The 72,089-nt window shown below is 32.7% G+C and overlaps 3 protein-coding genes and 1 long non-coding RNA gene across 4 annotated transcripts; 2 read left to right on the forward strand and 2 right to left on the reverse strand.

The window, feature by feature from the left end:
* The first annotated feature begins 38,650 nt into the window (after positions 1–38,650).
* On the forward strand, positions 38,651–40,038 carry LOC112288714 (large ribosomal subunit protein eL22y). The gene is made up of 2 exons (XM_024533206.3): positions 38,651–38,962; positions 39,422–40,038. The coding sequence occupies exons 1-2, from the start codon at positions 38,715–38,717 to the stop codon at positions 39,564–39,566; spliced, it is 393 nt and encodes a 130-aa protein (XP_024388974.1). The 5' UTR covers positions 38,651–38,714; the 3' UTR covers positions 39,567–40,038.
* Positions 40,039–40,533: 495 nt separating this feature from the next.
* LOC112288713 (UTP--glucose-1-phosphate uridylyltransferase) lies at positions 40,534–45,940 on the reverse strand. The gene is made up of 20 exons (XM_024533205.3): positions 45,749–45,940; positions 44,974–45,021; positions 44,473–44,564; positions 44,221–44,311; positions 43,983–44,043; positions 43,765–43,842; positions 43,530–43,580; positions 43,333–43,406; positions 43,151–43,223; positions 43,007–43,064; positions 42,770–42,882; positions 42,580–42,612; positions 42,424–42,476; positions 42,194–42,269; positions 42,032–42,088; positions 41,824–41,907; positions 41,438–41,536; positions 41,187–41,291; positions 40,959–41,056; positions 40,534–40,856 (listed from the first exon to the last, which is right to left on the reverse strand). The coding sequence occupies exons 1-19, from the start codon at positions 45,838–45,840 to the stop codon at positions 40,970–40,972; spliced, it is 1,425 nt and encodes a 474-aa protein (XP_024388973.1). The 5' UTR covers positions 45,841–45,940; the 3' UTR covers positions 40,534–40,856; positions 40,959–40,969.
* Positions 45,941–51,958: 6,018 nt separating this feature from the next.
* Positions 51,959–55,190, forward strand: LOC149988074 (uncharacterized). The gene is made up of 2 exons (XR_016505334.1): positions 51,959–53,442; positions 54,188–55,190. It is a non-coding gene; the product is annotated as an uncharacterized LOC149988074 (long non-coding RNA).
* Positions 55,191–55,212: 22 nt separating this feature from the next.
* Positions 55,213–56,673, reverse strand: LOC112288131 (uncharacterized). Its single transcript, XM_024531983.3, has 2 exons — positions 55,930–56,673; positions 55,213–55,763 (listed from the first exon to the last, which is right to left on the reverse strand). Exons 1-2 carry the CDS (start codon positions 56,491–56,493, stop codon positions 55,635–55,637), a joined length of 693 nt encoding a protein of 230 aa, XP_024387751.1. The 5' UTR covers positions 56,494–56,673; the 3' UTR covers positions 55,213–55,634.
* Between the last annotated feature and the right edge of the window lie 15,416 nt (positions 56,674–72,089).

A 72,089-nucleotide genomic window follows, 5' to 3' on the forward strand; every position in this document is an offset into this window, starting at 1 on the left:
TGTCATTCTTGAAGGTCTTTATCTCAATTACATTATCTTGAAGGTCTTTATCTCAATTACATTATCTTGAAGGCTATGATAATTACAATATCTTATTTAGTAAGTTAGCAAATGATGGCTCCTAAATTGGACCTACTAGCTATTGATTCTTCATCTCTTTAGCACCACAAATACACAAAAACTACAAACAAAGATAGAAGGTTGAATACAATCTTTCTTGATTTATAATTCTTTTATTACAAAGATTTTTTTATCTTTTATGTTAATTTTGATAGATTTTGTAACTAAAAAGTGTCAACCTTCTTTGCTATATTTATAAGATTCTTAACTAAATTCTATGTAAGTTCATTAATATCATATCTGCATCAATGAATAAGATATTTTAACCTATTTTGGTGTTGACTTTAGTCTAAGACTTCTTCAACCGTTGTCGTGTTGTAACACGACTATATGGTAAAAATACAAAGAAAGAAGATTTTTATTAATATTTAATCATCTTGAATGTTAATAGTAGCTGCCAATTCCAGTGCCAATATTCAGTGGCCAGTTACTGTCACCCCGTCGTAGTTAGTTGGGGCATACTTACCAGTAATGAAATGCTTCATTTAATTCCAATAATAGGAGTCAGCAGAAGGAGAAAGGACTAATTTAATGTTGAATGAACTTCATGTGAAGGGCTAATCTAATCCAATTATGGAGACGTCCAACTCAGGTCCTGTTACGGCCTCTTATCTAGTATGAGACCTGATTCGATTGGAAATCCAATGAGGTTCCAATACAGAGACTTTGGCTTTGTTGTAAGTTGTTCCGTCAGTTGGATTAATTCAGGAAGTCTGAGGTGGGAGGATATTGGACCGCATGGGGAGGTAAGCTGTTCCGTTGGCTGGACCAATTTGGGAGGTCCAAGGCGGGAGGATTGGACCGCATGGGGAGAAAAGCTCTGTCGACTGGATCAATTCAAAGAGACCGAGGCGGAAGAATAAGGGGCAAACGGGTGGAGGGATTTTGGGGGGAGGGAGATTAGAGAGCAAATTAGGGACAAACTTGTGGAGGGATTTTGGAGAGGTGATTTCATGTCGTTTGGATCAATATTGGATTTTGAAGGATTTTCTAAGTGAGTGATGTTCTTTGTGATTTTAGATCTTTGAGAAATAAGATCGATTTACAAATTTTTAGATTTCATAATTTTTGTAGCATTTTTATGGATAAAAATTTAGAGACTTATTGATATGTTGTCACGGACACAAAATACAGACTTGAAATCTAACAAGAAGTTCAAGAAGAAGTGGCAGAACTAGATTAAACAGATGAGTACAAGAACAACACCAGAAAGGTGAGCTAGAACTCCAAGAGATGTGTTGTCGAGACTGAAGAACCCTTCAGCCTCGACTCCTATATATATTACTGAATAGGAAGCTTCTCGAGCTACTTCCGCTAACTAGGACGCTTCTCCAACAACTTCTACTAATTAGGAAACTTCTCGAGCAACTTCCTAGAATCTATCAAAATATTCTAGAACCTTCTAAGAATATTTTAGAACCTTCTAAAAGAATCTTTAGGGAATATTCTAAGAATCTTCTAGAATCTTCTAAAGGAATCTTTAGAGAATATTCTAGAAGAATATTCGAAGAATCTTCCAATGTATGTCCATGACATCACCTCCTCTTCTAACTTCGAGGTCTCCGAGAAGCAATGTTGTTATCAGTCAATACCAACGCAAGAAAATGAAAATCTGTCGCATCACATCCGCTATGAATTCCAATTGTTGTTCGCGAGGCAAATGATTCATCGGCCCTTGGAGCCAACGGTAGTGACTAACACCTTCAACCTCTGACCAAGCGTGGACTTCTGTGTCTTCATTGTGAAACTGTCCTCCAAACACACCTTCTGGCTGACCGTCGTAGGCAGGCTCGACCTCAAATACAATTACTAGCGATCTGTTGCTCGGTATCCTCCGACGTCGTCGTGGTGCAGGCGGTTCTTCATCTCGCGGTCGTCTTCGTGAGCTAGTCACTTGAGATGACATAACAAGTGTAGTATCTTGACTATCCATGTCCAAAGGGTAAAATGATGAGAGCAAACTATAGTTGCTAACAAAGTTCTACACTATCGAACTATGGGTTTTGGAGGTGCCCTCCCCCCTTTTTATGCTACTTGATGAACAAGCTTCAGCAAGAAGCTATCGTTGAATCGGCTTAGGTTTATGAGGATATCGTTGATGAAATTCTTGTACCTTTTTTGGTGCATTAGCAAGATTTTCGGCACGCTCCCACGTTCGTTCATTGATGTCGTATCCACTCCCATGCACTAAATACTCCAATTTTTTCCTATTACGCCGTGAATCTAGTACCTTTTCCACCTCGTATTCCTCATGGTTTTCAATTTCGATACTTGGTGGCGGACTTTGTACTCTTTGGGGAAAAGCTGACTCTTGATAAGGTTCCAACAAAGACACGTGAAAGACTGGATGTACCTTCATAGTAGCTGGTAACTCCAGACGATATGCCACCGGATTGATCTGCTTCTCGATAAGAAATGGCCCTAATTTCCGATAGTCCAATTTGTCACATGGCCGCTTGGTCTTGATATTCCGTCGAAGAAGCCATACTTTACTTCCAACTTTAAAAGTAGGCGCCTCATTTCGATATTTATCTGCAGATGCCTTGTAACTCTCTTGGGCAGATTGCAATTGAAGCTTCAACGTCGCTTGAAGCTCCGATAGTTGCTTCACAAATCCTTCAACTGCTGGGTTGTTATTTGCTGAAGAACTCAATAAATCGAGCTTGGGGTGGTATCCGTAGTTGGAGAAGAATGGTGTTTGTTGAGTTGACGCATGAAGAGTGTTGTTGTATGCGAACTCAGCAAGCGGTAGATATGCAGTCCAATCATCTTGTTGATAGTTGATGCTGCATCGTAAATATTGCTCCAAAACTTGATTCACCCGCTCCGTTTGACCGTCAGTTTGAGGATGAAAAGCCGAAGAGAGCTTAATATCCACCTTCAATATCTCAAAGAGGGACCTCCAAAACTTGGATACAAACTGAGTACCTCGATCCGACACGATATCATCTGGTAGGCCATGATAACGATATATGTTATCAAGAAAGAGTCTTGCGGTGTCTTCACTTGACGATGTTTTCTTGCAAAGCACGAAATGTGCCATCTTTGTAAATCGATCCACCACAACAAAGATGCTGTCAAATGAATTCGATGGCGGTAGGTCCGTAATGAAGTCCATAGAAACTGAAGACCATGGTCGGTGCGGAATAGGCAATGGCTGGAGAAGTCCATACGGACGATGTCGAGGGATCTTGGATCTTGAACAAACATCACAAGAAAGGACAAATTCCTTCACATCCTTCCACATTTGGGGCCACCAAAAATCTCGTGAAATGAGCTCCAAAGTCTTGTTGAATCCAAAATGTCCCGCAGTTGGAAAGTCGTGGCGAGATTGAAGTACTCGGAGTCGAGTTGGTCCTTTCGGGATATACAACCGCTCCTCAAAATACAGAAGATCTCCCTCCACCTTAAACTTGTCATTATCGACATGTTGTTTGATGTCAAGAGCTATAGAATCCTCAATGGTCGCAGTACGTACCTCGCTGAGGAAGCCATCATCGATAGTTGCAACAGTAGCAAAAATCCTGAATTTTTCTGGTTTCAACAATGTTGTACATTGTTGATCAAACGCTGCTTCTCCAGCCTTTGGCGTAAGATACGATCTCCTCGATAATGCGTCAGATAATCCTTGCTATTTTCTAGGGCGGTAGGTGATAATAAAGTCAAATCGTGATAGAGACATATTCCATCGAGCTTGACGACGATTCAAAATTCGAGCTGTCATGAAGTACTCCAAATTCTTGTGGTCCGTATAAACAGTCACTGGATGTGCAGCTCCTTCGAGGAAGTGACGCCACTCTTGGAAGGCATCCACTATAGCAATCAGCTCTTTGTCGTGGATCTCGTAGTTGATCTCAGCAGCAGAGAACTTCCGTGAATAGAACGCAACTGGGTGAAGCTTCTTGTCTATGCCCATCTGTGAAAGCACAGCTCCCAAAGCAAAATCTGAAGCATCGGTCTCTAAATAGAAAGCCTTTGCAAAGTCAGGGTGTACCAAGATTGGAGCCGTAGTGAATGCCATCTTGAGATCTTGAAATGCTTTTGCTGCTTGTGATCCCCATTCGAGCTTGTCTTTGCTTGTTAGACGCGTGAGTGGTGCAGCAACTTGAGAATAATTCTTGATGAAGATCCGATAGAAGTTAGCAAATCCAAGAAAACACTGAACATCTCTAACCGTCTTCGGAACTTCCCAAGATATAATTGCTTCTACCTTTTTTGGATCCATCTTCAAGCCCTCTGTAGTCACAATGAAGCCCAAAAATTCCATCTCATTCTGGTGAAATTGACACTTCTCCAACTTGGCGTAGAGTCCTCGTTCGCGTAGTTTTTCAAGAACCAAACAAACGTGCTTCTCATGTTCTTCTTCATTCTTGGAAAATATCAAAATATCATCCAGATAGATGACAACAAAGTCATCGAGGTACTCCCGAAAGATGTCGTTCATCATATGCTGAAAGACCGCTGGAGCATTGGTAAGACCAAAAGGCATGACATTGTACTCAAAATGGCCATACCTTGTACGAAAGGCTGTCTTCCATTCATCTCCTTCTTTGATTCGCACAAGGTTGTAGGCTCCTCTTAAATCAATCTTTGTAAAAATCCTTGCACGTCCAAGTTGATCTAAGAGGCCGAAGATCAAAGGTAAGGGATAGCGATTTTTCTTGGTCACCTTGTTGAGTCCTCGGTAGTCCACGCACATCCGCAGTGAGCCATCCTTTTTCTTCACGAATAGGATTGGTGCTCCAGCTGGCGACTTTGAATGTCGAATAAAATTCTTGGCTAGATTCTCATCGATGTACTTCCGCAATTCTGCCAACTCCGTCTGCGATAGGTTGTATATTGGACCAAAAGGTGGTTGCGCTCCTTCCTCTAAGTCTATGGCGCAATCATATGGTCGATGTTCCGGCAGTATATCGGCATTCTTCTTCTGAAACACGTCTTCAAAATCCCTATATTGCTCTGGTATATTCGATGTTGAGATATTCTCGCCGCTAGTTGGAGCTGCATAAATGACAAATGGTGCGCCTTCCTTGGACGATCTTAGAAACGCTCTCGCTCCAATAAACATGGATTTCTTCATGTAGGTTCTACCAACAGGTTTATTATTATTTTTTTCAGGAAATGTTATCCTTCGTAGCCTCCAATCAATGGACGGATTATGATCTTCTAACCAAGAAAGACCAAGGATAACAGGGCTTGATGGGGTTCTAATAATATTAAAAATAACGTGACTACTATGGTCCTTAAACACCACTTCTATAGGTTCTGATTCGTGGGTAACGTTACCTAACAATAAGGGTCGTCCATCTATCACCTCTACGTGAACAGGTTTGGACTTCTGTACTAAACGGATCTTGTGGCGTTTAGCAAACTCTTCATCTAAAAAACAAGTAGATGCCCCCGAATCCAATAAAGCTAAAGTTTTTTGTTTTTGAGGGCTTAAAAACAAAGGAATTATAAAACAATGGGTAGGTTGGACAGAGAAGGAGGAACCTGATTGTTGTCGTGATATTAGATTGTCCAGCCGCACGGTTCCTACTGTGGCTGGGCGTCGTCGTTTTTCGGAATCATCGCACTTCTAGTCTTGACAGGGTGCCAATTTTGCTTCTTGGGGCAATTTCCAACCTTGTGACTTTCTTCTCCACAGTACAAACATAACCCTTCCTCCATACGCCGTTTCTTCTCTGTTGGAGTAAGAGATCGGACACGCGCCGTGTCGATTTGCATGTCTGTTGCCTCCGAATGTGAGTTTAAGCTATTTGCAGACATAGTCACGTCGTAACGAGTCATTTGGTGTCTTGGACGTTGGTCTTGGCAACGCTGGAATAGGCGGTTGTCACACTTTACAGCTTGGCTAATAGCTTCGTTGAGCGTTTGAGGATAAGGAAGAGATAACAGCAAGTCCTTCACATCATCCTTCAAGCCCCAATAAAACTGACTCACCAACGCCTCTTCACCCCAATTAATGTCACTTGCCAATTGTCTGAAATCCGAGGCATAGACTGATGCAGAGCGTGTTCCTTGTCATAGCGATCGGATCTTTGTTGTAGCCCATCGAACTTTATCATGCTCGCCAAATGCTTCTGCAAACGCCTCCAAGAACGTTTCAAAGTTGCTCAGGATTGACGATCGCTTCTCGAACAAGGGAGTAAACCAAGACAGAGCTTGTGCTGTAAGCAAGGTTCCAACAAGCCCAACATGCGCTTCCTCCGTCGGATAACGTTCGGGCTGTAAAATTGTTATCAACCTGATTTGGTTGACAAAACCTCGAAACTTGGAACGAGTTCCATCAAACTTATCTGGAAGACTAACTCGAGGTTCCTTTCGTTGTAGGACTACTCGATCTTGTTGAAATGGAGGTAGAACTGCTTCTTTTGGCGCAGAAGTTTGAGGCTGATATGCTTTAGATGGCGCTATCCCAGATGCTCCATTGTTATGGAGTCCTACCATGACTCCTTCGATCTCTGTTGTCCTATGTGATAACGAGACAAGAGCATTTATGATGGCGTCTAGTTTGGATTCCAAACTTTCAGCCATTTTAACGTCTTAACCTTCGGCTAACCTTCAGAAAGAAGAAAAAAGAGTTTTGACAAGAGGACAATACTGGTTCAGAGGAGAGTACTCCGCAACCTCTAAAACGCCTTAAGTCTCCAAGATGAGGGGTAATCCACTCTCTCCAAGAAGAATAAGGCTCCAATATTGAGAAAGAAGAGATATCAGTTTAGAGGAGGGTAATCCGCAACCTCTAAAACACTAGCACACCTTCAAGAAGAGGGGTAATCCACTCTCTAACAAGAAGGAACTAGCTCTGATACCAGTGAAAATGTAGTCTCGACAAACTGTCACGGACACAAAATACAGACTTGAAATCTAACAAGAAGTTCAAGAAGAAGTGGCAGAACTAGATTAAACAGATGAGTACAAGAACAACACCAGAAAGGTGAGCTAGAACTCCAAGAGATGTGTTGTCGAGACTGAAGAACCCTTCAGCCTCGACTCCTATATATACTACTGAATAGGAAGCTTCTCGAGCTACTTCCGCTAACTAGGACGCTTCTCCAACAACTTCTACTAATTAGGAAACTTCTCGAGCAACTTCCTAGAATCTATCAGAATATTCTAGAACCTTCTAAGAATATTTTAGAACCTTCTAAGAGAATCTTTAGGGAATATTCTAAGAATCTTCTAGAACCTTCTAAAGGAATCTTTAGAGAATCTTTAGAGAATATTCTAGAAGAATATTCGAAGAATCTTCTAATGTATGTCCATGACATATGCTTATTGTAAATGTGTACAAGAGGTTTGAGGTCAATCGAATGGCTAGATCGATACATATGAAGGTTTTGTGAGGTAAGGTCTCGAGATTTAGGGTTTTGAGGGCCAGTAAGGTTTTCTTATATGTCTAGCAATCTGCTAGTTGGATTGGAAAGATTTTTGGTTTTATCAGTAGAAGACTTGATTTTCTATATGTAAGTAAAATTTGGAAGCAATCAAATGGTGGAAAAAAGAGATATCAGTGCTGGAAGTTTGACATCAGATTGGAGAAGGAGAGGATGGCCGACATCCGAGCGGAATTTTGAGGTCATCAACTAATTGGACATTTTCTTGCAATTTTCTTTTACCTTCCACAGCTAGGTGTCCGGTGCATTCTCAAGCAAGATTTCATGTAATACGACATTAGTGGTGAATCCAATGTGAAAGCTTGAGATAGGAGATATTAGAATTTGTTTATATTCATTCTTATTTTTATAGAGAATGAGATTAAAAATTTTGAGGGAGTTTTTGATGGAGTTTCTTCTAAAGGACAAGGTGTATGCATGGATCTGTCCATTGTTAGTATGTTTCAAGCCTTATCATTATCTATGTAGCAACAACAAAGCAATAATCGCAAGGAAGCTTTAGCAACCAAAGCATTGCAAGCAGTGGTCAATAAAATTGATCAATTTGATGGAAGGAATATTTCAAGGTATTTAAGATGTTATATTTAAGAAATGGAATTAAATCAGGTTTCTGAGAAGAAGATGGTTGACTTGTTTGGACTTGCCATAATACCAGAGATGAGAGAACATATTACATCGATTATGGAACATCATAGAAATTCATGGGAGATTTTTCTGTGTGCATTAAAAGATGAATATTTCTTGGAGGACACTAATCATGTTACTAAGAAACTATTTCTAGAATAGATTGAGTGGCCTAATAAGAATTTGTAAGCAATTGAGCTATTAAGGGAGTTTGAGAGGCAGTACTCTCAATTATCAAAGGTAGAAAAATTGACATTAGAGCCAAATAAGGTTGAATTATTTCTCCAAGGTGCTGATAGTGAATTACAAGGGAAATTGGAGTTGCTTTTTGAAGACACAGAAGAAGATGAAGGATTGACAACAAAGTGGAAAAATGTTGAAAGTACAATGGGTTTGCTTGTAAAAAGAGAAAAGAAGAAGGATAGAAGTAATATTCCAAAAGTAGTACAAGCACCTAAAATTCCAGTACATACAACACGACCAACGATGCCTGCTGTTCAACCTTCAACATCTTTACCAAAGAAAGGAGATATGGAGATGGAAGAAATTATACGAGGAATACGAGATCTTCAAATCAAATTAACAAGACTTGAAGAAAATACTTCTATAAATAATGTGAAGAATGTTTCAAAAGAAGGGTATGTATAAAGATGTATTTGGTGTGATGATGCTTTGCATACTAGGAAGGATTGTAATGAATTTAATAATATGATACAGCAGGAAGTTATTTGTTGGAAAGATGGAAAGATAGCATTAAAAGATTTGGAGATTCTCCTTCAAACCAATTTTGGCAAGGCAGGTATGAGAGTATTGATTCAAGATTACTTAAAAGCACATGAAACAACAGCATGTAGGAGTGCAAGTTATGGTGCTAGAGTAGATGATGACTTTGGTAGAAATATTAAAACTAGTGGATTTTGGGCTTCTGCCATTTCTACTATGCAAGAAGGAAAAATGCCTCGGGATGCATTATTGAGGACTGCAGCTACAATACGAGATACAACAGGGTGAAAAGATCCTGTTGAGTCTATTTTAATTCATCCATATATTTCTAAGAGCCAACACGAAGCCTTGATGAAAGAAAAGAGACGAGGAAATTTTGATGATATGAGAGAAGAAAGTTCTTCTAAAAAGTGATATCGAGGAGACAAGGCTTGGGAGGTAGCTTCATAAGAATTTCTTATAAATGACACTTCAGCATCATTGGAAGGAAAAACAAAGGAGATAAAAGATAAGGATAAATTGATTGCTTATAAGCTACTTTTTGACATTGAAGCAGCAACAGATTTAAAAGGGGTGTTAAAAGAACGTATATTAAATGCTAAGGTGGAATTCACATTGAAAGAAATTCTAGGAATTGCAAAGAAGGAGTTTCATGATGTTATCATTGACAACATTAAGTGAAAGAGACAACTTATGGGCAAAGCTAGAATGAGTCATGATATTGACGCAAGAATATATAAAGATGATGAAAAGGTTGATAATGGTTACAAGCATTCAACAAAGAAAAAGAATGGGTATAATCAATGAGTATGTTTCGAAGATTATAGTGATAAGGACATGGAAGCTTCAAGCCATTATACTCGAAAGCATTAGGTAAGAGCAACTATTGAAGTATTGGTGAAGGTAGGAGATATAGAAGAACCAATTATTGCTTTGGTTGATCATGGTTCAGAAATCAATCTAATGTCTAAGGATCTTTATAAGAGGCAAAAATGGCCAATTGATATAGAACATGGATGGATAATATGAGCAACTAATAACATATGGGGCGAATTATACGAAGCTTATCCAGATGTCAAAGTTCAAATTGGAGATGTTGCGATAGAACAACATTTCTTTGTTCAAGATATAATATCTTATCCATTGATTTTAGGACAACCTTATATTACGGCAATACGGGTGGAAACAAAAGTACTTGACGATGGTTCTGCTTATGCACGGGTACATAGTCAAGATGGAAGAAAAGCTGTACAATTTCTAACAATACCTCCTAATCATGAGCAAAACCAAGATAGGTTGCGGGAAAAACCTTTGCCAAGGGTTGTTGGAGAATTTAAGGATTTTGGAGAAGTACCACTGTAAAGCGGGATTATGGAGGTACAAAAGAGGAGGTACTCTTATGAGATGTAGGTACCTTTGACGCTAGTTTTATTGATATTTTAGACAATGGAAATATTATGTATAAGCGGGTTGATGAATTTAAAAGAAAAGAAAGAAAAAAATTATATAATATTGAAAGGAAATTACACAAGTTAGGGACAATAGAAGATGATGAGAGGATTTCCAGTGTTTATGAAGAAAATGGATTGGAGGATTCTTTGGAATTAATTGTGTCTATTAGATTAGTAGATAATGACAAGATTGTGGAAATTCATTCGAAAGAGGTTTATACTATACTAAAATCTTTTCGAGCATCAGAAGTTATTGTAGAGATAAAATATAAAACAGTAGATAAAAAGATAAAATCTGTTGCCGGACCTTTATCAGAAGATTCTAGGAAACAAATGGAAGAAGCATCAAAAGAAGAGAGTTTAAGAAATCTAAAGAATATTGGACATTGGTTTACAAAAGAGACTTTTGAAGAATTGAAGATTGGATGTGATGGTTCTTTATTTCCAACAGAAATCAAATATTTTAAAAAAATACTTGCTAAACGAGGTAAATCGTTTATATTTGAATCTTGAGAAATAGGATGTGTAGATCCTAATGTTGTTGCTCCTATGGTTATCTTTACAGTACCTCATGTGCCTTGGAACTTAAGGCCAATTCCAGTACCGAGGGCACATTTATCTAAATTGGTGGAATTACTAAAAAAAAAGATGAGAATGAAAATTCTGGAGCCTTCTTTTGCTCCATATTCTAGTCGCTGATTTACGGTGCCTAAGAAAAATGGATTGTTATGTTTTATTCAAGATATGCAGCCAATGAATACCGTAACTCTAAGAAATGTAGGTATATGACCTTTAGTAGATGAGTTTACAAAAGCATTTATAGGAAGGGCAATTTATTCAATGAGTGATTTATATTTGGGTTATGATCAATTTCAACTTATGCATGGGAGTAGAGATCTAATGATAATAAAAATGCCACTTGGATTGCTTAAAATTTGTAGTCTCACACAAGGTGCTACTAACTCAGTTGGTCATATGATGAACGGGATGAGCAAAGTACTAAGAGACTTCATCCCTTAGAAAACTATACCTTTTTTTGGATGATATTCCTATCAAAGGATGTAAAGAAGGAGAAAAAGATGAAACTTTAGATGAGGGAGGGTGTCGCAAATATGTTGTTGATCATATATAAGATTGTGAAAAGATTTGAACTTGACTTAAGGAAGTTCATCTAACACTGTCAGGAACAAAATCTACATTTGGAGTACAAGAAGTTTTTATTGTTGGACATTTATGTGGATCTTATGGAAAAAAGCTAGATCCAAACAAAGTTGATGCAATTGGGAGGATAAAAGATTCATGTGACTCTTTAATAGAGGTATGCAGGTTTTTAGGGGCTTGTGTATTTTACTGTATATGGATTCCTCATTATACTAATATAGCAAATCCATTGTATGAATTATTACGTAAGGATTATCGATTTAAATGAAAAATAAAGCATATTGAAGCAATGCAAAAACTAAAGGTGTTATTGATGACACCTCCAATTTTAAGAAGAATTGATTATGACTATAATAGGCAGGTAATTCTTACTAAAGATACCAGTCCTATTGCTATTCGGTGGGCTGTGGGTTAAGATGATTCAAAAGGAAATAGATTTACAATTCGATTTGGAGCTAAAGTTTTGAGTACTCGTCAACGTGTATATTCACAAGTCAAAAAGAAACTTTGGGAAGTTGTTTCGGCTATAAAAATTGAAAAGAATTATTTGATTAGAGTAGAAGTATTAATTGAAACAAATTGCTTACCATTGCTTGGAATGGTTACTAATTGTTGGACGCCGGATATTGCAATGTTAAGATGAATTGCTTGTATTAAGTCACTAAATCTGGAATTTAGGTATGTTGCTGGAAAGAATAATTTGGTAGCAGATATGATATCTCAAGCAAGATACAAAGGAGAAGACAAAATGGTTGAAGACATTGATGACATTGGATTGAAATTCTATTCAGTATCAAATCTTAACCGAGAAGATAAGCTATTTCTTGAAGAATTTAATGAAGAAGAATTATTGGATATTGGTCATTACTTAAATACCTTGACCAAGCAAAGAAATTGGTGTGTAGAAAAATTCAAACAAATAAGGAAGAAAACATATGGATTTTTGCTTCGATAAGGATTCTTATGGAAGAGACCAAAGAAAGGAATTGAGATGCCACAAAGAGTGATAGGCAGTAAAGAAGAAAAATAAAAATTATTAAAAAAGTTTCATGATAGTTTATGGGCAGGGCATAGAAGAATTTGGACTACTTTTGTTAAGCTCAAGGAACGATATTGGTAGAGAAATATGTATCGAGATGTGCTTTTATTTGTAGAGTCATGTGAAATTTGTCAAGCGTATTCTAATGTAAGATATTGAGATGGTTTTCATCCTACGTATCCTCTGCCTATTCATTTTAAATGGGTTGTTGATTTGGTTATTATGCCAATCGGATTATGGCAATTGAGATATTTAGTCTTAGCTCGTAAAGATTTATCAAATCAAGTAGAAAGAAGAGCATTGAGAACAAAGTCTACGAAAGAAATTTGTAGGTTTTTGCCTGAAGATGTTATTTGTCGCTATGGATGTGTAGGAAAAATCAGTGCAGATCATGGAGAATTAAATGCACAAGAAGCTCATGAATTCTTTGAAATATGTGGAATTAAACTATCACTCACTATTGCTTATAATCCGGAAGGAAATGTAAAAAGTGAATGTGGTCACCGATCGATTGTGAAAGCATTAGTTAAAGCTTGTAATGGAAAGATTAGAGAATGGCCACGACTTTTGTCATTCACATTATGGACTGATCGAACAACTCATAGCTCAGTTACGGGATATATGCATATTGAACTTATGATAGGTCAAAAAATAATTATGTCGGTTGAGGAAAAGGTACTTACTTGGAGTATGCTACTGTGGGAAGATGGATGGATAAGAGAAGAACTTCTAACTATTAGAATTCTACAATTAGAGCAAAGTTCAGAAGATGTGCACATAGCATTGGAAAGGCTAAAAAGAACAAGGTTACAGAACAAGACGTGATTTGATAAGCAACATCGATTGAGGCCTAAAACAATTGAAGAAGGTGATTGGATTTTGGTCTATGATAGTAGCTTGGACAATCAATAGAGTACTTTAAGAAAGTTTTCTAAGCGATGGTTTGGAACGTATGTGATATCAGCTATTTATGATAATGTAACTTATTCATTGCGGGAGTTAGATGGAACGAGGTTAAAAATACCAATTGTAAGGAAGCGAGTAAAAATATTTAAACAAAGATACTTAGAAATAAATATAGAAGACCATAGTAAAGATATAGATGTCTTTTAGGGAGGAGATGAAATTTATCTGGATAGTAAAGATGATGAAGATGGAAGAGACAAAGACTTGGAGAACATATTATGAGTCAAACAACAACTAGGTTAATTGGTGCATACCAAAGGATGCACAGGTTCAGAGGGGGTGGATGTCGTGTTGTAACACGACTATATGGTGAAAATAAAAAGAAAAAAGATTTTTATTAATATTTAATCATCTTGAATATTAATAGTAGCAGCCAATTTCAGTGCCAATATTCAGTGGCCAGTTACTATCACCCCGTCGCAGTCAATCGAGGCATACTTATCAGTAATGAAATGCTTCATTTAATTCCAATAATAGGAGTCAGCAGAAGGAGAAAGGACTAATTCAATGTTGAATGAACTTGATGTAAAGGGCCAATCTAATCCAATTATGGAGACGTCCAACTCAGGTCCTGTTACGGCCTCTTATCTAGTATGAGACCTGATTCGATTGGAAATCCAATGAGGTTCCAATACAGAGACTTTGACTTTGTTGTAAGTTGTTCCATCAGCTGGACTAATTCAGGAAGTCTGAGATGAGAGGATATTGGACCGCATGGGGAGGTAAGCTGTTCCGTTGGCTGGACCAATTTGAAGAGTCCAAGGCGGGAGGATTGGACTACATGGATGGAAAAGCTCTATCGGCTGGACCAATTCAAAGAGACTGAGGCGGAAGAATAAGAGACAGACGGGCAGAGGGATTTTGGAAGGGGGGGGAGAGATCGGAGAGCAAATTAGGGACAAAATTGTGGAGGGATTTTGGAGAGGTGATTTCATGTCGTTTGGATCAATATTGGATTTTGAGGGATTTTCTAAGTGAGTGATGTTCTTTGTGATTTTAGATCTTTGAGAAATAAGACTGATTTACAAATTTTTGGATTTCATAATTTTTGTAGCATTTTTATGGATAAAAATTTAGAGACTTATTGATATGCTTATTATAAATGTGTACAAGAGGTTTGAGGTCAATCGAATAGCTAGATCGATACATATGAAGGTTTTGTGAGGTAAGGTCTTGGGATTTAGGGTTTTGAGGACCAGTAAGGTTTTCTTATATATCTAGCAATCTGCTAGTTGGATTTGAAAGATTTTTGGTTTTATCAATAGAAGACTTGATTTTCTATATGCAAGTAAAATTTGGAAGCAATCAAATGGTGGAAAAAAGAGATATCAGTGCTGGAAGTTTGGCATCAGATTGGAGAAGGAGAGGCCTGCCAACATCCGAGCAGAATTTTGAGGTCATCAACTAATTGGAAATTTTGTTGCAATTTTCTTTTACCTTCCACAGCTAGGTGTCCAATGCATTCTCAAGCAAGACTTCACGTAATATGATACCACAAATTCTTTATTATTGTTTATTTTTATATGAAGAAGTCACACTTTTTATCTTCTTAATACATCTATTGTATTGAATGGCTCAAGAAGAGACACACGGAATATTGGATGGATTTTTTTTACTCAAATAAGTATAATTAATAAGCAACAAGATTGATACATTTATAAGTAAGAAAAAGTCCAAGCCTACAATAATCGAACTTGTCACAAGGATGAATAGTCTTGATATTGCAACAAAGTAATTATACTTTGTGATCCATATTGAATTGTGGTTATTCCTTACATAAGACATCCTTATTTTTCATTTATTATTCTTTAGCTTCTATTAACTATGCCTTCATTGTTACATATAGCTTTGACAAATGATTTTTCAAATCTTTTGTAGCAGGATTATTAATTTTTAAAAAGTCAAAAGTATCAAGTTGTAGATGATAACCATAATTGGTAAAAAATAGGTGTTTATTAAGTAGAAGAATATATTAAATTATTATATGTAGATTGTACCAATGGCAAAAGAATTGTCTAATCATATTGGTGATAATTAATGATAAACATCAAATACAACTTCATAATTTGATTTATTTATTTTATTTTTCCATTAATTTGAGGATGAATGATCAAAGATAATTTTTTATTCATCTTCAATGCCTTAAAAAAAATTCTCCAAAAACTTGATATGAATTATATCTCTCTATTTGATATAATATCTTTTTAGCAATCCATAATAGTAATAGATATTTTTACGAAAAAATTTAGCTATTTCTTTACTTGAAATAGATTTTGTATATAATACAAAATGTGTCATTTTGATAATAATATGCTACAATGAATTTGGTAATAATTCAAAAAATGAACTAATATAAAGTATTCAAGGTTTTTATGATATATATATATATATAATGATTGGATTAGAAGTACGTTATAGATAATAGTACCATTCTTGAAAAGAATCTATAATTGCAAGAAACTCTTTATTGTAGATTTTATAGTGATTTTTTGATGTTAATTTTTTTTTAAAATGAAAGGCTACTAGATGAAGTTTATCATCTATTTTTATTTGTGACAATACTATCTGCAAGGTAAAGTCTAATACTTCTATTTTTATAAAAAAATACATAGAAGAAGTTGATGCAATATAAGATTGGTGCAAAAATAAATTCCTTTATCAAAACATCAAATAATGCTTTGGCTTCTTAATTCTTTAATAGTTTATACAAATCAATAGAGAATTATTATTTTTTATCACAAATAAGATAGGAACTATTGTCTGAGATTTTAAATGGCATATAAAGTTCTTAATCAAGTTCTTGTTAATATATTCCTTTAATGTAGCCAACTTATTTTGCAATAAGTTATAGATTGGTCCAAATGGCAATTAAGTTCTTTCTTAAAGATCAATTGAGCAATCATAGTGTCAATGCTCTAGAAGAATATCTACATTTTTTTTTTTTTCAAAAACGTCTCAAAAATCTTGATATTAATTAGGGATACCACTTGACATCTTTTTTCCATTAAAAATAGGTATGTTATGTATAACAAAAGATGATCATTTTTTTGCTGCATACATGAAAGCTCTCCTATTAACTAACAAATATTTGGATGTATTAGATTTATATATTTTTATTTGAGTAATAAAATTTTGGATTAAACTATAAAAAAAATTAAGGTTATAATGTCATTTTATATATATTCTTATTTAAGAATGCATCAACCACCTAACTATGGAAGATAAATGAAAATATAAGAACAATCCTATCTAGTTTAATAGAATCTTAAATAACCTTAAGTAGACCTTAATAATATTGATTGAAATTTAAAAAATCTAGATTGAATTTAAAAAGAGTTATAAAAGATACATAAAGAAGTTCCAAACTAATTCTAAAGAAAAATAATAAGAAATCTTAAAGAAATATTAAAATAAATCTTTTAAAAAATAATAAAGAATTCTAATAAAATAATAAAATAAAAATCTTAATATAATCTTAATTAAAATCATAATTAAATTTTAACCAAATCTTAAGTCAAATCTTAGATCAAATTCTAATTAAATCTTAATTCAAGTTTAGGTCAAATTTTAATGAAATCCTAATAAAATCTTAATAAAATCTTAATGAAATCGTAGATCAAATTTAAAACCAAATCCTAATCAAATCCTAAATCTTAAACAAATTCTTAATAAACCCTATTATATATGGAACTTCAAGAATTAATAATCAAACCATTGATATCAACTCAAATTTGCATACTTCTTGATGTCTTAGTTATAAACAAGCACATGAAAGATGAAATCAATCACACATACTAATTGAAAGGAATACAAGATAATCCAATTGGATATTTAATAGCATCCTACTCTAATCTCAACGCTGAACTTCCAGTGCTAATATTTTCTTCTTGAATTTTTGAATTGTTTCTAAATTTCATCTAAAATGTCAAAAGTCAAGTCTAGGATCTATACTAAAAAAATTCACTTTAATCCAATTGACAAATTGCTAAAGATTTTGGAAATACTCATTGATCCTTAAACTCCAATTTTTGAGACCTCAACCTATAAAATCCTTTACACATTTTGATCTAATTATTTGATTGATTTCAAAATTTTCAAACACATTAAAAACTAGCATACTAACACATTATCTAAAATTTACTTGTATATACACCAAAAAAATTAAGAAATTTTCAAATTTATAAGCATATTTTTATTTCTCAAAATCTATACCAATTGAGAATATTATTAATTTTAAAAATCCCTCAAAAATTCAATATTGACTAAATTAATACAAAATTAGGGCTTAATTTTTTTTCTTAAGTTTGCTATTAAATATAACTCTTTAATCTATCAAAGAACTTTGGAGTCTCTATAGGTGTATAGTTTTGTGTCTCAAGGTTTGATTTTGATCTAAATTGACAACTAATCCTCTTTGGATATTAATTCTTAGCTTCTTGAGGTAAATTTTTCTAAAATCTACTCTTAATTCTTTCCTATACGTGCCTATATTATTTAATTTTTTAATCTAATTTATTTTTCCTTATTTATGGTCCTACAAAATAAGTAGAAGCCTATTTTGTAAAAAGGCAGCATTAGCATCCTTTAGTTTTACTATCTTTTTTACTATTATCTATATTTTAAAGATAATTTTCTATAATATTCTAAAATAAGATCTTATATAATATAATATTTTTTTCTCTCTTTCTGTCATTAGTCGTATTATATCACAATAACAAAAAATCCAATCTATTTGATAGTTATATTTTTTAAACTATAATAATTTTAAAATAATTAGGTTAAAAAGAGATCTTATCACATTAAATATTACTATGCTATTATGATATTTACTTGTCTATATCTAAAAGAATAGCTTCACAAATAATACCTCCTAAAGATAACAAATAGCCATCTATAAATTTTATATGTAGGAATTTAATTTTCTTGATTAATAATATTTCTTATTTTTTCACAAAGACTTTGTTTATAAAATAAGTTGAGACTCTTGAATCTAGTAAGGCAAAGACATTATGATTTTTAGGTTCTAAATATATATCTATTATAAAAGAAGGTAAAAGGTTTGAAGAATAAACAAGACTTTTACTAGATGTTGCACAAGATTCTAGTTGCACAGTCCTTATTTTGGTTGAAAAAAACTTATTTTCAACTCATCGTCTTTTTTTTGCAACCATGCTCTTTATTTTGTAATTGCATAACTTTTTTGGACAATATTGAGAAATGTACTTAGTTTCTCCATAATATAGGTACAAATCCTCTTAACAATGTAAAATCTTTTATTACTTAGTGAAAGATTTAAAATGTACCATATGAATTTGCATTAGTTTTGGCCTTCATGAATAAGTATTTGAAAACTAAAGAATTACCCTCATTACTCTCCAACCAAATCTTTATCATTGATACCTTTCAAATAGTTGATTGTCATATATAATGGCTTGAGCAATAAATTATTCTAAAGAATCTACATTTTGTTGAAGTAAGTCACTTAGTAAAAGATATTATCTTAGATAAGTTGTTAGTGGTCAAAAGGCAGCAAAAGAATATAAGAAAGTTACTATGATAGCTTGTAGGATTTGAAGGTGGCGGCTAGATTAAGAAAGAACCTAGAATTTAGTTGGATGAAGTAGAAATAGATGTAACATTGATGGAAGTTGCATTGTTGATTGGCAACCACCACTTATAAGTAATAAGTGTTGGAAGTAAGAGTTATCTTATTCCATATTCCCTTTTGTATGCAACCTTGCTAATGCTAAGTGTTGTGACTTCAAAGTGCTTGTTCTTCAATGGATTGTGGGCCCACACACCTTTAGTTGTGAGTTTTGAAGTTCTTTGAAGTCTTTGTTGGTATTAAGAGTAGATCTTATGGTTGTTACTAATGTTAGGATTTGGTATCTTTTAAATCTCCTTTTGTATCTAGTTATTGATGTAGTTATGCTCTTACTTGTTGTTAAGTGCATTCATAATCTTGGAGTTTATTAGATACCTTAGATTTATATTTAAAGATACTTGTGTTGTATTTTCTTGTTGAGTTTCATCATTGGTGCTCTAACTTTGTGCTTTTATGTATTAATCTCTTTAAGAGATCCACTTATTGTGATTAGAGGTGCTTTGTGAGGTTAGAAGTGTTTTGTGAAAGAAGAAAGGTGATTAAATAGAGGCAAAGCTTATTCAAGAGGTTATCAGACTTGTAAAAAGTCTTATAAGTTAAGTTGAGAGTGATTGAAGAGTGTAAACAATATTTTATTTATTAAGAGGGCATTATGGGTTTCTAAGGCACCAACATCTTCTTGTTGATTTTGAGAGTTCATTTTTTTCTTTTCTTGATTTTTCTTTGATACACCCCTTTCTTAGACATGGCTGCAAGTGAGGGTGAAGATTTGAGAGTAATTGAGAAGTTTAGGGGTGACAACTTCTACCATTGGAAGAAAAAAATAGAGCTCTTGTTGGCTTTGCTAGACCTTTGGAATATTGTTGATGAAAGAGAAGACCTCCAAGTGATGATGTTGATGTGAAGATGAAGAAGAAGTATGAATGATGTGAAAAGAAGGCTTTTGGCATAATTGCAAAAAATATTGATGATGCCAATTTTTCTCATATAATTCCTTGCACTGGATTAATAGAAGCATGGAAGAGTCTTTGCAACATCTATGAGAGTAGAAACCTTGCCTACATTCTATGGACAAGAAAGAAGTTCTTAACAGTAAAGATAGAAGAAGGAGATGACCTCATGGCTCATGCCAACAAACTAAAAGTACTTGCAAACCAAGTAGCAATTGTTGACACACCAGTTGATGATAGAGAAATTGTATTGATATTACTCATGAGCCTTTCCGAGTCGTACAACTACCTCATTGTAGCATTGGAGTCCATCAATATGAAAGAGCTTACTACGACCTATGTTACGTCAAGACTTGCCCATGAAATAACCAAGAAAAAAGAAAAAAAGCATCAAAGTGAGGATTTGGCTCTATTTTCAAGACAAGGTAAAGGTAGTTATTCTCACCAACGTGATAGTTCAAAAAACAATATGAGAAATTGCTATATTTATAAAAAATCAAGTCACTTTGCTATAAATTGCTACAAAGCCAAGAAATGAGATAGAGAGAATGCAAACAATACTTGTGATAACTTTGGTGAAGATGACTATGCTTTCATGGCAAGTGAAAGAGCCTCTATGGCTACGATGTCTAAGTGGATTATAGATTCAAGTGAACTAAGCACATGACACCATATAAGTGTTCATTTGGCACTTACAAAGAAAATCTAGCAACCAAAGTTTGGTTGGGAGACAATTGCATGGTACAAGCCAATGGAATTGGCTCAATTGTTGTAGAGATCATTGTGAAGGACCAAATCAAGATGATGAGATTGAAAGAAGTCTTACATGTGCCAAAGATGAAAAAGAATCTCTTTTCGATGAGCAAACTTGTATCACATGGTTGTAAGATTTAATTTAACATAAATGGATGCTTTGTGAAGATAATGAGTAGACAACATGTTGCCAAAGGCCTTAGAGATGGAAACCTCAACTTCATCAATTGTAAGAAGGTGAATGGAATTGAAGTGGCTACATTTGCTCATTTTCCACAAGACCAAGAGAAGTTTGGAATCTGGCATCAACGACTTGGTCATTTAAATGTCAAATGCATGAAGGAGCTTCAATCCATGGTAAGTGGCTTGGATCTTGGTCATTTCAGCGACAATGCCATGAGACTTGCTTGTAAAGGTTATATACAAGGCAAACAACAAAAGAATTCATTTCCAAATGGAGTTGCAACATATTGTCTTATAGTGTGATTTGCAATCTGGGAATACACTGGATATCTAGCTGTAGAGAGTTTAGGTTTCACTTGTATATTATGCCTTAGCTCCCCAAAATCCTCTTTGCTTTGTATAAAACTCAAAATATATTAAAATCCTTCAAAATATTTTTCTTCCCACAAAGACTTTTTTACATCAAACTTTAAGATCACATATATCTCGATCCAACCGTTCAGTTTGTTTCAAATTTCTACATAAGATAGATGCTATTCTTAATCCTTACCACAACAAAAATGAACCGTACATCTATCACCGATCTCTCAGCATCTTAGAAACCCTAGTAGGTGCACAAAACCCTAACTTACAAGCACCCGAAAACTATTTTCCCTATATCTCAAAAATCCAAACTCCAAATTCTACAAAACTTTTGTAAAAAGTTTTATAACAAGATTATACACAATTTTGGAAATTTTGAGTTAAAACCTTGTCAAATTGTCTAAGATATAGCCCAAATCACAAGTACAAGAAAATCATGCTACTTACTACCCTTAGATTCCAAGCGTTGACTTCAACTGCCAATATCTCCTTTATCAAAGCTTGGAATTTGACAAATATTAGACTTAAATTATAGCCAAAAAAAGTGCTCCCTCCAATTTTAGTTGTCGATCCTCGTTTGCTATCTGTATGTGTGCGCAATGCTCCAAAGAGTGACAATAGGTCGAAAAACTAACACCTTAACTTTGAGAGCCTATAACTTCTTCATAAAAACCCCAAATGATACAAATTTTGCACCAGAACCATATCCAAAACCCTAAACCTTTTGATCCCAGCCTCCAAAGTTCGAATGCCCTCAAGAAACTAATCCTAATCCCTAATATGGCCTCGGGCAGCCTCCTCAAAGCCCATTGGTCACGATTTTTGACCAATAGGAATGGAGATTTCATTATTCATCTCCATTCATCTATATTGGTGCTCTAATTACTCCCTTTGCTACCAAAATCCTTCTTCAATCCTTTTTCTTATAAGATTTATATAATTTATGTTCTAAACACTAAATAGAAGAACCAAAAGAAGTTTTCAAAGGTCACCAATGTTTAACAAAGGTGATTCTAAATATTTAGAAGTTACTATCAACCAAAACCAATCTTAAAAGCTACTATCAAAAAAGAAATTAAAATTATACATATTCTATAGTAGTCTTTTTAAATAACCTCTTCTCAGGATAATAATCAAATTATAATCTACAACCAACTAAAATCTACTAATATAGCTCTTACTATATTACTTAATAAATTATATATTAAGTATATAATTACATTATTTTCATATAATAGCCGAACCACAATACGACAACGTGCAACCAAATTATTGGAGATTATGCATTCTAATGTTTGTGGACCAATGAAGACACCATCAATTGAAGGACCAAGGTACTTTATCACATTCATTGATGATTTTTCAAGGAAAATATAGATTTACATCATTAAAGCTAAGAGTGAGTGCTTTTCAAGGTTTAAGGAGTTTAAAGCTCTTGTAGAGAAACAATGTGAGTACAAGATCAAAGTATTGTATACAAACAATGGAAGTAAATACATGTCAAAGCATTTTGATGAATTCTTGAAGATTCAAGGTATTACAAGACAAACCTCTATTCCTTACACTCCACAACAAAATAGAGGTGCTGAAAGAAAAAATTGTACCATTATGGAGATGGCAAGGAGTATGCTTCATGCACAATACTTTGCGTATGAGTATTAGGCTGAAGCCATGGTTACTTTAGTGTACACAAGGAATAGATGCCCTACAAGTGCACTCACATCAATGATTCCATTAGAAGCTTGGAGTGGCAAAAAACCTTATGTTTCATACATGAGGAACTTTGGATGCATTGCTTATGCAAAGCTACTAGATTGCATGAGGTCCAAATTTGATACAAAGAGTAAAAAATAAATATATGTTGGATATTATAAAGGTACAAAGGCATACAAGCTAATGTTTTTAGAAACCAAGAAGATCATCAAAAGTTATGATGTTGAGTTTTTACAGCATAAGAGTGTTTTTGAGTACTTAGAGATGTGTCCAAGTGGGAGTAATCATGTGTTTGTGGACTTATCATCAATTTTAGCAAAGAAAGAAAGAAAAAGATGATGGTGACAATGAAGATGGAAGAAATGTAAATCATGGTGAAGTGCGAAAGAAGGTAGATCATAGTGTGTCTTCGATTGTTAGAACCAGCAATGAATATAATGAAAATATTGATGATAATGATGATGATGAGGAGTATCAATCTTTAAGTGAGAAAAGATAAGCTTTAAGAAAGAAGAAGCTTAGAAGAGAGTATAAAGTGCAAGAAGATGAAGCCTCTCCAACTGAAAGAAGATATTCTTTGAGAGAAAATAACCACATGGTGAATAGTAGAAGGATGACATATTTCCTCAAGTAAGTGAAGAACATGCCAATGTTGCTCTTTTTGTTGATCCATTGAATTAGTGTGATGCAATGAAGTGGAAGAATGCTATGGAAGAAGAATATAAATCATTCATGGACAATGGAACATGGGAATTAACTCAACTTCTACCAAATCAATCTTCAATTGGTTGTTAGTAGGTGTTTACAACAAAAAAAGATGCAATAGGTAATATTGTGAGATACAAGATTAGATTAGTTGTCAAAGGCTATTCAAAAGTTGTTAGTGTTGATTTTAATGAGACATTTGTTCCTATAGCCAAATTCACTTCCATTTGAACCATTGTGACAATTGGGGCAGCAATGGACTTAGAGATGCATCAAATGGATGTGAAGATGGCATTCTTGAATAGAAGCTTGAAAGAAGACATCTACATAGATCAACCTCAAGGATTTGTACAAGAAGGCAATCAACATCTTGTTTGTAAGTTGAAGAAATCTTTGTATGGACTAAAGCAATCTCATAGGACATGGTACCAATGCACTGATACTTTATTTATAATTGAAGGATTTTGAAGGAGAGAGACTGATCATTCCTTATATGTGATGCAATTAAATGAATTCATATTGATTGTCATCTTATATGTTGATGATCTAATTATTTTAACCAATACTATGAAGATGATGGATTGGTTGAAGAAAAAGTTAGAAAGAGAGTATGAAATGAGTGATTTGGGAGGGCTTCACTATTATTTAGGAGTGGAGTTTGTAAGAGATTGTACTAAGAAGACCATTACAATGAGCTAAAATAAGTACATTGAAGAGGTATTGAAACAATTCAACATGGAGGAGTGTAAGCTTATTGGAACACCTTTGGAAGCCAATTTGAAGTTGATGAAGCTCATGGATGAAGAATTTGTTGAAGTTGAAGGTCAAATACAAGGAATTCTATAGAAGACAGCAGTGGACTCATTAATATATGCAATGGTTGATACAAAGGTGGATCTTACATATGTGATGAGTGTTGTGAGTTAACACATATCAAAGGTTAGACCAATTCATTGGGCAACCATCAAATGGATCATGAGGTACTTAAAAGACACTTTGAACTTCAAATTGTGCCTTGGAGGTGATAGCATTACTTTGCATAGTTATTGTGATGTGGATTATGCTAGAGATGCAAATGATAGAAGATCAACAATGGAATATATGTTTTTTGTTGGAGTGGGAGCTATATCATGGAATTATAAGAGACAACCAATAATTGCAAGGTCAACAATAGAAGCGAAGTATAAGGCAGCAAGCCATAGTGCAATCGAGGCAATATTGCTAAGACAACTTTTGGAGGACATTGGAGATGTGCAAATGGAAGCAACTCCAATGGAGTGTGACAATCAAGGATGTCTTATATTTACAAAGAATCTCAAGCATCATTCAAGGACAAAACACACTGACATTCAATATCACTTTATAAGAGAGAAGATTGAAATAAGAGTGATTGATATGAAGTATTGTGCAACGGAACATATGCTTGCTGATTTTTTGACAAAAGCATTAGTAAAGAATGGACATCATATGTTGACAAAGGCTTTAGGATTGAAAGCCCTTTGAATAATAGCAAAGTAGAAGTATTGAAGTAAGTTACTTAGTAAAAGACATTACCTTATATAAGTTGCTAGTGGTCAAAAGGCAACAAAAGAATATAAGGAAGTTACTGTGATGGCTTGTAAGATTTGAAAGTGGCGGCTAGGATTTGTAGGTGGCAGCTAGGTTAAGAAAGAACCTAGGGTTTAGTTAGATGAAGTAGAAATGGATGTAACATTGATGGAAGTTGCCTCATTGGTTGGCAACCACCACTTATAAGTAACAAGTGTTGAAAGTAAAAGTTATCTTACTCCATATTCCCTTTTGTGTATAATCTTACTGATGCTAAGTATTGTAACTTTAATGTGATTGTTTTTTAATATATTTATCAATTACAAATCTTAAATGTTATTCTTCAATCCATATTAAAATTAAAAGATAAAGACTTTGCTATTTGAGTCCATATTATAAGCAAGATTTTGGAATTTAGCAGCATATATGATAGTTGATTGTGATCTTTGGCATAAAGATAAGAACTTCGTGTCTATTTTATTTTTTTATCACTTTCTTCAAATATGGCCATAATCACTTCTAAGAATGAATTCAAATCATAAAAGAATTTATAATTCTTTTCAATCAAAGGTACAAACTGTGTTAGAATACTTTTAGATAGAAGTGCAACTTTAATTCCAACTAGAATAAATCCATCAAGATATTGGAAAAAGTGCAACCTTAGATAAAACTTGACTTCTTGCAAAAGTCTTTGAATTTTTTTATCTTGTTCTATCAAAATTCTCATGCATACTAATCCCTGTCTCTCTTCTACTTGTAGAAGTAAGACCTCTTGGATTTTGTCGTGAAGTTGATCTACTCACTTTTTTCAACTATACAAATTTATGGCGTAGATTTTAAACTTTTCTTATTTGTATGGAAATAGTGCTTCCATAGTTGGTATTGGTGATACATGAAATTTCTATCTTAAAAGTATTAACAAGCTTATAATCATCTATAATAGTTGTAAATCTATTTTTATTTTTAACAAGTATAGCATTTATAATTTTTTCTTCCATTTGAAACAACTTAATAAATCTACAAGTCTATTTACAAGAAGATAATTTGTAACTTTTGATGTCAAATAAAAGTATTTTATAAAGAGGGGTGATTTTCTATTTCTAAAAAAAAAATTAGTATTAGAATAGTAAATATTAGTTCAAGGCATGAAATTTACAACCTTCAAAATACAACAATAGAAGTAAGATAATTCACTTATTTCTAAAAACAAAGTAAGAATAATAAATTAGTACTCATGTAAAATTATCAAGAATAAAAATTCAAAAAAGATATGTAAACAAGTGAAAGATGAATCAAAGAGAGATAATAAACTAAAAATATGAAAAAAAAATTAATAAGAAACTAAAAAGATTATTACCAAAGGCTAAAAAACTAGATACTCTTGAAACTAGGCTAGAAGCAAGAAAAAAGCTGAGAAGAGTGAAGAAGGCTTCATTCTTATCTCTATATATACTATCTAGCTAAGAGATATATGGCAATATTCTATAAAATCTCCAATACATGTCCAATTTATAAGACACATGTCTTAATTTATAAGGCAAGTTTTTTAAATGTATGCCACATCAATACCTTATACTATAACTTACCAATATGTATATATATGGCTAACTTGTTGGCTAAGTTTTTAACCTATCAATTACCTATAGATATGTATAAAGATCAAATTATTTATATGAAGCTTTTAGGAAGCTTCTCCATAAGACATTATTAAAATAACTTACTTTTATATATTTCTATCTATTGATATTATTTAAATAACTATAAGTAGGTTTGTGATAATATATTATTTTAGTTTTATATAATTTTATTTATTTTTAGAAATAAATTTTGTTATGTATAAGATATATTTTATTTTAAAATATTTCTTTTATATATTTTTATACAAAATTGATCTAATAATATAATTATTTTTAGTAAAAAAATATAATAAAATTTAATTGAATTACTTTATATATATATATATATATATATATATATATATATATATATAGTGATTCAAAAAATTATTTCAATGTTGACATATTTTAGAAAGAATGATATATTATAGATGAATTTTAGTGAATAATAATACATGGTTTATATAGCAAATGAAGTACTCTTTTATAGCTATCAATAAGCCCAGGTTGAAAAGAATCCATTCGGTAATTGTAGAGCTATGACCAATGTAATATGAGACAATATTGAAATATTTTTTTGAGTGTGATATCCAATTACATATTAGTACTTTTTAGGACGTCTTTTAGTCTAAATAACTGCTTTCAATCTCTTAGGCATACTTTCTATTAACTTTTGGGATAAAATTGCTTCAATATTATTTTATTCTACAACTATTTTTTTCTATAATTTTCAAACTCTCTTTGGTTTTAACTTCCAAGAATTGAGCTGGCATTTAAAGTCCTCTCAAAGATATTCAATGAAATTAAAATTAGGAGACTAAGCGGACCAATCTATTATTTTAATTCCATAATAATCAAATCACTTCCATACTAGTTTTGAATTATGCTTGGAGTCGTTATCTTGCTAAAAAAATCACCTCTTCTTTAGAAATGTCAAATTCTTCAATACTAGGAAGTAGGTTTTTTTCAAGAATTTTCACAAATTATTTAACATCCATCTTCTCCTCAATCTTTGCCATTCTTCCAACTTTATTCCATCCTACAGAATCTTATATCGTTATATTTTCATCTCCATGCTTAATTGATTCTTGCATCTTTTTGTCAAGCAAAGATTGACTCTTTTTTTTTATACCTACTTTTTTCCATCTGATCCAAATTTATTGATTTTTGTCTCATCTCACAAAATAATCCTCTTTTAATCCTCCACAATCCATTCCTTATACATTAAAGCAAAATTCAAGTATTGTTTCCAATAGCGAGTAGATAGTAGTGGCTTTTTTTTTCTTCACCATGGCTTTTATATTCTATTTTCTAAGAACATTTCAAATGGTTTGAGTGGACACAGGATTATTAATAATATTATTAAGATTTTTAGCAACCTCAATAAAATTTTCAGCCTTCCTATTATTAATTTGGCAAATGATTGCTCTTTCAATTACTATAGTGAGCTTCTTTGGTCTATCTAATTTGAGGTTCTTTCTAATAAAAGTGATTATTGTTGCTAGCTTAGAGATAATAGCTTTATTGTAGCTAAGTTCAGAAGCAATTTGGCCATAAGATTTTGAAAATAAAGAAGACCAAAGGTGATGTTGTCTTATAGAAAGTGAGGAATAGATCTCATAGTTGTTTAAGGGATTATCAAGGATACTAGAATCTGATAAAAAAATATATCAAGATTAAAGACAAAGAATGAAATTGATAACAAAAGTGGTTTTAAAGACTCCTATTTACACTATAATGAAGATTGCAGGAGTTTATAATATTTTCTATGGAAGTTTTTAGAAGTCTAAAGAAGTTTCTAGAAGCCTTTAGAACTTTCTAATAGATTGTGGAAGATTCTATAAGTATCTAGAAGGTTTTAGAAATTTATAGAAGATTCTACAAGATCTTAAAATGTGGTAATTTGGAATATGTTTGTGCCAAGAATTGTTATTAAGAATGATACTTTTATAGGTGCTAGTAAGCATTAATGATGTCATTAGATTAGTAATAATATTTTCATAGTAAATTTGATGATGATAGAATGCTGAAATGTTGAATAATTGAAAGAATCCAAAAATTAGACACCACACTCAAAAAAATTGTTTCAATATTATTCCAAATTAGATTGGTCATAGCTCTACAATTACCTAATAGATTCTTTTGAACTTAGACTCATTTGGTAGATATAAAGAAGTACTTTATTTGCTATACAAACCACATGTTATTATGTACTATAATTCATCTGAAATATACCATTTTTTCTAAAATATATAAATATTAAAATAATTTTTTGAATCATTGTATATATATATATATATATATATATATAAAATTCAAAATTAATACTTTTATATATTTTTATAATTTTAAGACTATTATTTTAAATTTAAACTATTTTTATTTTTTAAAATTATAAATCTAAGTTTTATAATTATTATTTATTTATCCATTAAAATAATAAATCTTATAAAATTTTAAAATTTTTCTAAATAATCATGTTTAAGTTTTATTTTTTATTTTTGTATGATTATTATATATTTTAATGTAATCTATAATTTATAAAATTATTTTTAAAAAATTCTAATAATATATATTTTAAAATAAAATTAATAAGAAATTATAATACTACCTAAAAGTAATTATGAATTTTAAGATTTTTTTTGGAAAATAAAAATTTCATATATATTAAGTATTTTTTTATACGACAACAAAATAAAGAATTATTTGAAGCACGAGTAATGGTTGAAAATTAGAATTGAGAGACAATTCCTAATGAAAATTTAGTACTCCATGTATTTGAATGTGGATCAATGTGGGCCTTATGAGGAATGGATTCTAAGTTTCAAACTTGCCAGTTTCCAATCTACTTGCATGCCTATTGGTTCTCTATCATTCCATCTTTTTATTCTCAAAAAATTTGATTAACAATTGAAATTACATCTGAATGGCAACTGTATTTCAATGACCCAAAATAGCAAAGCTTGTCAATTGAATAGGGAGATTTTTGTAGCACAATTCAGAAGATCCTCTATCCTTCCTTTAGCATGGATAAATAGAGTCCTTTGTCACTATTGAAGAACAAACACTTTGAAGACACAATACTTAGCATTAGCAAGGTTGCATACAAAGAGAGTATGGAATAAGATGTCTTTCACTTCCAATACCCATTACTTATAGGTAGTGGTTGCTGTCCTGAAAGACAACTTCCACTCTTTGACTTTTACACACGTGGCCCTAGGATCTTTTTGGCATCTTTTGAGCCTCGAGGGTATCCTATGACACATACTAATGACTCATACTTAGTCTTTGGATATTTCTTTGTTAATACTTTATCTTTTTGACTTTAACTCTTAGTCCATGACTTCGTCCTATATCCATTGGATGTCCTTATCATATATGAAGAGTCAAACCTTTGACTACTAGTAACTTATCTAAATTAATATCCTCTATAAGGTAATTTATTCTACTTTTACTTTAACACTCCCACTTTGCTATTGGTCAAATGGCTTTTAATCCTAATGCCTTTGTCAACAAATCAGCAAGCATTTCCTCTGTTGCACAATACTTCATATCAATCACTTCCATTTCAATCTTCTCTCTTATAAAGTGATGTTGAATGTGAATGTGCTTGGTCCTTGAATGATGCTTTGGATTCTTTGTAAATGCAAGACATCGTTGATTGTCACACTTCATTGGAGTTGCTTCTATTTGCACATTTTCAATGTCTTCCAAAAGTTGTCTCAACCACATTACCTCCATTGCACCATAGCTTGCTGCCATATACTCCGCTTCCATTGTTGACCTTGCAATTGTTGTTTTTCTCTTGCAATTCCATGAAATTGCTCCCACTCCAACAAAGAATATATTGCCCATTATTGATCTTCAATCATTTGCATCTCAAGCTCAATCCGCATCACAATAATCATGCAAACTAATGTTATCACCTCCAAAGCATAATTTAAAGTTTAAAGTACTTTTTAAGTACTTTATGATCTTTTTAATGGTTGCCCAATGGATTGATCCAGCCTTTGACATGTGTTGGATCACAATACTCACCGCATATGCAAGATCCACCTTTGCATCACATAAACTCAATGGATCAGCAAGAAATACAACATTGACATGTTCCTCACTTACTTGAGGAAAGATGTGGTTCTTTCACCATTCACCACATGGTTTTTTTTCTCTCAAAGGATATCTCCTTTCATTTAAAGAAGACCCTTCTTCTTGCATTCCATCCTTCTTCTTCCTCAATACTTGTCTTTTTTCACTCAAAGGTTGATATTCTTCATCATCATCATCACCTTCAATATCTTTATTGTCTTCATTGTTGGTTCTAGCAATTGAAGGCATACTATAATTTACCTTTTTTGGTACTTGAACTTGACTGCTATTTCCTCTATCTTCATTGTCATCATCATCTTCTTCTTCTTCTTTCTTTGTTGCACTTGAAGATGTATCTACAAACACAGCTTCACTCCCACTTGGATACTCTTCCAAGCATCAAAAGCACTCTTATAATCCAAAAATTCTACATCACGACTTTTAATGATCTTCTTGGTTTCTAAACATATTAGCCTATATGCTTTGGTACCTTCACAATATCAAAAAGTACACATTTTGTACCTTTTGCATCAAGTTTGGACCTCATACAATCTAGTACCTTTGCATAAGCAATGCATGCAAAAATCGTCATTTGTGAAATACAAGATTTCTTCCCACTCCAAGCTTTTTGTGGAGTCATTGATGTAAGTGCACTTGTAGGGCACCTATTCTTTGTATACACCGTATTTATCATAGCTTCCGCCCAATACTCATGCCTAAGATTTTGTGTATGAAGCATACTCCTTGCCATCTCCACAATGGTCCAATTTACTCTTTAGCAACTCCATTTTGTTATAGAGTGTAAGGAGTAGAGGTTTGTCTTGCAATACCTTGAATCTTTATGAATTCATCAAAATACTTTGACATGTATTCACTTCCATTGTCTATTCTAAATACTTTGATCTTGCACTCATATTGTTTCTCTACAAGAGCCTTAAACTCCTTAAACCTTGAGAAACATTCACTTTTAGTTTTAATGATGTAAATCCACACCTTTCTTGAAAAGTCATCTATGAATGTCACAAAGTACCTTGTTCTTCCAATTGATGGTGTCTTCATTGGTCCACAAACATCACAGTGCATAATCTCCAACAAATTAGTTGCACATGTTGCAACTCTACTTGGAAATGAAGCCCTTTATTGTTTGCCTTGTATACATCCTTCACAAAAAAGTGTCATGGCATTGTGGCTAAATTGACCAAGATTTAAGCCACTTACTATGGATTGGAGCTCCTTCATGAATTTGACATTCAAATGACTAAGTCGTTGATGCCAAATTCCAAACTTATCTTGATCTTGTGGAAAATCAGCAAATGCCACCACTTCAACTCCATTCACCTTCTTGCAATTGATGAAGTAGAGATTTCCATCTCTAAGGCCTTTTGCAACATTTTGGCCATCCAATGTCTTGACAAAACATCCATTCATATCAAATTGAACCTTATAACCATGTGATATAAGTTTGCTCACGGAAAGGAGGTTCTTTTTTATTTTTGGAACATGTAAAACTTCCTTCAATGTAATCCTCTTGATTTGGTCCTTCACAACAATCTCCACCACAATGGAGCCAATTCCAATGGCTTGCACCATGCCATTGTCTCCCAACTATATTTTTATTGCTGGAATTTCTTCATAAGTATTAAATGAACACTTGTATAGTGTCATGTGCTTAGTAGCACCCGAATCTATAATCCACTTTGAAATAGTAGCCTTGGAGGCTCCTTTTCTTGCCATAAAAGCATACTCATTTCCACCAAAACTATCACTATTATAATTTACATTCTCTCTATCTTCTTTCTTGGCCTTGTAGCAATTTCTAGCAAAATGACATAATTTTTTACAAATATAGCAATTCCTCATATTACTTTTTGAATTATCTCATTGGTGAAAATAGCTACCTTTGCCTTGTCTTGAAAATAGAGCCGAATCATCACTTGCAAGCTCCTTTTCTTTTCTCTTAGTCACTTTATAGGCAAGTCTTGACGTGACATAGTTCATGGTAAGCTCTTTCATGTTGATGGACTCCAATGCCACAATGAGGTAGTTGTAGGATTCGGGAAGGCTCATGAGCAATGTCAACACAATGTCCTTATCATCAACTAGTTTGTCAAGAATTGCTAGTTGGTTAGCAAGTGCTTTTACCTTGTTAACATGAGCTATGAGGTCATCTCCATCTTCCATCTTTATTGTCAAGAACTTCTTGCTTGTCCATAGGATGTTGGCAAGGTTTCTACTCTCATAGATGTTACACACAGTCTTTCATGCTTCTGCTAGTCGATTGCAAGCTATAACATGTGAAAAGTTGGCATCATCAAGGTTTGTTGCAATCATCCCAAAAGCCTTCTTTTCACGATGTTTGTACTCCTTCTTTACCTTGATATCAAGATTGTCACTTGGAGGGTCTTCACTTTCATCAATAATGTCCCAAAGGTCCAATGAAGCCAACAAAAGCTCCATTTTCTTCTTCCAATGGTAAAAGTTGTCACCTCTAAACTTTTCAATCACTCTCAAGCTCTCACCTTTACTTGAAGCTATGTCTAGGGAAGGGATGTGTGAAAGAAAATCAAGAAAAGAAAAAATAGAAATTTCAAAATCAACAAGAAAGTGTTACTGCCTTAGAAACCCAGAATGCCCTCTTTGTAATTATATAAGTGATTTCACTCTTATATCACTCTCAACTTCACATATAAGACTTCTCACAAGTCTTATACTCTATCTAAACCTCTTACATAAGCTTAGCCGTTCTTCAATCACCTCTCTAACCACACAAAACACTTCTTATAATAATAGGATAATCTCTTATGAAGTTAAGTATATGAAAGCACAAAGTTAAAGCACCAATGATGAAACTTAGCAAAGAAATATAATACTCATACTTAGTCTTTGGATATTCCCTTATTAATACTTTATCCTTTTGACTATGACTCTTGGTCCATGACTTCGTCCTATATCCATTAGATGCCCTTATTATATATAAAGAGTCAAATCTTTGACCATTAATAACTTACTTAAATTAATATTATCTATAAGATAACTTATTCTACTTTTACTTTAACAGCCACCTCCACTCCTTTTAGAGGCTCTCATTCTTGAATACTTCTTTTCTCCTACTCTTGAGTTTATTAACTAAATCTAATGCAAAACTATGAATGTGAATATGTATGTATAGAAAATGAGAGAGTGGAGGATCACATATCTTTGTAAAATTAAAATATACTAAATAAATATAAATATTTTTTTCTTATTTATTATTATTTATTATATATATTACATGTAAAATTTATTATGACACTTCTAAAAATTAAATATAATTACTTATTATTAGATAATATTTATAACATTGGATAAATACGAATTAAACTTGATTTTTTGAATTTTTTTTGAGAGGTAATTGACATCAAATATACTTACTCAAACTAATTTTTATTTTATAAGTGAATCATAATATAAATTGTACTCTCATTTAAATATAAATCAAATATAAATTAAATTTATAAATATCATCTATAAATAGAAAACTGGTGTATTAATTATAAAAATTTATTCTAAATCTATCATAATAAAAAAATTATTAATATATATAATTTCATATGAAAAATATTCATAATTTTTATTTATATATAAAAAATGACATTTTAAAAATATTATTTTTTATTTCTTAATTCAAAAATTTTAAATAAATATATATATAATATATATTAAATTAAAAAATAATTTAATATTATTGTATATATTTTAAATCATATTTACATACTACAATATATAAAAAAATTTAAAGACTAAACTTGATTGCATAAATACCACAACTATAGATATATATATATATATATATATATATATATATATATATATATATATATATATATATATATATATATATATATATATTGGTATTAGTAATTAAGTTGATGAGAAGAATTAGGTAGAAGTACATAAAAGTAGGCTAATTTGATTTTATCTTTGTAGACAATTTCTAAGAAGCTTAATAGATGCAAATTTGATTCTACAAGTGTTTGTATATTATTGGTAGGTTAAAAACTTGGCTAATAAATTGGCCTTATAGAGCAAATATTGGAAACTTACATTATAAGTTAAACATGTATCTCAAAAGTTGTATATGTATGAAACAACTTACAGAACTATGCTATGGAGCTTTTAAATTTGAAAGTACATAAAAATGAAAGAGTTAGGCCTTTTTCATTGTTATCAATGTATTTTTTTTGTCATTATTCTAGTTTCAAGAGTCTCTAGTCTTATTGTCTTTGGTAATAGTCATTCTATTTTCTTGTGGAATACATATATTCCATTTTTATCTTTTGTCATTTTAATAATAATTTTTTATTTTTTTATTTTTCTTCTTTTTAGTTTTTTAAAATTAATAAAAATATATTTATAATATCAAATTTTTTTCTTTCTTAATTAAGAATAATTTATATTTTTTAATAATATATAAATATATTTAAAATTTTAAGTTATCCAAATCTAAATTAATACTATTTATAGATTTTTTTAAAAAAATATTTTTTTATAGAAAAATTCAAATAAAATTTAACATCTTTTTTTCTATTTTATCAATGAAGAAAAAATTATTGAAATAAAAGATATTATAGCTCAAATGCAAAAACAAATAACAAAGCTAATGCTTCTAATTCATTAACTTAACGAATAACTACAGAGAATAATAAGATTACATGAAAGTGAAGATGTTGATATGATTGGAGCTACCTCAACATTGACACAAAATCAATTTTTTTATAATAGAAAATTATTCAATTTCTATTATAAATAATAAAAAACCAATAGTTGTCTTATTTAAGAAATTTGATGTTCTAGGATCAAAATTTCAAAGATTTATTAATTAAATACAATTGGTGATTGAGCCTCAATCTGAAAATTATATTATTTCTTAGGTCACAATTCATATTTATTGAAACATTACTTTCAAATTTTATTTTATTATGATTTTCATATATGTTTAAATAATCTAATTTAATTTTTTTTAAATTGGATTTTTTTGAATTTTTTTTATTTTATGTATAAAAAACATGATAAAACTTGTATTGCAATCAATAAGAATTATATTTTATATCAAAGCAATTATTCAATATCACTATATGCTTTACAATATTAATAACTTATAATTAATATTAAGTTGAATGATGATGCACTTATCAACCAATTTTTATATAGATTGAAATATGAAATAAATTAATTTATGTTGAAGTCACTAAATCTTTAAATGTTGAGTTCAAAAATTGACTTTTTTATAAAAAATAAAACTTAGCTTTTTGAATTTTAACCTAACAATTGCACAAATATGCCTCAATGTCTTTTTGATTTAATGACAATACTAACATCTTCTTTACATATGCATTTGAAAGTGAAAGACATAAAAAATTGATGTGGTATGTTTCAAATCTTTCACAAAATAAAAATAGTTCTAATACTATCAAGAAAGATTGTGCTTATCATCTTATTAAATAAGAAAGATTGTCAAATTTTTCAAATGATTATTTTTTAGAAGTGGTTGTCCTACCTACACCTTCCAAGACATAAATGTTATATAAAGATGTAAATTTCTAAAATTTTTGATTTGTGGATACTAATATTGAAAAATATATATTATTAAATATGATTCTAGAAATAGTTTGTAAAAAATTAAGGCATAAAAAGAAAAATATATATATATTTTTTAAATTCGGAAATCTAGGACATATAGGTATTAGCTAGAAAAGATATTATCCACCTCTCTTGTGAGCTTAGACCATAATTTCTTGTCATAGACAAGAATTGTTAGGATAGATCAAGATTTGATGACTAATTCTCAAATATCATTTCTTAAGATATTAAAAAAAAATCTAAAATTTTATCTACTTAGTTAAATGACACAAATAATTTTTATCTAAGAGTAAAAAAATTCTCAAGAGAACCTCAAAAAAAGTCTTTTGAAATCATTATTTTTAAACTAACAATATTGCAAAGTAGAATATAAGGCATGGAAAACCAAAAAATTACACATATATCTCAAAAGTCTAAAAAATACATAGGTTTTACTCCCAAGAATATCTTCAATAATACAAGTGTCAAGGAATTTTTTGGACTTAGTCTTAATTAAAAAAAAGAAGTCTTAAGTAAGATAATTTAAAATTAAACTAACTACAACAAAGATAATACTATACAACATTTATTTATTTTTAAATATTGCATCCTCTATAAGTTCCAAAATGATGTCTCTTGAGCATTGATGTTGAAAAATTCTTCTAAAATAATATCTTTATGATTGCTTAATTGATCTTCAAAAAATAGCTTGACTGCTATTTGGATCAATATACAGTTTATTCCAAAATGAATTGATTTCACTTGAGAAATATAGTGATGAAAACTTAACCAAGAATTTTATATGCAACTCAAAAACTCCAATTGAAGCTCTTATCTTATTTGTGTAGAAATAAAATGATTGATCATCTCAAATGTATGTAGATTATTCAAGTCTTAATAAGATTACCATCAAGAATAAGGATCTTATACTTTTGATACCAAGACTTCTTGATCAATTGAATTAAACAAAGATCCATATCAAAATAGATCTATTATAAGCATACAAATTAATATACATTAATAAAAGAGATAGACAAAAGATTGTATATTAAATCAACTATGAAAATTTTGAATGTAATTTCATGCGTTTTGGACTTACAAATATTCCAAATGTTTTATGAATCTTTAGTCTTTTTGTCTTTGATAGTAGCTATTATAATTAGTTATAGAATATACATAATTTCTATTATATATATATTTAATTTGTTTAATTTATCTTCCTTCAAATTCTCATCTTTGAGACTTAATAGACAAGAAATTAATAATACAAAACATAAAATACAATAACAAAAAAAATAAGCATTGTAAGTACTATGAAAAAATAAGATATTGAGGTAGTAATGTTTGGGCACATGGAGGTTAATGTTGATACAATCTTCTCATAAAATAAATAAAATAAGAATATTTCTATTAAATTTTAAGAATGTATAAATCTTATAAATTTTAATATTAATATATATATATGAAAAAAAATTAAAGTGTCTTAAGATTTGGAGTTTATTTAATGATCACATTGTAATTCTATTATTTATAGATACATTGATAACTGTAGTATTATATACTTGTATGCAGATTTTTTTTTCCCTTCTGCTTTCCATTCATGAAAAGCAATTAATCTTTTACAAACATGTGAACCAAATTAAGTATCATTATTTAAAAAAAATATATTGATATGTTATCATGAAATTTCTTCATATTTATTCTTCTAAAAATCACTATGTATTTCATTTCATTGTTAAATTATACATTAATTTAAATTAGGCAAAACAATATCTCTTGAATAGGTTATTTCAGTTCAATTTAATAATTTTACCAAGTTGTAATAAGAAAATAGGCCATATATAATCATACTTGTTGCGGAGGCATTGCTCGCCGTGGCATCGGAGACGAGTGTTTTGAAGGGAGCCTTCATCCAAATCGACATGGGGGTATCATACATACTCTGTATTCATCCAAAGAGAGAGCGACAAGGAGATTAGGGTTTAGATGGAGGGCAGAGCCTGCTTGAAATTCCCCTTTGCCACTATTGTCAGTGGACTGACTCGTCGCAAGCGCTGGAGTGGAGTTGCTACGCACTGCAGCAGGACGGCAATCTCCCTGACTGACCACCATGCCTGCCCCGATGATGGCCAAGAAGGCGCCCGGTGTCGCCGCCAAGGGCAAGAAGAAGGCCCAGACCTTCACCATCGACTGCGGCAAGCCCGTCGAGGACAAGATCATGGATATTGCCTCCTTCGAGAAGTTTCTCAACGACCGCATCAAGGTGGACGGTAAGGCCGGAGTGCTCGGCAACGCCATCTCCATCTCTCGCGAGAAGAACAAGATTAGCGTCACTTCTGAGAGCTCTTTCTCCAAGAGGTACAGTACCGCTTCCGTCTTGACCTCATTCTGAACTTTGTTCCCCACTATCGGCATTTTCTAGTTCCACTGTAGTTTTTTTTGGAGTTTTATACGTTTAGAACGACGACGAATGTTGTCAGCGTAGGGTGTGAATTAACGGTTAGGTTTCTCAATTGTAATGAGATGCGAAGGCACAGTATTAAGGGAATTAGGACGTTATCTTATGGATTACTTTTAATGGCTGAAGAAATTTGACTTAAGGAAGCTATTGGGGATCTTGTTCTCACGTACGGTACTCTGTTGAGTCCTGCATTGGGATTGCTACGCTTACGTATGTGAATGGCATACGATTTAATAGCACGGAGAATTATTCACTGTTGGAATTCCTAATCAGTCAATGCATTTAACCATACTATTATTGGTTTAAAAACATATCTCTTCCTGACTCTATGTAGCTTTGTTCTTCATAATTTACAGATACTTAAAGTACTTAACAAAGAAGCACCTGAAGAAGCATAACGTGAGAGATTGGCTTCGCGTGATAGCGTCCAACAAGGACAGAAATGTGTATGAATTGCGGTACTTCAACATCGCGGACCAGGATGCCGAGGAGGAGGAGTGAGGCCCAATTTTTCGAGTCCTTCGATATCAAGAGTGCGACACTGAGTTTCTGTGGCCATTTCTTTTACGTTATCCACAAGGATCCTTGACTTCGAGTTTATTTTTTCAGCTGTGCGGAATTCAGCTAAAATGAAGGATTATATACTTGAAAATGGATTTAACCGTTGTTTGCAAAAATATTTCACTTCACGATGATTCTTAAAATACATACTGTATGAACCTATTTGATTACAACGATTAGCTGTACCTCAACAGTTGAGTTTTTTTCTCTGGGTAATATGTCCTTCGAACAAATGTTGTGCACCATTTTCTGTCTGAAGTGTCACTCTGTTGGTTAAATCTGGTTCCTTTTAGTAAGCTCAGTTGTGTATCACAGTTCGCCCTCACACACAATCCTCGCGACTGGGTGCAGTGTCGGGTGCTTGTAATTGCAGTATTGCACAAGTGAAATGTAAAGGATATAATACCATCTACTTATTGTGTTGATGCAGAAAGCATATGTTACCACTTATGAGTACAATGAATGTGCTGACTTGTAGTTGTAAACGCTGTTAGCTTTGTAAAGCTGTGTTAAAATATACAGTGCTACAATGTTTTTCAAACAACATTTTCACTTACATGTTACTGAAGCATAGTTTTTATCAGAAAAGGTTGTGATATGTTGATACATTATTTACAACGAGTTTGCTTTAAAGATTGTAACGTGCAAGTGGTATTTATGTCATTTTGAAATTGGTGTTAGATGAAATCAGTTATTTATGTTCGCATAGATAAAATAAAGTAGATGGCAGGGTGTACGTCGACAGGAGGAATTAGAAGAGAAGTAAAAGGAATTGTCAACGATTTGATTACTAAAATAAACGACCATGTAATAAATTCTTACATGGGTTTCAGTACCTCCACCGTGACAGTAGCATGGTTTAGTTTTATATTATTGTTAGTAATAAGCGAATTGTTAAGAAAGATAATAGAAGCAAGCATGAGCTCAAATTGAAGATAACTTTTTTTAAACATGCTAGCGCACTTTTATCCATACTAGCGGACATGTTGAAGGCCTGGTCAACGCCTACAAATCAAGATAGTCAACTACCACATATCCTCACCAATACTTAAAAATAAATAATGCCGATCAGACTAAACATCAAGTTATTATGTGCATAACTCTCCAGCATAGATAGAATCCTGAAATGTGAAAGACAAAAACAGATTGATCAATTGGTGCTGGGCTTCGAATCTCTTAAACCTGCTGGATGCTTTACTTGGCAGTATAAGTTGATGCAAGTATTAATCTCTGCAAGAATGTACCATGCACGAGGTTGTCAGTACGGTAATCGCGCTGAGCATGATTGCACAGTAGGATAACATAATGTAACCAGGAGAGTAAGGTATCTACCGTCATGCAATTTATTCTTTGACCACCTTGTCCTCGATGGTAGCGTCGTCAGGTAGCACCAGTTTCTCACCCTTGGCTGCCTCAACTATCACCTTCCCCTGCAAAGGTCATGAAAAGCATTCGATCAGAAGATACCACGAGAAGTAAGTTCGCAATAACTTTCACCGAAATCATATAACCAACACTGGCTCTGGTATTTGAGATCAGCGACAGTGTGTTAAGTTTTACCTTCAAGACGATGTTTTCGCCGAACCATACATCTCCGCTAACTTTTAAAGAGTCCAACTCAATGATGCTGGGAATTGACTTAAATCGCTTCAAAAAATCACCAACCTGGGCACAAAGCAAAATAAGGGCATCGAAAAATCTTAAGAGGTCAAGAAAAAGCATGTACTCTCCGAACAAATCGATGGTTAGTCATCAACAAAACATTTAACGTAGAGTTTTAAAAAAAAAGTGCATGATAAAAAAAACTGGACCTTTTTGAATTCGCCACTGAGCTCAATGGAAGGATTCTGAGGAATGGTTCTTGCACGGTTGCGCACAACTGCACCATTTTGCACTGTATACAAATCTGACTGCAAAGATAATAAAATTATGAAAACAAACTTGTTACGCATTAAAAATAAACCAGAATGCGCAGGGCTACAATGTTGACAAATTCAGGACAACCAGGTCAGCAGAGTTTTGAAAATTTAGAAGTTGATGTTATTAACATTAAGAAAAAAGTCCAAATTTTATAAAACAAGTTTTACATGAGTGAAGACCTTAGAGTTGAAGAATGCAAAGGTGTGAGGCTTAAGAAGTGGGTTATTAGTGACTTTTTAGCGCAACAGTGTCCAAAATCTTCAAAATGACATTTTACCTGAACCAACAGTAAGTCTGATGTAGCCTTCACGGGAAGGAACCGAGATCGAGGAACGTTCACACCAATTGCCCTATCGAAGAACTGCCATGTTTTCTCAGGAAGTTAGTTTGAGAATCAAAAACCTCATAGTTTGCACCTACGATAAGAAAAAAATGTACACTAAAGAAAATCTTGCTGTATTTGGGTCAGAAGAGAAAGCACATACCCGAATTGCAGCACCCGCAGCTGTTTCCAGCTGAAGAACTTTCACGCCATCTACTTCCTGATGATGGAACAAAGGTTGTGAGAACAATTAACAGATTCGGAAGAAGGAATCGGTCTGTGGCATTACAGCAAGAAATGTTCAGTGAAGTACATTAGTAATTACCTTGGGGTTCGGAATAATTTCCATTTGCAAAGCATCGGCTTCGACCAGCCTCTTGATGGCCTTCAAATTTACCCACCTACAGGGAAAGCACATGAAATTGTCAAGCTTCTAAACCACTTTCAGCTTTATCATCAATGAGAACTTCAGCAAATCTCTACCAACCTATCTAGCACACAAACCAGAAAAGCATTTTTAAGTACCAAGCCCAAGCTGAGCGTCCGAGAGCTTACATGTTGTTGGTGTTGAAAATTTTGAATTTGTCGATTGACTTGAACTCATTCACCTGCAAGGTAAGATTTGTTTAGCAGGTGGCTTTGGAACATGTCGAAAAGTCATTAACCGACAGGCAATACTCAATAAAATATCAGAGACGAGTTATCACTTACATGCTCATCAGGAACCTGTGCGATTTCCAGAAGCTGCATACACACAAATATAATTACATGGTTAGAGGGAATGTGACGGCGCGTATAATTTGTGACCAAGGAATACTAACAAGGGAGCACTTTTAGCAATTCCATACTGTACTTTACGGAAATGTGAAATACACTTCATCCTCCAAATACGATCACTTACCTGAACCCTGTCTTCGTAAGAGATCAAAGTTCCACCCTTGACATCAGCAAGGGTCTTTGGTGTGACTTCCATGCAATACTCGTTCTGGTTCTCGACCAGATGGTTCAAAATTTCTAGAAAACAGTTAAGGTACGCATTTGTATAAAAATGGACGAAAATTATCTAAATCAGAAACAATAGCAAAAGGGGAACCAGTAAACATAGAAATAAAAAGAACCAAGTGAAGAATTCGGATACTGAGGTCAACAATCGCTCCCAAATTGTCAGAATTGGCAATAAACACGTACTCCTTGCCCTGAAAACATGAGGTTTGAGAATCAGTGTCTTCCTGCCTAGGAATGTTTTATTCAAAACCATGACGTAGACAGAGCTTCGAAGTACCTGGGCAATAAGCTCGTCGAGCTTTCCAGTGTTAGCGAGTGAAGGGAACACGTCACCATGACCGGGTGGGTACCTGTAACAAATAGATGCAACATTAGAACTAGGCTTCAAGGCGGGCTAAGGTTCAATTTCATTAGACTGGTTGCGATGCCAACTTGGTACACGTAAATCACGCATCCTACCAACCAGCGTTGTCTGTCTTGCCCTTGGCAGGCCATGGAACCATATCCTCTGCAACAACGCGAGGGTACTGGCTCTGTAATCAATAATAAGAACGTCAGTGAGTAAGAATTCCATTTAAACCGTCGAGAGAAACCAGAAGCATCAATAAAAAAAAAAGAGGCTGGAGTCGACAAAAAAACAGAGACTAATAAAATACCTGATTGAAAGTGATAACCTCCAGCTTCGAGTCCGCATATCTTTCAACGATCTGAGAAACTCACAAATCACTTCCGTCAGGAAAAACGAAGAAGCTACTCATCACAAAGATAGGTGAAAAGGATCGAATCGATTGGATATAAAGAAGAAATGAATGTGATGTCGAGATCAGCGAACAAAACATAATTTAGAAAATATTTGTAACAGAGTGAGTGATTGTTCAAAAGCTGAAAAACCTGTAAAGTATCTTCGTGGGTATTGAATGAGTTCATCAAGACCAGGGGTACGTTGGCGTTGTAAGTGTGGTTGAGATTCTGAAAATTAACATGAACAAGTGTAAGTTCCCGCACGTTATCACATTTCGGAAGCCTACGTGAGACTACTTGGCGTGCGACTGACGTTCTGCAGTAAATTAATGAGACATCTACAAGAAACTCCATGAACAGGCTCATACCTCGATTTGCTTCACAATCAGGTCCAAAAATGTCAAACCGTTGCGAACCTCAATAACAGACCTACATTACCCAAATGAATAAAATATCAATCGCGTACCCTCACCCCACTTGCAGTTCCATGTGTTGTTAAGAATGCAAAAATTAGGAATACAATACATCGTCAGATGACGTGCGGAGTATGTTTCATAGATCATTAGTGACAAGAATGTCTTGTGGCCGCCGATCCACAACTCTTACTTTGGACCAGTGCATCCCATTGTTGTTCCAAGACCTCCGTTGAGCTTAAGCACTGCAAGCTTGTCAAGAAGCGACTTAATTTTGACTGGATCTGTAAACAACGGAGGAAACAACAATAAGCACTATCGCCAATATCATAAATCTTAAAGGTGCAAGTCGATATATACGCAGAAACTGAAGACATCACTCTTGTTGTTTAAGTCAACAAAATCAGGCCCGTGAGTAGAGCTGAATGAAGGCATAAGTTCTCACCATCGGAGAAATCGGCCAACTTGTCATACGGAACGACAACCTCATCGGTTGGAGCCTTGATATTCTCCCATTGAATCGCTTCACTCTTCCCACTGCCAATTCAGGATGCATCCAAAAGTGAACAATAAAAATGAACGAAATCCGCATTTGGTTTACTTTAATCAATTTGTTCATGATTCCAGAACAAACAAGTTGTACAGTTACATTTTATGTTAAATTGGGCGCTTTTGCAATACTGCATTGCAATTCTCCTAACGACTTCTGCCTTCACTACAAGATTACGAAAAATCAAACTATACTTGAAACAGTAAAAATGATCATCTGAACTATACGTAGAATCGATTGTACGATTTCGCAGACAATGCAAGAAATGTGTAAGGAATGTAGTCGTTGTTGAAAACAGATCAAGTTCATGATGAAAGCTAGCTATGGAAGAACTCTATACTGAGAAATAAAATTAGTGTAAGATACGCTAGTAACAGAATGTACAGTTATACGAACCTCAAATATCGTCCAATGAGTTTAAGAAATCCTTGCTTTTCATTATCGCTGCACAAGACGAAAACTAAGTTGAGAGAACATGATATTCGCTGCTCAATGCTTCAAATTCATACTTAACACAACAGTTCCTTCGAACTTCTACAGCACGATTTCACTTGAAGAATGCAACAACCTGCTTGCACTATACCACAAAGCCAAGAGTTCAAAGTTTCATAAAAACATCGATAAGCAGCGCGTGCCGCATTGCGGATCGTCGAATTGATCAGGTCTGATTACCTTCCCAAATCACTAAATATATTTGTTTCAATGTGGCAGAAATATTAAAGCATCGTCAAGTTAGAGCAAAAGCGCTTGCAAAACAATTCACAAGATACTCCGTCTCTCAAGACAGAAGATCCAGAAAAAAGATCCACATTGAAACAACCACGGACCAAACTAGCATTAAAAACGCGGAGATTTTCTAATAAAGAATTACGTATTCATTTCTACACCAGGGCATCCGCGCAGAATATGCATACTAAACACGACACCTACACTGCTCTGCCGTCATGGACACAGTCGGCAGCGCCGAGTCACATTATCAAACTTCGCGCGACGAAGGTAGAACAGAAACATCCGCAATGCCTTGTGAAGTGAGGAGATTGTCAAGAAAATTTATTCCACCAGCATTGCGAGAATAAGCGAAGCTCGAGATGATCACAGAGCATAAAATCCCGCAGCGAAGGGAAACAATGCACATCGCAGCAGGGGAGACGGGAAAACGGTGCTGATGGACCTGATCTGGTTGAGCGTAGCCAACTCGAGGCGAATCCGATCGAGCTGATCGACTTTGGTGGTAGCAGGAGCATCAAGCACGGCCGAGGCCATCGCAGAGTAAGCGAGAAGTGTAGTGGAGGTGAGAGGAGAGAGCGAGGGATGGCGAGCAAGACAGACAGACAGAGGAAGAAGTGCAGAGCACGGAGAGCCAGAGAAAGGGCCACAATGGGGACGAAGCGTGAGGGCCTCTTTTGGGCTGGGGTGGAAACACACTCACTCTCTCTCGACACCCGCAGGTTATCTACTTCTATCCCGTCGGGTCTCAAGCGAGCCCGGATCTCGAGCTCCGACGCGGCTCGGTGGCGATCGCGAGGAGGGTAGACGGCACTCTCCGCCGCGTCGAAACGGGTGAAAAGAAGGACGGTCGGCTTACATCCAACGCTCACCTGGTCCCTCACTCACTCACTCACTGCTGCTGCTGCTGCTTCTGATGCCCCATCGCATATGCTGCGATTCTGATGGCTGGCGCCGTGTGCTTCATGGAGCGACGGATGAAGGTATTCTGTTCGTATGGAGATTTGTATAATGGCGCATTGATTGGGAGTGTGAGATATGGAAGACATTGTGTGTGTGTGTGTGTGAGAGTAGAGGTGCGCTTTTGTTTTGTTTTGTTTTTGTTTGTTTGTTTTTTTTGTTTTTTTTGTTTTTTTTTTGGGGGCTTTTGTTCGTTGGGGCCACGTGTGTATGCGTTCCCAACGCAGATCTGACTTTCGCGTACTCTGTAAGCAAGGCGTCCATGTGAGCACTCTGGATCTTGGTGAAGGAAAAAATAATAGTTAAAATACAATAATATCTCTTTCGGACATTGATGGCCGCCAACAATCCATCTTTGTGTCATCCATCCTCCACAATGAATCTCTCATTCCAAATTTGTGACAGGTCGTTTTTTGGGTACTTCTTCAAATTCTACTTTCTTGAACGCCTTTTATTTTTATTTTTTTACCTCAATTATTCCCTGAAAATGTGGGTTTTCAATGTGTCACTCCAGAGAGCAACTGTAAAGGCCAACATATCTTTTTTGCACACATTCAATCCAAAGTAGCCAAAGTAGAAACAGTTTTGGAGTAAATTTTTTTCATTCATTTCTCCTCCAGAAAAAAAATCTTATATAAACATTATTTCGAAACATTTATAAGATGACATAGATAGGTTTTTCTCTGTGTGGTATGAAACCCAAACACCATCTTTGCTATGTATCTATATACAAACAAACTCACAAAAAGTGTGTGTGTGTGTGAGTGACATTCCATCTGTCTTATTTTCTGCTCCATAGATGCACATGTTATCATTCCAAATAATAATGTATAAAACCAAAAATCAATCTAATAAAAATAAAAATAATTAAAAAATTTACACCATAAAAAATGACAGCAGACTGATAGATCCGAATCTGAAGGGAAGTAATCAATAATGATGTGATGACCAACAACGAAATATTTTACAACCTTAACTGCTTGCATGTACATACATATATACACACACACTCTCACGATAAGACCATCCAGTAAAATGCTGGACGCTATATGAAGCGGCTCAATAGGAATATAAACCAAGCAATAATGAAAGCAGAGTATATATGTGTGAATGTATTGAGTCGTCGAAAACACCATATGATCGTGTCCAAATTCCAGTATCAGCATTAGTACTATTATTCCGATCACAAAGGCTCGAGAGTGCTGTGCGCTGGGATGAGGTGCAGGTCTACCGAAAGTTTCTGCCCATCACTTCGTCAGTGGAGTTGGCCTCTGCCAACGCCGTCGAGAGGAAGATGATGAAGATGAAGAAACAGAAACAGAAGCAGAGGCAACCGATACACCCCCTTCTGGAACCATCCTTGTCGTTCGTGTTATTTCTTCGTTTTCTTTCAACACCAGGCTGAATTAAGTTGTTGTCTCACCGAACTGTTTACTAATCTAGCTGACACATGTACAATGCTGCTCCAAGCACTCTGAGGTACCGTGGCAAAGGTGGGTTTTTAATCCTACTGACGAAACCTCTTCTTCGACTTGAGGGAATTTAGAAACATCAATTTCAGATCCAACACCACGTTCATGTTTTACAAAGGATATTATTGCTTGATTTTGTTTAATGTAATCTTGCTTAAATATGATGTAGTGCATGATCAAGTGTACCTCAAAGGTGTATGCCTTTCGACTTTGTCATTGTTTCTAGCTCTAATACTTCCAATTTTTTTTTTTTATAAAACTGACTTATCTACTTGACTATGGAAAGATATCTTTGCATTTTGAAGATAAAGAATAATAATTTAAGTATCAACTTTGATATAAAAAGTATTGATATAATATTTTTGTAGTTTCTTGATGTCAATAAATTGTGAGAGTAAATAGTATTTTATTTATTGTAGAATCCATCAATGACTTGCATGCTTTAGATTTCTTAGATAATAGTTATTCATTAATAAGAATATTCTATTAATGAATATACAAAGATAATATTCTTATTAATGAATACAAAGATATGTAATATATAATATATGTATATATATATGTATATATATATCTATATACATATATATATATATATATATATATGATAATACCATTTTTAACAAATATCATTAAATTTGTGACTAAAATAAATTAAAGAACGTTACTTTACAAAGATTATATACTTACAATAGACTAACTTCTATACCACATATAAATAACTTTGCTATATTGTAATATATAAGTACTTTGAGTTTAGTAGAATTATAACTATTTTTGTAAAGATTATAATAATATATTGTATATTATTTATGTAAGTAAATTTTAATATTCAGTTATTTTTTAAATTTTACAATATCTTTTAGATAGAAATTACTTAAAACATGATTATAATCTATAATATTATCTTTGTTTTACACTACTGTAAAAATAGTATATAAGATCTTGCATATATATATTTCAAATATTTTTTAAGATTTATGATAATTAAAACTATGAGCCACTTTTAACTTGTAAAATAATACTAATAGCTTTAAAAGTTTAAAACAAACAAGGTTGTTCTTGATAATGAATTTGATACTAGATCTACTTATTGAGAGTTTATTTATCTATTATTTTTTATACATAAAATCATATTTCCTATTGGGATTATAATATTCAAAATATTTAAGAATTAATAGATGTATTTTTATTGGCTTTAAATTATTATCAAAAAATTATGTTTATGATACAAAGAAAGTAAAATAACTATCTAATATATATATATATATATATATATATATATATATATATATATTTACTATCTTCTATTAGCGCTAAATAAATACATAAATAAATATGTTTTTAAGAAAAATTAGTTGAATGAAATATGATTTTAAAAAATTTACTAATTTCACCAAAATTTTCTAAATATATTTTTTTACCGAGGAAATTAATTTTTTATTTTCTATTCTTTGTTTTTTAATTTTTTTCCATATTATAATAAATAAATAAAAATTATTTTTATTAATTTTCATATAAATTATATCTATTAGATCAAAATTAATAATATAATAATTAATATTAGAAGATGCATCAATAAAAAAATATCTAATAATATCTTTGTTTTTATAAAAAGATAATATAGATTTATATATCATTTAAATATATTAGAAAAAAATATTTTTAAAAATACCAAATATAGCTAAAAAAACTTAAAAATCTATTCAACTATCAAATCTAAAAATATGTAAACTTTAAAAAAAATTATATTGTTAAATAATCTTACTTTATACTATAGATATTATTATATTATATTATTATTTATACTATAGATATTATTATATTATATTATTTTATTATATTATAAATATAATAAAAATATGTAAGTTGAAATAATTTAAATATTAAATATTTATTTTTAATGACTTTAAATCTAAGCATAATCGCTTAAGCATTGTAGTTACAATCACCATGTTAGTTCTCATAGTTGGCCCTTCTCTACTATAGAAGCATATGATAGTAAAGGACACTAACATATTTATTTTCTCTTTTGGTTCTTTTTTTATATTTAGCATCTCTTCTAAATATTATGGCCTAAATACCTACCTTCTCGACATTTAAGTCAACAAAGGTGATTTTCTAATGTGACAAAGAATACTCTTTTGAAAAAAGTTTTCTTTAACTTGTAGCAATGCTAGAATTGTAAACAACCTTGTTAGCACAAATTGTGCTCTAGATCTTACCTAAGGACCAAGGAAGTACCAATTATATATTATAATTTTAAAGTCCTATTGGCAAACATTGATTAATATATTGAGTATGAAAAATATCCTCATGCCATGTCCTTTGCATTGCACAAAGAGCCAAAACTATTGACTTAGATAGTAGGACAAGGATTGAGAAGAAACACAAGGTATGTGAGAATTGAAACAAAGGATGGAGATTGAGAACATACACAAGGGAAGAGAGAGTTAATATGGAGGATATGGATTAAGAAAAATTATAGTGATGGGAGGGTTGGAATGAGGGCCAAAAATGAGAACAAGAAACATAGGCTAAGAATGGAAACAAAAGATAGGAATTGGAAATGAGAATGTGGGAGGGAGGAGTTAGAACATGAGATATGGGCTAAGAAAGAAAGATGGAGAGTAGATAATCCATCCATTCTAATAATGGATGGATCAAATTAATGGTTAGTAGGATGAATTTAATATTTTCCTATAATAATATATATGTTAAGATAGAAAAAACATACAATTTCTACAACTTAAAGTAATATTTTTAGAATTAACATTTTAACTAATAGATTTTATATAGATTCTTAAAAGAATCAAAATATTATAGATTAGACAATCTCTTGAATCATAAAGGGCATGTTAGCCACTTAGATTGTCTCAAATTTTTACATCACAATATTGAAACCAATATAAGTATTTTTAAAAATAATTTAATTTTTTAAGAAAAAAATAAAATTTGACATATTTTACATTATGTTTTTTAAATAGAATTCTAATAATAATTAAAATATTAATATTACATTAATTAGTATCTAAAATATATTATTTAGAAGATATTGATAGGATAAAAATAATAATTAAATATTTAATTAATCATATTTTTAAAATATACTATTTAATTAATACATTTAAAAATAATAGAACTAATTTAATATAAAACATATATAAGATTAAGCAAAAATTGACTTTAAAATAAATATAGAATTCTTCAATTTCTAAAGCAACTTTATATATCATTGTTTCTTATCATAATTGTATTTTGAAGAAGAAGAAGTAGTATATATAATACTTAAAATATAATATAAATATATAAATATATAAAAATATTTTAGATTGATGATTATATTATTATAATATCTTGTAGAATTTTTTTTTGATGTTAATTGTATTCAAAATTGTTATTAGATGTAATATGTATTACAGATAAAATTTGAAGAAAGTTTTTGGTTTGAAGAGTTGCTATAGAAAGTAACTTTTAAACTTGTAAATTCTAAAGCTATTTGAAAGCTTTTATATAATAATATTATTAACTAGTGCTTTTAAAAATAAAACCTATATCCTCTTTAGTATTTTATATGTCTTTTTCGAATACTAGTCTTTACTTAGGATTCTTATGTGTTTTTTTCTTCATAGTTAGAAACATTCATTCTTAGTTTTATCATTTCACAAGTATACATAATTTTATGTCGTTTGTTTATAATTAATTATAAATATGTCATTAATTTTGATAAATTTGTTTAGATTTATATCTTTGACATCTTATCAATGATATGGATTTATATTTAAAATTTTGGAGTTGTAGTATACATTTATAAAATATGAAATTAAAACTGCTAAATCTATAATATCTATTGTTTGATTTTGATTTTGGTTGTTTAAAAATCATGCAATGTGTTTTGGCTAAAATATATATATATATATATATATATATATATTTAATATATATATATATATAATCACTCACATTTATATATGTATATATATACACACACTAGAGTGCACATAATTAAAAAAAAAAAAAAAGTTACGTTTTTAAGTTAGACTATGTTATTATGTTTTAGAGTAAGAGGTTTACAATATTAAGTATAATCCTCCAACTTCATAATAAAATAATAAAATAAAATTAAGAGTTATATAAGATTCAACTGTTTGTTTTTGCTTTTGTTTTTTTTTGTTTTTTAACAAATTGACATTAATTTTAAACAAGTATATAGATGCAGATTTATTTGTTTCTATGATCAAAAAGAAAAAAGATCAAGTTTTTTTTTTCTTATTGTCTATTTTTACCTCGTGTTTCTTTTAAACAAAGAAATAGATACCTCTCTATAAATTGATATGAAGAAATAGTTCATTATTTTTGCACGGACTGTACAGGTTACATCACATTGACACAAGTGCACTACCCATCTTTGTAGATTCTATTCTTTACTTCTTTCTTTTTTGCACGCATTATTTTTTATGGACTTGGGACTGTTTTTAATAATTGATGGACTCCTTCCTAATTCTAACTTTCTAGAATCAAGTTGTGCTACCTTTTTATTATCTTAACAAAAACCATTCAAGCAGTGCAACAACCATTTTTCTAGTCCACAAGATTTTTGGAATGTGCTCAACATTACAAAACACTGCCAGTAAAATTCCTCCACTGAAAGTTTCAATTAAACTTGCCCATTTAATTATTTATTGTGCATGTATGCGCACCATTATTGCGCACTTGTGCACTATCTCGCAACCGCTAAACTAGTCACGAGGATTTGCTTCGCGTCACTTGGGTCCTTTTTGTCTTTTTTTTACTCTGGATCCCACGTGGTTTCTTCAACGTGTCCTGAAGTAAACACATGATTTCTCTACCATGCAGTTTCCAATCAGGAGGCCTGTCTTTCGAAAGCTTTTGCAGCGGGGAAAAGGAGCTTCTTTGCCCATTCATTCTAGATGTCATTGGGTTGTGAAGAGGCGCTTGGTTGCGTTGATGGTGTGTTGCCTGAGTTCCTTGTATGTGCTCCCACGAACACTGCAGTCGCAGTCATAGTTGTCTGTGCAGATGGTGGGGTTGTCGACGTGAATAGACTCGGTGGGTTGGGGGTTTTGTGGATCTGCGCTGACTCATGTTGTCGCTTAGACTGATCCCTAGTTTAAGCATCAAGTCTGTATAGGACGCAGGCGATGTCCCTATTTAAGTGTTTTACTATCAGTTTCTACGAAAATAAGGTGTTCAGTTGCAGTTTGTGGACTTTTATTAGTAGACTGTACGGGATGGCTTTTAAATGGTTATGAGTGAAGAATAGGCAAACTGTGACGCACTTGCTACCCCGGTCCCAGAGTCTTGCATTCCGAACAGATATCATTACTTTACATGAGAATTCAGCACATGAAAAGCTAATTATACTTCCAACATGAACCGTCTCGTGTTTCTGGCGGTAGACGATGCCACCGAATCAGATAGTTTATACATTTGTTGACCTGGTTTTATTTTCCAATTAAGTTGCATATGGTGCGCAGTTATAAACGTGCTGGTTTACTCCTTGTCGGTGCTGCTGCCATGTTGGCACGACACTCATCTCGTTTCTGGTGCCATGTCCTTACCCAACTAATCCAATCTCTGTCCAGTTTCCAAACCTCATGTTACAGAAGCAGCTACTCACGCGACTGTAGTCAACAGAAGCCTTCGATACCAGCACCATCTACGCAGTTTGTTCCTCGATGCACCTGTACGTTCTTCCATCCTTGCTTCTGTATTTTCCTCCAAGCCGAGGTGTGTTTTGAATGCCGCATCAGTCACATTGGGTGAATCGTGCAATGTCTAATCTAGCGACCTACTTCTCGTGACGATTTCAATGAGGTGAAGTGGTATGAGGCTGTACAGAGGTATGAACTTCAGTTTGTGTGTCGGTGCTGTGTATTGCCATGCCTTAAAATTCTCTGTTTACAATTCACTACGAAACGCTTTGATCAATTATGCAGTTAAATACAATGAGCTACTGCAATAATCTTTTAGTTACGTGACGGTGGTAGTTACAGTACTAATTAGGCTCATTTATTCAAGGCACTAGTTTGTGTACTACCAAATCACGTATTTCTATTTTTTAATTGTATTTTGGCACCATAATTTAGATAGCAGGATACAAATCAAGCTATTAATGTGATATTATGTTTTGCGCACTAAGGAGTTGGAGCAACTTTGAAACTGCACACACACATCATAAGGACAAGAGACAACTAAAGATAAATAAAATGATCAATCTTCTATTCCCAAATGAATTGCAGAAAAGACTCGGTGATGATGCACAATTAGGTTAATCCTCGCAAGGCACTCAGTTTCAAATGCAAAACTTCTGAGGATCGTGCCAAGTAAGGTTTCAGTGGAAGCTGAGGATTCGAAATACCGAAGACCACTGGATGTTCCATGCTAACTTTGGACTCGATAATTTCTCTTACTGTTGTGTTTTGAAACAGTGAGGCAAGGGGTTTACTTGTATGGAGGATATGTCACTTCATGAAAGACGCCTGCAAGCAAGGACTTGTTCGTGACGCCAGACGTCTTTATGGTAGAAAAGAATACTCGATAAATGCCCCACTTCTTGTGCATCCGTGTGTGCGGTCATCGATGAGGGATGAGCATGTGCTGATACTCTTTCAGGTAACTGTAACGGTTTCGATCAATTTCAGATATCAACGTGTCTGATCACAAATGGTTTGCTAGTAATAGGACCTGATTTGGGTGTGTTCTTGCCACTTTGTGATCGAAACCGTGGGTCTATGAGCTGAGACTGCCTTCGGCGGTGCCGTGAAGGGCTCCTTCTCACTTCTATCAATTCCATGCAGAAGTCATTCCGCAAGTAGTTTGAAAACGACTACCGATTTGAGTAGTTGGTGGTTTCTCAAATGTTCTCAGCTGTATCCCCAGCGACAGCAGTCGCAAGTCTGGAATGCTAAATCATCGGTTACTCTCAAGTTTTTCTTGCAGTGGCTTCGAATTTCCTTTTCTCCGAGCATATATCCGTGCGTGGCAACTTGTCCTCCTAAACTAGGAATGATATTATAAAACTGTACTAGAATTCTTCCATTGCCCTCGAGTGTCATGATTATTCACTAAGTGTTTTTCCGCCTAATCAAATAAACTCGAGACTGCAGCAGAACTGAATATTTCGTGCAGAGGAACCTTTCGGTAGTTTCATGGTGCTGAAGAACTCCGACTGCAAGTGCACAGATTTGTGCGACCTAAATAGTACTTTTCAGAAGCCGTTACTATGCATCCAGATATGCAAATTCAATGGCAGATCCTAAACACTATGCTAGTTGCTCACAATACTGATAGCTGAATTTGTAAAACATCGAAGCTTCAGCCTCAATGGCTTAAACTAAAAAACAGATTAAAGGGCTTTGAATAAATGGAAAGGATACACTTCGTACACTCAAGCTTGCAATAGGATGATTTAGTTCCAACTTGCTTTAGTACCTTAGTGCAATATAACAGCCCATGAGGTAGATCGACATTCATTGAATGATGTACATTACAAGTAACAAAAGATGAGAAACGGGACTGCCAGTTGGGTAGTATCGAAATGAGACAGCGGGTGCCAAGAGACAAACAATTGCTTCAAATGCAATATCACCGCTTGCTTGGTAAATGGCCCTTGGGGTTTCACCTTTTTGAAATCTCTCCCTATACACAAGATCTCTAGAAATGATACGCTACTTATGATGAAAACGTTACATTGAAGCAGAACACTCTGCTATCCACACTCGGGAGAACATGACATTTCCTGAATCCTCTGAAACCTTTGGGATCTATGAACACTGCTTCAGCAAAGGAATCCAAGGTCTCAAGACTACAAAGTACACTTCTAAGCAGGATGAGAAGAAAATGCACAAGCGAAAAACCGCACGAATGTACAGGTCCTCACTTGTCCTGGTTCAGAGGATTATCAGGCGACTTCTTCCACAGCTTCCACAACATATCCTTGTATTGAGTGTGAGTAAGGCCCGGTTTCTCTTCTTTGAGAATTGGCAGCTCTGACTCTTCAAATGCCTGTTCAGCAAGCATGAGAGCTTGAGATGAGAATGGAGAATAACACATCTTTTCACAATTACATCGTAGGTAGAAGATATAGAAAGGACGCTCATTGTAGGGGATCATACCGAGGATCCATCATGATTGTGCAGTACCACATGGACTAAAAAATAGACAGAAATACCTTGTACGAAGCTTTCAATCTTCGCTCCGGATGCCGATCGGCAGGCAATTCTGGAGCATTCAGAGTGCCGATTTGGGCCAACGCCGACTCCAAGTCCCGCGCATCCACGAGATCATCCTCCCGATTCCGATTCGAAACACTGACCAACTTCTCATACTCATCAGGGTTGCTCATTCGGAGCTCCCTCTTCTTCGCCGCTGCAGCTTGAGCTGCCAACGCTGCCTGCTCCTCTTCCTTCCGTTTCGCCAGCTCTGCAGCTGTGACTTTCGGCACGGGGACAGCCACACGTGTGGCCTTCTTGTCAACACGTTTGCCGTACTTATCCAACTCCTTCTCCTCTTGCTCGGCAAGCTTCTTGGCCTCGAGCTTCTTCGCAGCAGCCTCGGCCCTGCGCTCGGCCTCTTCCTCCCGTTTCTTCGCGGCCTTGGACACGGGTCCCTCAGCCTCCTTCCAATACGATTCCTCCTTCATACGCTCCTCCTTCACCTTCTTCTCTACATGCGCCTCGGCTTTGCGCGCTCGCGCCTCCTCGGCTTTACTGTTGGTGCCCATTTTCTTGGGCATAGCTGCTCCTTTCAAGCAGGATTGAGCCGACCGAGGGTTCACTTCCTTCCTACCTTCCTTCCTTCCTGTGCTTGTGGACACGACCTTACACAGACAGACAGACACATACAACGTACTTAGAACCTCGGCCCTACAGAACGAGTCAGCGGAATCCGATCGATCATCAACAGAACAATTGCAATAGGAAGGAATTGAGAGTGAAACCCTAAATCGACGAGAAGTAGGAAGGCGGAGAAGCTCTCTACATCTGGAGGCTTCGTTTTCCCTTCCTCCCTCCTCCCTCCTTCTTTGGCTCACCTCCATCCTCCTCCTCCCCCATTCATCCTTCATTATACTTCATCCTTCATTATACTTCATCCTTCATCCTTCATTATACTTCATCCTTCATCCTTCATTATACTTCATCCTTCATCCTTCATTATACTTCATCCTTCATCCTTCATCCATCCATCCATGCACCTTGAACTAATGCTCCACCTGTTGCAGCCATGAATAAGGAATGTGTTCATTTTTTTCTTCTTCGTCTTCTTCTTATTTTTAAAAAAATGAATAAAAAAAAAACTGTTGATTTAAAATCAATTGAGTCAAAATTCTAGTAGCACATATCCACCTTGAATTATGCATGCGATTCAGAGAATTTCCATTTCGTTTGTCACAAATTTAGCTATACCAACCCATTGTGATTTGTTCAATACAAATTTTTTATGTGGTGTGAACTTGATAACTAAAATAATTCGGTGGTAGTTTTTTCAAAACCATGATCTTCTGTAAAGAAATAAAATTTAGTATTAATTAATATAAGAAAAATAATATTTAATTAATTTAATACTGCTACTGTGAATTTAACTATAATTGCAATCATAACAACACTGATAAACAATTGATGCTACAAAAAAATAAAAGACGTTTAAAAAATTAAAATATATTTTTAATTTTCTATTTTTAAACAATAATAATTAAAGAGTTTTTAAACAAGTATTAAAAATAGATTCAAAATAAAAGAAAAAAATACTTACTACGACATGGTGCTCAAAAACAGAATTAGCAATCTTATATTATTTAATGTCTTTATAAATCATCATACAAGATTTCAAAAGAAACTTTTATAATAATTTTTATATCCATGTTTGATAATGATGGTTCCAAAGCACCTAATTCTCCAACTTTTATGAAATGCAATTCTTCAAATTTATGTAGTAGATGCATTGCTAATCCATAATATTCAAAATAATCTTGTCCATTTGTATGGATCAACCTATTATGTAGAAATTTAACATCATCTTCTACTTCATTACATGTTGCAACATCAAAAGTAGCAAATGTGTTGTCTTTAAATTTATTGAAAGAATGCTTTGAAAGAAAAATACTTGCTATATTATAACAACATTTCAAATTCCATAGTAGTTTTCTAAAATCTCTTTTTTATTCAATAAAAATATAATTACTTTACACCAATTGGATTTTCTTTAACTTTCTATTAAAAAATAAGTTTTATTTAATGTAGAAAATATCTTTCTTAGTAAAAGCTCAAATTCCAATCTATTCTTGTTGCATTTCATTAGATACTTAGAAATCTTTGTATAAATTTTTTATATTAATTTCTATTTAATAATTTTTTTTCTTCAATAAAACATTAAATGCTCCAATATAGACTTGAAATCCTTTCCAAGTCTCTCTACAAATATCTTGCAAGTTTGATATTTTCTCATTTTGTTCCATGATACTTGAAAATCTTGATATAAAAAACCATATAAATAGCTATAAACCATGATTATATATTGTTAGATTAATTCCAAAAGATATGCCATAATGAATAAGTAATAAATATTTTTTTTTTTACTTTTTTGTCACTTGAAATAAAAATTATAATTGATTTATTTTATATTTTAAGAATATTTACCAAACATTTCTATTTATCTATAATACTCTATAAAGCATATATTTTTCTATTCTATTCATTAAATTCATAATTTTAAAAAAATATTTAATTATAAATAATTCTATAAATAATATTGATATTTTTTAATATATTGTAATAATAAAATTCAAACCTAGAATCTATTATAAGCCTTCCTAATTCTAAATTATAATTCCAAATCTTCAATAACTTATGACAAAAGAAATCTATCTAACATATTATTATGCAAAACTAAAATAATCTTTAAGCAAGATGAAAAAATATTTTTAAACCTTTAAAATAAGAATATAACATCAAAAAATAAAATTTCTTAAATAAACCCACCACCTTTTAAATAAAAAACCAACTGAAATTCCAATAAACATCCAACCAAAGTATATCTTATGTACACTCAACTAACTCCAATACAAATTTTATTCATAAATTTTAATAAATATAGCTTTTAAAATTTATTTTTATTTTTATTTTTTATCTTTCTTGTTTCTACTAATTATAATATCACAAATAAGAATCATTTTTAATTTTTTTTAATATTTAACTCAATTTCACCTATATTCCTACAAATTTCTTTCTTCTTATATTTAAACATACAAATAGCATATACTACAATTACTAGTTTTTACAACAATATCAATCATTACTAGACCTAATAATATTTTTCAAAGTCACACATTAGCACATTTTTGCCACATCTAACTTATTATAAGAGAATGTTTTTAAAAATAACAAAATGAAGATAAAAAAATTAATATGCAAATTCTTATTGACATGTAGGAAGAAATGAATAAAGATAGTATGTAAAAGAATCAATGAAGGCATTGGTGTTGAAAGAATCTTGAATTAGTGCAATAATCATAAAATAATTAATGTATGTCTTACATAAAATTTTATAAGCCTAGATAAAATATATTAATAAAAAACTATTCAAATCCAATACTTTTAAAATAAAATTAGCACAACTCATTAATTTTTCTTTATATTTCTTTAATGCACATAAATATAGACTTTGTTGAATACATTATAAAAAAATATCTATGTTTAAAAGAATATAAATTATAAACAATTAATATTTTGAATTCCTATGTAATTTTTTTATTGGAATATACTAAAATTCTGCATTTTTAAGCTACTTGCTAAATATTATATAAACTTATCTAAATCCTTTCATCTTCCAATTTCTATTTAAAATAATCATTCATTCATATTAAATTTTTCTAAAATATACTAAAATGGAATAAAGATGAAATAAAGATAAAATCATAATTTTAATCTTTACTCTATTTTAGTATATTCTTATAAAAAATATTTTTTTTATTGTTCTAATGATGTAAAAAAAATAAATTGAAGTTATTATAAATAATTTTTAAGGTTTATAGATTATAAAATAAATAAATAAATGGATTTACCTCAAGGATGATTTACTTGCGAAGTCAAGAATTTGAATCTTATTAAGATTTATAAAGTAGCATGTAGGATGTTCTATAGAGATAATAAGATCTTAGTCTTAAACTCTTAGATATTTTTAAACAAAAAACTCTAAGAATCTAAAGAAATAAAAATAACATAAATGTCAAAGAAAAATGACAAAAAAAATGAAAAAAAATTATATACTGAAGAAAGAACTTTAATAGCCATTGCAAAAAGATTAAATATTCTTCAAACTAGATTAAATGCACAAAAGATGTTGAAAAGAGTGAAAAAGGTCTTATTCTTACTTCCATACATACTATTCAACTAAGGAGATATATAACAACATTCTATAAGTTATGCGACACATGTCCAACTTAAGAAACATTGGTCTAACTTATAAGACAAGTTTCCTACATAACTACTATAAGTCCCACTTATATAAAAAGTGGTTAATATGTGCAATATGTAATTAATTTTTAAAACAAGTGGTCAACATGTTCAACATATTAGTAATTTATTAACTAATTTTTGAACTTATCAATCACTTACAAATACTTATAAAATCAAATCTATATCTATAAAGTTTTTAATTTTTTTTTATTAAGATATTATTATATTAACTTATTTTTGTACACATCTACCTATCTACTCTTATCTTCTCAATCTATTAATGACAAGACTTCAAAGAATGTAAATAAACAAGTAATACATGTCTTAAAGAAAGATGATAAAAGAAAAATCAGTAAATATGCATATTCAAGAAAAGATTGGAATGACTATTGTTGAAGACTAAGAAACTAAAGACTCTTGAAACTAAAATAAAAGTAAGAAAGGAATTAATAGGAGTAAAAAAGAATTCACTTTTGCTTCTATATATACCTAAAAAATCAAATCTAAATCTATAAAGCTTCTAAAAAACTTATCTATAAGACATTATTAAATTTATTTACTTCTACTTATTTCTATTTCACTTCTTTAATTTAGTTAAGTATATGTATTTATAATATTATTATCTTTTTTAGAAACAAGTTCTATGAAGAGCAATAATTGAAGAAGTTTAAAATGCAACAAATTATATTGGTAACATACTTTGAGCTTTATTTCCTTCAAAGATAATTAATAGGTTTTTTTATTCATTAATAGTATCTTATATTAGAATAAGAATCCCAACTCATTTTTTGATTATTATTGACATATTTGTAATTTTTTTTAAACAATACATTTGGAACACCATCAGAGAATGATTCTATCTTCAATAATATCACTTCATATCAAGAGTCTCTTTTAATATAGTCAATCTTGAAAAACAAAATCTTGACTATATTAAAGAAATTGTGATATCAAATGCATTATATTCCACTATCTATTTTACAATAAATATGTCATTTTTAAGGGCCCTTATCTCTAATATATTGTGTTAAAGGATGTGAAAATTTCAATGTTTTATCTGGTAACTTATCAAATAATAGTTCTTAAGTTGAATTTTATTGATTATTAATTTTCTATCTCTTTAGCACCAAAAGTATTTAGAAATTATAAACAATGATAGAAGATAAAATGCAATCATTATTGAATCTTATTTTTTTTTATAACAAAGAATTATTTGACTTTTTATCTTAGTTTTAATGAATGTTGTTAATAAAAAGCATCAACATTTCTTATTATATTTGCAAGATTTTTGGCTCGCTTATGCGTACATTCATTAATGTCATATATATATCAACGTATAAGATATTCCAACCTATTTCAGCATGACCTTGGGTCTAAGACTTCTTCAACTCCGAACTTTGGATTATTGTCCACTTTTATAAGAGAAAATGGAATTTATCTTCTTTTTGATATGACCACTATCTTATATGACTCAAGAAAAGATACATTAAATATAAGATGGATCCTTATAGACTTTCATGGATATAATTGATAAGTAACTAAATATATATATTCACAAATAAAAAATGGTTAAAATTTATGATAATCCAATTTGTTACAAGGGTGACTAGTTTTGATATTGCATTGAAGTAAATATACCTTGTCACTAACTTAAAATTGATGTTATTCCTTGCAATAAGTATTTATATTGATTTTTTTTTTATTATTCTTTAGTTTTTTTTAATTATGTCTATATTTTTGCATATAGCTTTGATAAAAAATTTGTTGAATCTTTTGCTACAAGTTTATTAACTTTTGAGAAGTTAATAGTATTAAGTTGTAGATGATAATCACAATTAGTATAAAAAGATTTTTATTGATTAGAAGAATATATTGTATTATTGTAATAAAAATTTGCCAATAGAAAAATAATTGTCCAATCATCTTGATGGTAATTAATGATACATCTTAGCTTCTACTTCAAAACTTTATTTACTTTTTTTATTTATCTATTAGTTTGACAAAAAAGAATCAAAAATAGTTTGATATCCATCTTTAATATCATAAATAAGATTTTTTAAAATTTCAATATAAATTAGATTCTTCTATTGAATATAATATCTATTCACAATCTGTGATAGCAATAAATATTGTCAAGAAAAAAATTAGTTCCTTTTTCATATGAGATAGATTTTGTACATAGTATAAAATATGCTATTTTGATGAAACAATCTATTATAACAACTATAAAGTTATAAATCTTGAAATTAAAAGATTTGTAATAAAAATCTATAAAAACAAAAGACTATGATTGTTTTAGTGTAAAAGACATGGATCTCAGAAAAGAAAAGAAATTAAAACATTCTTGTATCATTCAAAAAGACTAAAAAATCACTCGAAGATAGTACAATATTAAATTAGGATGGCTATTGCGAAGGAAAAAAAGACTAAAAAATCTTGAAACAAGACTAAGGACTAAAAAGACATTGATAAGAGTGAAGAAGGCTTCATTCTTGCTTCCATATATATTATCTAACTAGGAATTATGTGACAAGATTCTATAGGATCTTTAACATGTGTTCAATTTACAAGACACGTGTTTTAACTTACAAGGCACATTTCTTATATGCATGCTATATCATTAGCTTATACTATAAGCTATCTACACATATAATATATGACTAACTTGTTGGCTAAGTTTTTAACCTATTAATTAGTTATAAACATGTAATAAATCAAATATGTATTTATGAAATTTTCAAGAAGATTTGCTATAAGATTATATCAAATTTATTTATATTTATCTTCTATCTAATATTTTTTATCTAAATAAACATATATGTTTATGAGACTATCTCTCCTTCTAGAGATGAGTTCCATAAAGAACGGTCATTACATATTGAGGTAATTCAAGATTCAAAATTTTTTGTTTATTATATACTTTGATCTTTCTTCTCTTTTAAGATAGTTGATAGGTCTTTTTAACTATTAATAGTATCTTATACTATGAAGTAAAGACCACCCTATTATTTGATCATTATTGAGGTCTTTATAATTCTTTTGAAATAAAACATTTGGAACAGTGTCAAGAGTCATTTCTATTTCTAATAAAATCTCCAAACATTAAGACTCTCTTCTAAAGTCGTGATATTAAATTTTTTATATATTTTCATGTATTTGAAGAAAAATATGTTGTTTGTGAGGATCTTCATTTCTATTACATCGTCTTGAAAGTTGTGAGAATCATAATGTCTTGTCTAACAAGTCAACAAACGATAGCTCTTGAGCTAAATATATTGGTTATTGATTCTCCATCTTATTAATGCCACAAATATATAAAAATTAAAAATAAAGATAGAAACTAAAATAATTTTTTTTTTAGATCTTGTTTCTTTTATGATAAAGATCTGCTATTCTTTATTTTAATTTTAATGGATATTTTCAATAAAAAGCATCAATCTTCTTTGCAATATTTGTAAGATTCTTAGCAAGCTCCAATGTGCATTCATGAATATCATATCTATGCCAATGAACAAGATATTTTAGCCTATTTTGGCATTGTCTTGAGTCTAAGTCTTTTTTGACCTCATATTCTTAATTATTGTCTACTTCTATAAGAAGAGATGGTATTTGTCTTCTTCTTAAGATATTCACTATCTTATATGATTTAAAGAGAGACATGTAGAATATAGAATAGATCTTCATAGACTTTAATAGGTGTAATTGATAAGCAATTGGATTGATTTGTTTACATGTAAGAAATGATTCTATATTATAATAATCTAATTTGTCAAAAGTGCAATTAGTCTTAATATTATAAAGAAATAATCAAATTTTTTTGTGAACATTGTTGTATTATATGAAGTATTTTTTGAGAGTGTACCAAGTATCTGGTTGTAAAAGATAGAATGGAAATTATAACAATAAAATCTTAATTCTAATAGAATATTAAATAAAATATAATTAAACCTTCATAATACTAAAAAAAACTTTAATAAAATTCAAAAGAAACTTTAAAGAAATTAAAAATAATAATAATAAGAAATCTTAAAGAATTTGAAAGAAAATCTAGAATAAACCTTAAAAGAATCCTTAAGAAGCCTTAAAAAATATTAGAATAATTAAAAATACATCTTAAATAAATCTCAACCAAGTTCTAATTTAATCCTAGTTAAAACCCTAATTGACTTCAATCAAATCCTAAACAAATTCTAAATCCTAAACTAAATCCTAAACAAACTCTAAATCTTATATCAAATCCTAAATCAAATCTTAGAAAAATTCTAAATTCCAACCAAATTCTAGATCAAATCCTAGATCCTAATCCAAATTCTAAAGAAATCTTAAATCCTAAACCAAATCCTAACTCTATTCAATCTAATCCTAGTATAGTTTAGAACCTCAATATCTATCAAATGAACCATTGATCTTTGTTAAAAAATTTTACACCTTTCAAAAATTGAATTGGCAACAATCACACAAAATTTGAAGATAATCGTACTTACCAAATGAAAGAAAAATCCTAAAATCTGTTTGGATATTTATCGGCCTCCTATTTCAATCTAAAAATTAAACTTTCAATGCCAATATCTCTTTATGTCAAGGACAAGAACTCGATGAAAAAACAATCCAGACAATTGAGCCTTCACTCAAAGAAAAGATAACAAAATATAAATAAATAAGTATGTATATTGAAAGAGAAACTAGAATGGCTATTGCCAAAAGACAAGAAAACTAGAGACCCTTGAAACTAGACTAGAAGCAAGAAAGGAGTTGACAAGAGTGAAGAAGGCTTCACTCTTGTCTCTATATATACTATCTAACTAGAGGCTTCATGGCGACGTTCTATAAGACCTCCAATATGTGTTGAATTTGTAGGACACATGCCTTGACTTACAAGGCAAGTTTTTCTATGTGTGGGCCACATAATTAGCTTGATCTTCAAGCTAACAACATGTGTGGCACATGGCCAACTTGTTGACGATGTTTTTAATCCAAAAAGTCAATTAAAGACACCTATGAAGTCAAAGTAGTATCTATGAAGCTTCTAAGAAGCTTCCATATTAAATACTATAGAATTAACTTATTTTTACCTACTTTTACTTAATTCTACCTATTTGTATATGTAATTATTAGCTTACATGAGTATGTCTGTGATATTATCCCCCCTTCTAGGGACGAGTTCCACGAGGAGCGGTCATCATATGTTCAGGAAATCTATGATGCGACAAATTGTATTCGCCACATACTCTGATCTTTGTTCTTTTCAAAGATGATTGATAGGGCCTCTCAACCATCGGTAGTGTCCCATACCAGGGCGGGAAGACCACCCAGTTATTTGATCATTGTTGAGGCCTTCATAACTTCCTTCGAATATAACATTTGGAACACTATCAGGAGTTGTTCCTACCTCTAGCAAAATCACCAAACATTGGGAGTCCCTTTCCAAATCGTGATACCAAACGCGTTGTATCTCTCCATCTATTCGAGGAAGAACATATTGTTCTTGAAGATCTTCATCTCGATTATGTCGTCTTAAAAGTTGTAACAATTGTAATGTCTCATCCGACAGGTCAGTAAATAAAGGCTCTTGAGTCGAATCCACTGGTTATTAGTCTCCATCTCTTGAACGTCACAACTACAAAGAAGCTACGAATAAGGATTGAAAGTAGAATATTATCTTGCCTAGATGTTGTTTCTTTTATAAAGAAGGTTTTCATCTTGATTTTGATGGCTGTCGTCGATGAAAAACCTCCACCACCTTTGCTGCATTTGTAAGATTCTTTATTCACTCCCATATGCGTTCACTAATATCATATCCGTACCAATGGACAAGATATTCCAATTTATTTCGACGCCGCCTTAAATCTAAGACTTCTTCTACTTCAAACTCTTCATTATTGTCCACTTCTATAGAAGGAGGTAGAGCTTGTCGTCTTCTTGGTATGTTTACTATCCTGTATGGTTTAAGGAGAGACACGTGGAATACAAGATGGATTTTCATTGACTCCGGTAGATGTAAACGATATGTAACTGCATTGATTTGTGCAGAAATAGGAAATGGTCACAGCCTTTGATAGTCCAACTTGTCACAAGGATGAGTGGTCTTGATATTGTGATAAAGTAGCCATACCTTATCACCCAAGAGGAATGGTGGTTGTTCTTTTCAATAGACATCCGCATTGACCTTTTATTGTTCTTGAGCCTCTTTTAATTACGCCTTCATCGTTGCATGTAGCTCTGATAAATGAATCGCCAAATCTTTTACAACAGGATTATCAACTTTTAAAAAGTCAAAAGTATCAAGTCGTAGATGATAACCATAATTAGCAAAGAAAGGTGTTTATTTTGTAGAAAAATGTACTATGTTATTGTAAGTAAACTCTGCCAATGGCAAAAGAGTTGTCCAATCATCTTATTGGTAATTAATGGTACATCTTAAATATTGCTCGAAAACTTGATTAACACGCTCCGTTTGTCCATTAGTTTGAGGATGGAATGCCGAAGATAATTTTATATCCACTTTTAGAATCTTGAAAAGAGTCCGCCAAAATCTTAATATAAATTGAGTTTTCCTATCTCATATAATATCCTTGGATAATCCATGATAGCGATAGATATTGTCAAGAAAGAGTTTAGCTGTTTCTTCACCTGTGATAGATTTTGTACATGGTACAAAATGTGCCATCTTGGTAAAACGATCTACTATCACGAATATAGAATCATAAGAACCTGAGATTGGAAGATCCATGATGAAGTCTATAGAAATAGAAGACTATGGTTGTTCTGGAATGGGTAATGGTTGAAGAAGTCCAAAAGGTCGATGACGAAGAGTTTTTGATCTTGAGCAAATATCACATGATTCTACAAAATCTTTGACTGCCTTCCACATTTGAGGCCACCAAAAATCCCTAGATATCAGCTCCAAAGACTTATTATATCCAAAATATCATGCTACTAAGAAGTCGTGATGAGCTTGAAGAATACGTAAATATTGTCGTATTACGTGCTTTCCTGCTCGAGAATGCATCGGGCGTCTGGCTGTAGAAGGTAGTATGAAGATTTGCTAATATTCAAGCAGTCTATCATTTTTTGACTGTTGGAATATAAACAATTGTAAGAATATACTATAAATCTATACGGATGTCCTTTGACTGCTCACCAAAATCCTTTTTGCCCCAGCCGATAGGTCTCAAGACGTTACAGAGAATCCCGAACAACCCAATCTGCTAATCTTTGATACCGCTTTATACTCACGACCTTGTATCCACTTACTGTCTTATTAGATTAATCCAAAAATTTTCATTCACTCTACATACTTAATCCTATAGACACCCTTTTAATTCTTCAATCACAGACGTAACTTTGATTTCACAAAATAGTCAAGAGTAATCACACCCACTTCATTAAAACCCCAATTCACTAGTACAACACTGACTTCAGCAATGATTGCTTCCGTCTTCCCAAAATCCTATGAAGAAAAAAAAAAACTCCAATTCTCTGTCTTTTTTCTCCTTCCGAAGCATGAAGCTAGCTCTCCCCCTCTTTCATTTCTTAACCTATCCTCCTCTTTAACCCTAATTCTTTCCTCTTTCAAACCCTAGCCTCTGAATTTCCTCAATCTTTCATCTTGGATCAAGAATTGGCTTCGCCGTCAGAACTTTCTCTTCTATTTTTTGCCTTTTAAAAGGTTCTTTTTCCGGAAACAACGTTCCCTGAAACAACACAGAGAATAGAACAGCCTGAAACAGAATCGAAACCTCCATAATCGAGACTACATTGAGTCGCTCGACCAATTCAAGTCTCATATTGGCTAAGAGGCCCGTAGTAAGACTTGGATGTTCCCGTAATTGGATCAAATTGGTCCTTTGGGTCAAACTCGCTCAGTCATTGATTTAGTCCTTTCGATTCTGTTGACTCCCACTATAGACTCGAACGGAACATTTCGTTACTAGTAAGTATGCCCTAACTAACTGTGACGGGGTGTCTGAACTGGCCCTTGAATAATGGCACTGGAATTGGTCGTTGCTTCCAATATTCGAGGTAACTGAACATTAATAAAAGTCCACTTTCTTTATATTTTCACGATATACTCATGTTACAACACGACATTCACTCCCTCTGAACCTGTGCATCCTTCGGTATGCACCAATTTATCCAATTGCTGTTTGATTTATAATATATTCTCTACGTCTTTGTCGAGTTCGTCTTCATCACTTTCATTATCCAAATCACATTCATCTTCTTGCTGCGGAATCTCTATACCTTCGTTAAGGTCTTCCATATTCATTTCTATATTTCTTTGTTTAAATAATTTTACTGTCTTCCCTGTAATTGGTATTTTTAACCTTGTGCCATCTAACTACCGCAATGAGTAAGTCGCATTATCATGAACAGTTGTTACCACATACGGTCCAAATCAACGTTTTGAAAATTTCTGCAAAGTACTATGTTGATTATCCAGACTATTGTCATAAACAAGTATCCAGTCACCTTCTTTGATTGCTTTAGGTCTCAATCGATGTTGCTTATCGAATCGTGCCTTGTTTCGTAACCTTGCTCTTTTCAACCTTCCCAATGCTATCTGCACATCTTCCATTCTTTGCTCCAATTGTTGAATCCTAATAGCCAAAAGTTCTTCTCTTGTCAATCCATCTTCCTATGGTAGCATACTCCAAGTAAGTATCTTTTCTTCAATCGGCATAATTGGTTTTTGACCTGTCATAAGTTTTACAAGCATATATCCTGTCAACGAACTATGTGTTGTTCAATCAGCCCATAATGCAAATGACAAAAGCCGTGGCCACTCTTTAACTTTCCCATTACAAGCTTTAACTAATGCTTTCACAATCAGTGGGTGACTGCGTTCGCTTTTTGCATTCCCTTCCGGATTATAAGCAGTAGTCAGTGATAGTTTAACTCCACATCTTTCAAAGAACTTACGAGCTTCTTGTGAATTTAATTCTCCACGATCTACAGTGATTTTTCCTACGCATCCGTAGCGGCAAATGACATCTTCAAGCAAAAACCTACAAATCTCCTCTGTAGATTTTGTCCTCAATGCTCTTCCTTCTACTTGATTTGATAAATCTTCACGAGCTAAAACCAAATATCTCATCTGCCATAATCCAACTGGCATAATAACCAAATCAACAACCCATTTAAAATGAATAGCCAAAGGATACGTAGGATGAAGACCATCTCGATGTCGGATATTAGAATACGATTGACAGATTTCACATGACTCTACAAATGAGAGCACATCTCGATACATATTTTTCCACCAATATCGTTCTTTGAGTTTAGCAAAAGTAGCCCAGATTCCTCTATGCCCTGCCCATAAATTATCATGAAACTCCTTTAATAATTTTAGTTTTTCTTCCTTTTTGCCTATCACTCGTTGTGGCACTTCAATTCTTTTCTTCGGTCTCTTCCATAAGAATCCATCTCAAAATAAAAATCCATATGCTTTTTTTCTTATTTGTTTGAATTTTTCTGTAGACCAATTCCCCTGCTTACTTAAGGTATTCAAGTAATGACCAATATCCAATAATTCTCCTTCATAAGATTCTTCAAGAAATAGCTTGTCTTTCCTATTGAGATTTGATATTGAATAGAATTTCAATCCGACGTCATCAATGTCTTCAACCTTTTCGTCCTCCCTCTCGTATCTTGCTTGAAATAGCATGTCTGCTACTAAATTGTCCTTTCCAATAATATGCTTAAATTCTAGATTTAGTGACTTAATATAAGCAATCCATCTCAACATTGCAATATCTGGCGTTGAACAGTTAGTAATCATTCCAAGCAATGGCAAGCAATTTGTTTCAATTACTACTACTGCCCCAATCAAATAGTTCTTTTCAGCTTTCATAGCCAAAACGACTCCCCAAAGTTCTCTTTTGACTTGCGAATATGCATGCTGACGAATATTTAAAACTTTAGCTCTAAATCGAACTACAAATCTATTCCCACTTGAATCATCTTGACTCACAGCCCATCCAATGGCAATTGGACTAGTGTCCACAGTAAGAATCACTGGTCTATTGCACTTATAATCAACTTTCCTCAATATTAGAGGTGACATCAATAATTTCTTCAATCTTTGCATTGTTTGAATATGCCTTTCTTCCCATTTAAATCAGTAGCCCTTGTGTAACAGTTCATATAATGGATCCGTTATGTGAGCATAATGAGGGATTCAGATTCGATAAAATACACATGCACCTAAAAACCTGCGAACCTTTGTTAAAGAATCACAATCCTCTTTCATCCTTTTATTTGCATCAACTTTAGTCGGATCTGGTTTTCTTCCGTAAGATCCACATAAATGTCCAACAACCACAACCTCTTATACTCCAAATACGGACTTCATACCCGATAATGTAAGATGAACTTCTCCAAGCCGAGTTAAAATCTTTTCACAATCTTGTATATGATCAACAACATATTTGCGACACCCCCTCTTATCTAAAGTTTCATCCTTGTCTCCTTCTCTTCACCCTTTTATAGGAACATCATCCAAAAAAGGCATAGTCTTTTCCGGAATAAAATCTCTCAATACCTTATTCATCCCATTCATCATATGTACAATTGAGTTGGTCACGCCTTGAAGAAGAGTGCACATTCTAACCAATCCAAGTGGTGTCCTCATCGTTGTCATATCTCTACTTCCTTCGGCAAGTTGAAATTGATCATAACCTGAATACAAGTCACCCATTGAATAGATCGCCCTTCCAACAAATGCCTCACCAAATTCATCCACAAAAGGTCTAATTCCTGCATTCCTGGCAGCTACTGCATTCATCAGTTGCATATCTTGAATAAACCATAGTGATCCATTCTTCTTAGGTACCGTAAAACCATCGATTAGAATACGGCGCAAATGAGGGTTTCAATATTTTCATCTTCATCTTTTCTTTTAATAGTTCCACTAATTTAGATAAATGTGCCCTCGGTACTAGAATCGGTCTTAGATTCCAAGGTACATGCGGTACAGTGAAGATAACCATAAGTATTATAATATTTGGATCCACACACCCAATTTCATGAGATTCGAAGGCAAACGATCTACCTTGTTTAGCCAACATCTTTTTGAAGCAAGTAATTTCCTCAACGTACTTCCACCAAGGTCATCATCTATTCTAGCACCATAATTTGCACTTTCTCGTGTTGCTATTTCATGCTCCTTTAAGTAATCTTGAGCCAATGCTTTCATTCCTCCTTTGCCAAAATTGGTTTGAAGAAGATCCTCCCTATCTTTTAATGCTATCTTCCCATCTTTCCAGCAAATAATTCCTTGCCGTATCATATTATTAAATTCATTGCAATCTTTCCTAGTGTGTGAAGCGTCATCACACCAAATGCATCTTTATACATATCCTTGTTTTGAAACATTCTTCGAATTGTTTGTAGAAGTATTCTCTTCAAGTCTTGCCAATTCGATTTGAAGATCTCACATTCCTCGTATAATTTCTTCCATCTTCATATCTACTTTCTTTGATAAGGATGTCGAAGGTTGAACTGTAGGCATTGTTGGTGGTGTTGTACATACTGGAGCTTTGGATGCTTGTACTGTTTTTGGAATATTACTCCTATCCTTCTTCTTTTTTCTTTGTAAGCAATCCCACCGTTGTCGTGTTGTAACACGAGTATACCATGAAAATATAAAGAAAGGGGACTTTTATTAATGTTCAGTTACCTCGAATATTGGGAGCAACGACCAACTCTAGTCCAAATACTGAGTGGCCTGGTTCAGTCACCCCGTTACAGTAAACCGGGGCATACTGAAATGCTCCGTTCGATTCCAATAACGGGAGTGAGCAGGAAGAGAAAGGACCAATTCATACGTCGGGTGAGCCTGGTTCGAAGAGCCAATTAGATCCAATTTCAAGAATCC

This window comes from Physcomitrium patens, chromosome 11 (genome assembly GCF_059467195.1).
Source record: "Physcomitrium patens ecotype Gransden chromosome 11, ASM5946719v1, whole genome shotgun sequence".
NCBI classification, from domain to species: Eukaryota; Viridiplantae; Streptophyta; class Bryopsida; order Funariales; family Funariaceae; genus Physcomitrium; species Physcomitrium patens.

Excerpts from the sequence above, each read along its gene's own strand:
- LOC112288714 (XM_024533206.3), top strand. The coding sequence starts at position 38,715 with ATGCCTGCCCCGATGATGGCCAAGAAGGCGCCCGGTGTCGCCGCCAAG. Across the intron at positions 38,963-39,421 it reads GAGAGCTCTTTCTCCAAGAG|ATACTTAAAGTACTTAACAA; the intron begins GTACAGTACCGC and ends CATAATTTACAG.
- LOC112288713 (XM_024533205.3), bottom strand. The coding sequence starts at position 45,840 with ATGGCCTCGGCCGTGCTTGATGCTCCTGCTACCACCAAAGTCGATCAG. Across the intron at positions 44,565-44,973 it reads CTCATTGGACGATATTTGAG|TGGGAAGAGTGAAGCGATTC; the intron begins GTTCGTATAACT and ends CTGAATTGGCAG. Across the intron at positions 44,312-44,472 it reads GTTGGCCGATTTCTCCGATG|ATCCAGTCAAAATTAAGTCG; the intron begins GTGAGAACTTAT and ends CGTTGTTTACAG.
- LOC112288131 (XM_024531983.3), bottom strand. The coding sequence starts at position 56,493 with ATGCCCAAGAAAATGGGCACCAACAGTAAAGCCGAGGAGGCGCGAGCG. Across the intron at positions 55,764-55,929 it reads GATTGAAAGCTTCGTACAAG|GCATTTGAAGAGTCAGAGCT; the intron begins GTATTTCTGTCT and ends CTTGCTGAACAG.